This window comes from Miscanthus floridulus, chromosome 8 (genome assembly GCF_019320115.1).
Source record: "Miscanthus floridulus cultivar M001 chromosome 8, ASM1932011v1, whole genome shotgun sequence".
NCBI lineage: Eukaryota > Viridiplantae > Streptophyta > Magnoliopsida > Poales > Poaceae > Miscanthus > Miscanthus floridulus.
Genome location: NC_089587.1, coordinates 54,658,423 through 54,730,511, shown reverse-complemented (window position 1 = coordinate 54,730,511; position 72,089 = coordinate 54,658,423). Strand labels below are relative to the sequence as shown.

At 43.4% G+C, this 72,089-nt stretch overlaps 3 protein-coding genes and 1 long non-coding RNA gene across 6 annotated transcripts; all 4 read right to left on the bottom strand.

The window, feature by feature from the left end:
• Positions 1-19,342: 19,342 nt before the first annotated feature.
• On the bottom strand, positions 19,343-27,416 carry LOC136472101 (DNA-directed RNA polymerases IV and V subunit 2-like). Of its 3 annotated transcripts, none has more exons than XM_066469827.1 (8): positions 27,195-27,416; positions 25,534-26,250; positions 24,807-25,013; positions 23,088-23,956; positions 22,702-22,993; positions 21,073-22,026; positions 20,397-20,668; positions 19,343-20,073 (listed from the first exon to the last, which is right to left on the bottom strand). In XM_066469827.1, the coding sequence occupies exons 2-8, from the start codon at positions 26,203-26,205 to the stop codon at positions 19,569-19,571; spliced, it is 3,771 nt and encodes a 1,256-aa protein (XP_066325924.1). In that variant the 5' UTR covers positions 26,206-26,250; positions 27,195-27,416; the 3' UTR covers positions 19,343-19,568. The 3 variants fall into 3 exon arrangements, with proteins under 3 accessions (XP_066325924.1, XP_066325925.1, XP_066325923.1); XM_066469828.1 differs by having other exon boundaries at positions 25,534-26,246; XM_066469826.1 differs by lacking the exon at positions 27,195-27,416 and having other exon boundaries at positions 25,534-26,502.
• Positions 27,417-44,591: 17,175 nt separating this feature from the next.
• On the bottom strand, positions 44,592-47,275 carry LOC136472100 (uncharacterized). Its single transcript, XR_010762266.1, has 4 exons — positions 45,675-47,275; positions 45,211-45,600; positions 44,926-45,123; positions 44,592-44,834 (listed from the first exon to the last, which is right to left on the bottom strand). It is a non-coding gene; the product is annotated as an uncharacterized lncRNA (long non-coding RNA).
• Positions 47,276-49,164: 1,889 nt separating this feature from the next.
• LOC136469089 (uncharacterized mitochondrial protein AtMg00810-like) lies at positions 49,165-49,566 on the bottom strand. Its single transcript, XM_066467416.1, has one exon. It carries the CDS (start codon positions 49,564-49,566, stop codon positions 49,165-49,167), a length of 402 nt encoding a protein of 133 aa, XP_066323513.1.
• Positions 49,567-51,614: 2,048 nt separating this feature from the next.
• Positions 51,615-52,232, bottom strand: LOC136469088 (uncharacterized). Its single transcript, XM_066467414.1, has one exon. It carries the CDS (start codon positions 52,230-52,232, stop codon positions 51,615-51,617), a length of 618 nt encoding a protein of 205 aa, XP_066323511.1.
• Between the last annotated feature and the right edge of the window lie 19,857 nt (positions 52,233-72,089).

The following is a 72,089-nucleotide window of genomic DNA, read 5'->3' as shown; positions in this document are numbered from 1 at the left end:
TTTACACCCAACTAAAGATTCTGATCACCAGCTACGAACAAGCAACCTGACAAACACTGCAAAAACCTGCAATCTACATTTTCCTTCCAGATTACAACACTGCAATCTAAGTAGATCCAACAGTCATCGATCAGTAACAACACACGGGGCATCGGATGAGCCCATTCTCGTTGCAGTCCGGGCACTGACGGAAGAAGCCAGCCAGGCGCAGGCGGCACCTCTCGTCGTCGACGAAGACCTTGCAGCTGCCGTGGCACGTCTCGCAGGGCACGAAGCGCGCCTCGCCGCACGCCGCGCACGCGCCGGCGCCGGCGCCGGCGGGCCGCGCTGCCTCGCACCCGGCCAGCGCGCGCGCGAGCTCGCCGGTCTCGTGCAGCGCGCGCACATCCTCGGCGCCGCCGAGGTCGTGGCGACCGCCGTCGACGAACACGCGCGGGAGCGCGGGCCCCTCGAAGCCGTCGCCGAGGAGGTCGCGCAGCTCCGACCTCATGGCGGCGTGCATGGACACGTCGCGCTCGTCCAGGCGCACGCGGTAGCACCGCAGGATGGCACGCACGGCGCGGCAGTCCTCGAACGTCCGCCGCACGCTGCGGAGGCTGGTCAGGTACAGCACCACGGGCTTCCCGGCGCGCGGCAGCCGGCGCCTTGGCGCCGTCACGTGGTCGCCGTCGTCGGCGATGTCAGGGGCTTCCTCGGCCGCCGCCACCGCCGCCGCCTTCTTGTTCTCCAGCTTTTCATCGAACTCGTCGACGTCGACGCGCGCGCGGACGAAGTCAGTGACCTCCGGTATGTCGCGGGCGGCCGGCGTCCCCATGTCAACGTCGTCGTCGCAGGCCTCCTGCGGCGCCGGGTTCTCCTGCTCCGGGTGCGACGGCGAAGGCACCTGCACGGGCTGCCAGAACCCAGGCAAGACCGCCGGGTCAAGGTCAAGCGCAGGCAGCGGCTCCGGAGGCAGAGACGACGGCGCAGGTTCTGCGCTCCATCGCGCCGTCCACGACGACGCCGCATCCTCGAGGCTGGTCATAACCGCCGCCGCCGTGCTCCGCTGCTTCTCTTCCGCCGCCGCATCCTCGCCGGGGAGCGCCTCCTCAGCCGCGGCCGGATCACGGGCACCCTTCACCGGTTCCTCGAACGGCAGCGCGGTGTACGCGTGCCCGCTGTCGTGCCCGCCGCGGCACATGCCGAGGGAGCGCGAGCGCAGGCCCTGCCGCCGCTCCGCTGGCGCCGCGGACGTCGAAACCACACCGCCGCCCTTCTCCCTCGAGCTTGAGCACCCCATCGCCGGATGTGCACCCACATGTGCAGGGTTAATTTGGTTTGATGGAATGGGAGTATGGGAGGGCAAATATAGGAGCTGATGATTAGGTGGATGATGGATTATGATAAGGATTTGCCTGTAGTATTTAACAACTTAATTAAGTGGTACCATTTTTTAGGAGAGATGTAAGTGTAGAGCTGTGATTAGGTGGATGTATTCAAATTTGTACCTTTTAGGAGAACTTATTAGTAGAATATTGCGGCTAATTTTAATTTGAGAAAAGGAAATTCAATTGGTTTTGCTTATAAAGTTTTGATGGCATTGCTTAGTATAGTTAAACACTGCCGAAAGTTAGTTCATTTGTTCACCATTCATAAAACCACCAAACACACATCAATTTTAGTGAGGTTATGTAAGGCAAGTCTTTCTTCTGCAGCTCATCCAGTAAAACATCAGAAGACAACTATCCAGTTAAGCAACAAAAAGTTACCTTTTTTACAAGCTAGGGTGTGAAGAGCAACAAAAAGTTGTGCAAAATGTATTCAACTAGAAAATGTATTCGTCATTGAGTTGAGAATTAGCGACTTGAGTCACTTACTTATAGGTTCCCCGACCACATGTTGGTTAGACGGGAAAATAATAAATCACCAATGAGTGTCCGCCGCAAATGAAGACTGTCCATGTCACTCACTGGAAATAAAAGAGTATCGACGTCACTTGTGTCCACAATTTCAAAAAACAACCGTCCCTCTAGATGAAGGTACCGTGTATTCTTAACTTCGCTAAATTTTAAAGAAAAATTTGGACTCTAGGACTCATAAATGAAAAACAATCTTTTAGTTCAAACATTTTAGAGGAAAAGATTCATTTATAAGTGATATATACTTAACAAACTTCAAGTTGAAATCCATGATACCTCAGTTGAATCCTAATAAAGCTTCAAATTTAGGACCTTGAACCTACTGATTGAAAGCAATTGATTCATATGCAAAGCTTCAAACTAGAAACCTATTGATTCATCATAAGCAAAGGGAACATACCTCGGATCTATCATAATATTAGATACCATATCTAATAAAGCACAGGCACCATAGTCAAATCTGCATAATAGGTGTCCACAAGAAATAGGACTTACCCAACTCTGAACCCTAAAAGCTAAAATTTCACATATATAATTACATATTGTTGGGGGGCGGGGGTGCTGGGATATAAAGTACATATATTTAAGGATAGGTAATAATATGGGATGGAATATGAGAACCGTTCGAATATAGTTTAGATTGCTTAATTAAATTGTACATTTTTTGTGGTGGGTGGGTAGGTGGGAGATGTATAGAATGATTGTTTACAAGGATGTGCTTAATTTTGTGATGCTTGTAAGCACCGAGAATATAGTAGTATTTTATTGGTTAATTTGTATTTTAGAAAAGGAACCAATATATTTTGTTGACCAAGGTCAATTGCATTGTTTAATATTTAAACATTGCTAGAATAATGTGATGTCTATGATAGATCATCTAGAGACTAGAAAAACAACTATGCTAGTTGGGAAAATGACAATAATGTATTTGACCTACATTTTTATAAGGGTGTAGAGAAAGAAAGTAGTACAATATATATTTGATCACTGACATGAGAATCCAGGATTTAAGTTATATTGATAAAAAAGTGACCATTATTTAATTTACCACCGTACAAGAATTGTAAAAGGTAAAAATAGAGATGCAAAATTTCATCAACAAGTTGAGATCTATTACTCTAGTCTCACTAACATCATGTACATCTTTGACCATATGCACTAAATGCTCACAACGTGTCTACCACAAACGAAGACCACGGAGTCACTTGACAAAAAATTCAAAACCAACTTCCCCTCTAGATCTAGATAATTAACTATCCTTGACATCGTTAGAGTTTAATGAAAGATTCAATTCTGTGACTCCTAAATGAGTCCAAAACAACATTTATGCTCATATCCATGCTATAGAGCAAAAGATTCATTTTATGGTATCCGTGCTATAGAGCAAAAGATTCATTTTATGGTATTCATGATGTAGAGCAAAAGATTCATTTTATGTTTGGGATATTTATCATACTTCTAATTTAGATATATGATAATAGCAAGCTAGTTGAAATCACAGTAAATTATTGAATTTAGTACCTTCAACTGATTGATATGCAAAGCTTAAATTAGGAAACATGTCTATTCTTTTTTTCTTGAAACATGTACATATGCAAATGCATATACAAGTAATATAAACCCTAACCCTATGAGCGTCTAGGGAAATTGGACTAATAATTGGGATTGATGAAGTCATGAACACCATGCCAATGTGAAACACCTATGTGAGATTGGACCAACAAATCTTGATATTGACAATGACACCACAGACACCTCGTTGTTCGCTAGCACGTCCTTGTACTACTAAAAGAAATAGTCACAATAATGAGACATGTACAACATTAAACTTGAGGTTCAATACCTAGTGGGTAGGAAGTACATCCATCTCTGCTAACCATGGAACCTATGGTTCTTATAAACTTGTAGATTCTTATGGAAATGAACCATATATGTTAGGTTCGCCTCTTTTATTGGATGTAAGATCCAACAAAAATAATATCGACCCTAGTCGAATCCTTACAAGAGATGTGCACAGTCAATTTTTTCTAGGCAATTACATATTATTTGGGAGGAGGTAGAGACTAGTATAAGCAAAATTTCACTAAGTTCATGTTGAATGGGTTTGGAAAACTAGTCCTTTTAGGTCTTCATTCATGCATTCAAGAATGTAACTGGGGCATTCTATATATTTAAGTTTACATTCATTCATTCAACATCAAAATTCTATTCCCTATGTAGTAGAAGTGAAGTTTTGGAACACATGCAATTAAATTTTAGAAGTATTGGCTATCAAGTGTCTATAAATATTTGGGTTGGATATATGCAAATGGTGAACAATGATGCCCTAGAGAAGTAATTCTATAATATTAAAATTGCAGTAAATTTCACAAAATTGGGTAAAATAGTGATGTAAGTTAATTGTCGAACCATAATAATACCTAAAAGAGATAAATCATACTTGCTAGTGGCTAGTTTATGGGATGATGCTGATAACAAGTACATGCATTCATCTTCATAGCAAAGCTGCTCAATCACACACTAGTGCTATCAACAATTTTGTTCATTGGAGGCTTTCTTATGTTTTTGGCTATGTGTGTTCACATGCATAATCCATATAATGAAAAAAATCCCAACTACACAACTAATACCTATTTCTCGAACACAACCATTGCATTGCCCATGAAATATATTTTGCCATATCTACTTGCACGAAAGTTAGATATTACTGAAAGATGAGCAAATCCTGGTTTGTTTGATAAAACGTATCTTCTACTACTTGTAGATGCAATATGAAAGGCATGCAAAATTAGAGCACATTTTAAAAAATATCTATTAGGACTCTTATAAGAGAAAGAAACAAGATTTCACATTATATTGATGATTTTGTTTAAAAAATACTAATTTGTATGTGCAAGTTAACTATCTACTAATTTGAATCGATGAGACCTTACTTGAAGACATAGCAAAGATTCAATCTAGGACCTCTAACCTAATATAAAAATAAACCATTTAAGCAATATACCTATCAATTTATATGCAAAGCAATTGTACCATTAATTATTCTTTTATGGAGGGGAGCGAAAGAGAGCTTTTAATAGCACCTATGACTAGCCAACCATGGTGGTCAAACATGACGTTGAAAGGTCCTAATATGGCTAGAGGGGGGTGAATAGCCTATTTAAATTCTACAAATCAACTAGAGCAATTTGATTAGTAAGACAAATAGCGAAATGCAAACTTGCTCTAGCTCTACAAGGGTTGTTAGCCACCTATCCAATAATTCTAGTTGCAATGATTACTAGACACATAACTTACTATGATACTACTCACTAAGAGCTCTCAATCATGCTACACTAAAGAGCTCCACTAGATGAGCTTAAATAACAAATCAAGCTCTCAATTCTAATTATACTAAAGAGCTTACCACAACTAGTTTGCAAGAATATAAAAGAGTGAGTAGGGTGATTATGCCGCCGTGTAGAGGGATGAACCAATCACAAGATGAAGATGAAATCAATCACCGGGAGAATACCAAAGGGCAAGAGACAACCGATTTTCTCCTAAGGTTCATGTGCTTGCCAACACGCTATGTCCCCGTTGTGTCGACCAACACTTGGTGGTTCAGTGGCTAAGAGGTGTTGCACAAACCTCGTCCACACAATTGGACACCGCAAGAACCTATCCACAAGTGAGGTAACTCAATGACATGAGCAATTTACTAGAGTTACCTTTCGGCACTCTGCCAAGGAAGGTACAACTCCCCTCACAATCATCGGAGATGGCCACGAACAATCACCAACTAATGCCAATCCTCCACCGCTGCACCGAGCCGTCTAGGTGGTGGCAACCACCAAGAGTAACAAGCGAAATCCGCAGCGCAACATGAATACCAAGTGCCTCTAGATGCAATCACTCAAGCAATGCACTTGAATTCTCTTTCAATCTCACAAAGATGATGGATCAATGATGGAGATGAGTGGAAGGGCTTTGGCTAAGCTCACAAGGTTGCTATGTCAATGAAAATGTGCAAGGGAGTGAGCTTGAGCCGGTCATGGGGCTTAAATAGAAGCTCCCACGAAATAGAGCCGTTGTACCCCTTCACTGCACTGAACACGGGCCGACCGGACGCTTCGGTCATATTGACCAGACGCTGGACCTCAGCGTCTGGTCGTGCGATGTGCGCCACGTGTCATCGACTTCAAATGCCATTCACCCGATTTCAACGGTCAATTGATGACCGGACGCGTCAGTTATAAAGTGACCGGACGCTGGACCACAACGTCCGGTCGTTTCTAGTAAGGTTCCAAATGTGAATTTTCACGATCGGACGCGTCCGGTTATGCTTGACCGGACTCACCTAGCGTCCGGTCACTCAATGTCTCCACTATGCACCATACGTCAGCGTACGTCAGCATTGACCGGACGCACCTTGCCAGCGTCTGGTCACTCTTCGCACCAGCGTCCGATCACAAGACTAAGACGCGTGCTCACTGCTGCTACTAACCGGACTCTAAACCCAGCGTCCGGTCACTACACCACCAGCGTCCGGTCACTCTGTGAACCCCTGTCTTTTCTATCTAGGGTGCCGGTGGCATCGTCGGACTGTTCGCACTCTACGGGCGGACACTCCGCCGGTGGAGTTTCCAACCTTTGCTCAAATGTGCTAACCACCAAGTGTATCACCTTGTGCACATGTGTTAGCGTATTTTTACAAACATTTTCAAGGATGTTAGCACTCCACTAGATCCTGAATGCATATGCAATGAGTTAGAACATCTAGTGGCATTTTGATAACCGCATTCCGATATGAGTTTCACCCCTCTTAATAGTACGACTATCAATCCTAAATGTGATCACACTCGCTAAGTGTCTTGATCATCAAAACAAAATGGCTCCTATGGTTTATACCTTTGCCTTGAGCTAATCGGCCGTTTAGATGAACAGTGACTTGGAGTAGTGCCACATATCTCATAATCACTTTGATAAACTAGGTTAGCACTTAGGGTTCATCAATTAACCAAAACCAAACTAGAGCTTTCAATCTCCCCCTTTTTGGTAATTGATGACAACCCTTTCATAAAGATATGAATTGAGATTTAATTGAATTCACGTTGCTTGCCTAAGCATATTTACCATGTGTAAAAGAATATGGACAAGTTTCATGAATCCCAAATGGTAGCAATTGCTCCCCCTACATATGTGCTAAGAGTTTGGATTATAGCTTGTACATATGCTTAGATAGGAAATATAGGAGTCAATTTCTACCAAATGATGCTAAGGTATAAGAAATGGACCTTTGAAGCGTGATACCAATCGGAGTGCACCAATATACCATCCTTAGCACCATTAGTAACTAGACATACACAAAAACTAGAATACCCCATGAGATCAATATTACAAATAAGGGTCTAGTTTTCATAGAATGAACATAAGTCTAGTTACTTTAGCCTATGCATACTAGTTTTTCATTTCATCATTCAAGCCTATAACTAGCATACACCGCACAAGCATGGATATTGAAATTAAGAACTTGTACCATGCAAGCAAATATATGAAATGCACATTCAAATGCATCACACAAGTTTATGAGCTTGCTCCCCCTACTTGTGTGCTCAAAATTTTAATTGATCCCCCTTTCTTTTATCATATCTCTCCCCCTATGTCAAATACTCCCCTATCACTCATATCTTTGTTTCTCTCCCCCTTTGTCAACAATTAGCACAAAAGGTGAGCTCAAATTATAGATAGGTTGGGGTAAAACCATGTGAAATGAGGATCATTTTCCTAATTTGGTTCAATCTAGATTACTTGCAAAAGATATTTAACTTGGTTTGATCCAAGGACAAGCTTCTTCACACCTCCAAATAAGGGTTATCTTGTACCATGTTGAGTTAAACACTTATAGCTTATTTTCTAAATCAAACACTAGGTTTACAAGCCCACAAACATGTCATATGCTACCACTAGATCATTTCAAACATACAAGCAATAGTGGTACCATACAAGCATCAAATTCATTTGATTTTCATGAATGAGCCATGGACATGATAGAGATGACTAGATGCACTAAATAAGTCCTTAGCAATGGATGACTGACATGTCAATCAACTTTACCTTGCTTGGCTCGAAGGAGAGGCATGTCATATAGTGAGGGTGCATCAACACATATTGGAGAAGTCAAGTATGTTTAATTCATTCCTTAGCTTGCAAAACCTCTTCTCATCAAGTGGCTTGGTGAATATATCGGCAAGTTGATCTTCGGTGCCCACACTCTCTATGCAAATATCCACTTTTTATTGGTGATCTCTTATAAAATGATGGCGGACATCAATATACTTTATTCTTGAGTGTTGAACCGGGTTGTTGGTGAGTTTTATGGCACTTTCATTGTCATATAGCAAGGGCACTTGCTTGAATTTGATCCCAAAGTCACTCAAAGTGGCCTTCATCCAAAGTAATTGTGCATAACAACTACCGACCGAAATGTACTCTGCTTCGGCGGTTGAAAGTGCTATACTATTTTGCTTCTTTGATGACCAAGACACAAGTGATCTTCCCAATAATTGACATATGTCCGATGTGCTCTTTCTCTCAACTTTGCATCCCGCATAATCGGAGTCCGAATATCTAATCAACTCAAATCTTGCTCCTTTGGGATACCATAATCCAACATTTTGTGTATGCTTCAAATACCTCAATATTCTCTTTGTTGCTTTCAAATGATTTTCTCTTGGTGAGGCTTAGAATCTAGCACACATGCATACACTAAACATCACATCCGGCCTTGATACGGTCACATAGAGTAGACTTCTAATCATGGACCGATACATCTTTTGATCCACCATGTTGCCACTAGCATCACTATCTAAGCTTTCACTTGTCCCCATTGGTGTACTAATAGCTTTAGCATCATCCATTCCAAACTTCTTGAGCATGTCCTTGATATACTTGCCTTGACTCACAAATGTGCCATTTTTTATTTGCTTGATTTGAAGACCAAGGAAGTAACTAAGCTCTCCAATCATGGACATCTTAAACTCACTTGCTATCATCTTACCAAACTCCTCACAAAATTCTTGATTTGTTGACCCAAAGATGACATCATCAATATAGATTTGCATTACAAACAAGTCATTTCCAAGCTTCTTGGTGAAGAGAGTGGTGTCAACCTTTCCCATCTTGAACCCCTTAGAGAGTAGGAAATCCCTCAATCTCTCATACCATGCTCTAGGTGCTTGTTTCAATCCATACAAAGCCTTTATCAACTTGTACACATGGTTGGATTTCTTTTTATCCCCAAAACCGAGAGGTTGCTCAACATACACAAGCTCATTGATGTACCCATTGAGAAATGCACTTTCCACACCCATTTGGTACAACTTGATGTTATGGGCATAAGCATAGGCTAACAAGATCCTAATTGCTTCTAATCTTGCAACCGGGGCATATGTTTCTCCAAAGTCAAGACCTTCAACTTGAGTATAACCTTGAGCCACTAATCTTGCTTTGTTCCTTATTACTATCCTATCTTGATCTTGCTTATTCTGAAAGACCTACTTGGTTCCTATCACATTATGATCCTTAAGCCTCTCAACTAAATCCCATACTTGGTTTCTTGTGAAGTTGTTTAGCTCTTCATGCATAGCATTTACCCAATCAACATCCCTCAAAGCTTCATCTATCTTCTTAGGTTCAATAGATGACACAAAAGAGAAGTGCTCACAAAATAAAGCCAATCTTGATCTTGTTTGCACACCTTTTGAAATATCACCAATGATAGTGTCCAATGGATGATCTCTTGCAACATTGGTTGGTTGAAGTACTTGCACTTGTTTGCTAGCATTTGATTGATCACTTGGTTGAGATGATGAACTAGCCATTTATTAATCTTGCACATTGCCATCACTAGTGCTTGCTTGGATTTGATCATAAGAACCACTAGCTTGCACATTTGAGTTAGAGAGTACTTGATTCTTGTCATCTTCAACATCAATCACCATTCTAGGCCTTAACTCACTAATGTCCATGTTTCTCATTGCCTTGACCAATTGAGTGTCTTTCACATCATCTAGATTCTCATCTTCCTTTTGGGAACCATTTGTTTCATCAAACTCCACATCATGAACCTCTTCAAGAGTACCACTAGCCAAATTCCAAACTCTATAAGCCTTGCTAGTAGTGGAGTAACCAAGCAAGAAACCTTCATCATATTTCTTTTTAAACTTGCTCAATATAGTGCCTTTCTTCAATATGTAGCATTTACAACCAAAAACTCGAAAGTATGCTATGTTGGGCTTTCTTTCATTCAAAAGCTCATAAGGTGTCTTCTCTCTTATGGAATGACAATAGAGACGGTTGCTATAATAGTAAGCCATATTGATTGCTTCGGCCCAAAATGAATGACTCACATTATACTCACTCAACATTGATCTTGCCATGCCAATCAAAGTTCTATTCTTCTTTTCAACTAAGCCATTTGATTGAGGAGTGTACTTGACCGAGAATTGATGTCTAATTCCAAATTCATCACATAACTCATCAATTCTAGTGTTCTTGAATTTACTACCATTGTCACTTCTAACTTTCTTGATGATTGTTTCAAACTCATTGTGAATGCCCTTGACAAATGATTTGAATGTTGCAAACACATCACTCTTGTCAACAAGAAAGAATACCCATGTGTATCTAGTGAAATCATCCATAATCACAAATCCATATTTATTTCCTCCAATGCTAGTGTATGTGGTTGGTCCAAACAAGTCCATGTGCATTAACCCAAATGCCTTAGATGTGCTCATCATGCTCTTCTTAGGATGTGTGTTACCAACTTGCTTTCTGGCTTGACATGCACTACATAGCTTATCCTTCTCAAATGTGACATCTTTCAAGCCTCTAACTAAGTCATGCTTAATCAACTTGTTCAATTGTTTCATTCCAACATGACCAAGCCTTCTATGCTATAACCAACCCATGCTAGACTTAGTGATCAAACATGTTGACAATTAAGCTTCTCTAGCATTGAAATGAACCAAGTATAGATTCTCATATCTAAATCCTTTGAATATCAAGTTAGAGCCATCTACACTTATAATTTCTACATCATCCACACCAAATATGCACTTGAAACCAAGATCACACAATTGAGCTACCGATAATAGGTTGAAGTTCAAGCTCTCTACTAGTAGCACATTAGAAATGCTCAAATCATTGGATATTGCAATCTTACCAAGCCCTTTGATCTTGCCTTTGCCATTGTCACCAAATATGATACTATCAATCCCATTGCTCTTATTTTCATTGATTGAATTGAACATTCTTAAATCACCGGTTATGTGTTGTGTGCACCCACTATAAAGCACCCAATGCCTTCCTCCGACTTTATAATTGACCTACAAAAGAAAGTCAATTCTTTTTAGGTATCCAAACTTGTTTGGGTCCTTATAGGTTAGTTACCAAGGTTTTTGATACCTAAATGGCTTTTTTCTTTGGGCCCATAATTGGTGTACCAATGAACTTAGCCTTCACACCATTGGCACCCTTATAAAGCATGTAACAAGAATCAAATTTGATTGAGGATACATTAGGTAGCTTATTCTTGTTAGTCTTGCAATTTTGCTCTATATGCCCAACTTGCTTGCATCTATTACAAAACCGACCATTGCCCTTCACAAAGCTAGCTTTGGGAGTGACAAAGGCTGCCTTGCCTTTCTTGGGGGGTATAGCCTAATCCCTCTTTGTTGAGAGAAAATCTTTGGCTACCCAAGCACTTTAGCAAGTGGGCTTCTCCACCATAGGCATTGCCTAAGGCACGAGTGAGCTCATTCACCTTCTTCTTGAGGTTCTCATTTTCCACCATAAGTGAGGCATCACAAGTGAGACCATCATTCAAAGGTGAAGTGGAAGTAGTAGTGCTATAAGAAGTGTTAGTGGAAGCAACTAAGATGGACTCATGAAAAGATTCATCAATAAGATTACATGTTAGTCCCATATCATATGTTATGATCACTTGCTCCTTCTTGGCTTTCTCCACTTTGACTTGCTCAATGAGAGAGGAGTGAGCCTTTTCAAGCTTAGAGTGAGCTTTGCCAAGCTTCTCATGGGCTTCCATTAGCCTCTCATGAGTGGCATTGAGCTCATCAAGGGATTGCTCAAGAAATTTGACTTTCTTATTCAATTCCTTGCACTCCTTTCTCTTCATCTCAAAGCAAGTGTGCACTTGCTCACACATGTCCATGAGCTCCTCCTTGGAGTACTCCTCCTCATCATCATCATCACTTCTACAAGCATCACTTTCACATTCATCATCATCACTCACATTATATTTTACCTTGGTAGGTTTTGCCATGAGGCATGTCGATGGAGTGTCGAAGATGGAGGACTTGTTGTTGATGGCGATGCTTGCTAGTGCTCTCTTGATAGATTTCTTGTCATCATCACTAGAGCTATCACTATTCGAAGAGCCATCACTATCCCATGTGACCACATAACCTCCACCCTTCTTCTTCTTTTGGAAGGCCATTCTCTTCTCCTTCTTCTCCTTCTTTTCATTCTTATCTTTCTTGTGCTTCTTCTTCTCATCTTTATCATTATCATTATTGTAGGGACAATTTGCTACAACATGATCGGGGCTCTTGTAATTATAGCATCTTCTCACATACTCTTTGCTTTTTGTGTGATCTCTTCTCTTTTTTGCACCATAGCCCTTCTTCTTCATGAATTTGCCCATCTTGCGCATAAATAGAGCCATGGCTTCATCATCAATGTCACTAAGATCATCATCATCACTTGATTCTTTTTTGGACTTGCCCTTGTTCTTGGATGATGATGAGCTATCCTTGAATGCTATACTCTTCTTCTTCTTGTCCTCTTCTTCCTTCTTGTCATCCTTGTCATCCTCCTCCCTTTCCACACGGTATGTCTCTTGTATCATGACATCACCTAGTACTTGGTTGGGGTTAATGTTCTTCAATCCTCCTCTTATGATGAGCAATCTCAACATCTCAAATCTTGGAGGTAAGCACATTAAGAATCGATGAGAGACATCATCATCCTTGATTTTCTCTCCTAATACCTTCAAGTCATTGACAATGACTTGCAATCAATGGAACATTTTCAGAATGCTCTCATCATCCTTCATCTTGAAACTTATCAACTTGTCCTTGAGGATGTACAACTTGGCACTCTTCACCGCCGGTGTGCCCTCATAAGTTTCTTCCAATCTTTTCCACACTTCATTTGCTCTTTCACAATCCTTGATTTGCTCAAACACCTTAGAATCAATGGCATTGTATATGGTGTTGAGAGCCATTGTATTGCATTGCTTGTTGATCTTATCTTGGTTGGTGGGATCATCGAGATCGATGATAGCATAATCCTTCTCGGTCACTTCCCATACTTGATCATTGATTGAACCAAGATACATCCTCATCTTTCTCTTCCAATAATCATAGCATGTGCCATCAAAGAACGGTGGTTTGTCCCCACATAGTTGAACACAACTTAAGCCATAATTTGACACCGTGGTTATTAAGCCTTCAATCAAACGGTGACCATAGCTCTGATACCACTTGAAAGGTCCTAATATGGCTAGAGGGGGGGGTGAATAGCCTATTTAAATTCTACAAATCAACTAGAGCAATTTGATTAGTAAGACAAATAGCGAAATACAAACTTGCTCTAGCTCTATGAGGGTTGCAAGCCACCTATCCAACAATTTTAGTTGCAATGATTACTAGACACACAACTTGCTATGATACTACTCACTAAGAGCTCTTAATCATGCTACACTAAAGAGCTCCACTAGATGAGCTTAAATAACAAATCAAGCTCTTAATTCTAATTATACTAAAGAGCTTGCCACAACTAGTTTGCAAGAATATAAAAGAGTGAGTAGGGTGATTATACCGCCGTGTAGAGGGATGAACCAATCACAAGATGAAGATGAAATCAATCACCAGGAGAATACCAAAGGGCAAGAGACAACCGATTTTCTCCCGAGGTTCACGTGCTTGCCAACACGCTACGTCCCCATTATGTCAACCAACACTTGATGGTTCGACGGCTAAGAGGTGTTGCACAAACCTCATCCACACAATTGGACACCGCAAGAACCTACCCACAAGTGAGGTAACTCAATGACATGAGTGATTTACTAGAGTTACCTTTCGACACTCCGCCGAGGAAGGTACAACTCCCCTCACAATCACCGAAGACGGCCACGAACAATCACCAACTTGTGCCGATCCTCCACCGCTGCACCAAGCCGTCTAGGTGGTGGCAACCACCAAGAGTAACAAGCGAAATCCGCAGCGCAACACGAATACCAAGTGCCTCTAGATGCAATCACTCAAGCAATGCACTTGAATTCTCTCTCAATCTCACAAAGATGATGGATCAATGATAGAGATGAGTGGGAGGGCTTTGGCGAAGCTCACAAGGTTGCTATGTCAATGAAAATATACAAGGGAGTGAGCTTGAGCTGGCCATGGTGCTTAAATAGAAGCCCCCACGAAATAGAGCCGTTGTACCCCTTCACTGCACTGAACATGGGCTGACCGGATGCTCTGGTCATATTGACCGGACACTGGACCTCAGCGTCTGGTCGTGCGATGTGCGCCACGTGTCATCGACTTCAAATGTCATTCACCCGATTTCAACGGTCAATTGATGACCGGACACGTCATTTAGAAAGTGACCGGACGCTGGACCACAGCGTCCGGTCGTTTCCAGTAAGGTTCTAAATCCGAATTTTCACGACTGGACGCGTCTGGTCATGCTTGACCGGACTCACCCAGCGTCCGGTCACTCAATGTCTCCACTGTGCACCATACGTTAGCATACGTCAGCATTGATCGGATGCACCTTGCCAGCGTCTGGTCACTCTTCGCACCAGCGTCCGGTCACAAGACCGAGACGCGTGCTCACTGCTGCTACTGACCGGACTCTAAACCCAGCGTCCGATCACTACACCACCAGCATCCGGTCACTCTGTGAACCCCTGTCTTTTTTATCTAGGGCGCCGGTGGCATCGTTGGACTTTCCACACTCTATGGGCGGACACTCCACTGGTGGAGTTTCCAACCCTTGCTCAAATGTGCTAACCACCAAGTGTATCACCTTGTGCACATGTGTTAGCGTATTTTCACAAACATTTTCAAGGGTGTTAGCACTCCACTAAATCCTAAATGCATATGCAATAAGTTAGAGCATCTAGTGGTACTTTGATAACCGCATTCCAATACGAGTTTCACCCCTCTTAATAGTACGGCTATCAATCCTAAATGTGATCATACTCGCTAAGTGTCTTGATCACCAAAGCAAAATGGCTCCTATGGTTTATACCTTTGCCTTAAGCCTTTTGTTTTTCTCTTTCTTCTTTTCTAAGTTCAAGCATTTGACCATCACCATGCCATCACCATTGTCATGATCTTTGCCATTGCTTCATCATTTGGAGTAGTGCTACCTATCTCATAATCACTTTGATAAACTAGGTTAGCACTTAGGGTTTCATCAATTAACCAAAACCAAACTAGAGCTTTCAGACGTCTTCATCATTGATATGTAGTGCTTGTTTTTTTGGATGTGTGTGTGGCGGTGATGGTGGTGGGGTGTGTGTGTGGAGCATGTGGGAATATAAGGAAGGAAAATAACTAAATTCACCTTAAACATAAATTAATAATGTTTATATGAAACCTATTTGTGTACTCAACATATACCACATACTCTTTTGCATATGTGAGGTGGGAGGGGAGACTATTTCAGATCCATTTGACCATGCAAACTATGATGTGCATTTTCTTCTCCAATGACACTTGCAATATATTTAGGACTTCAATCTTAAAATGAACACAAAATAAGAAATTTGTTTATGCATATGCAAAGGAATCGTACCTTGGAGCATATATGACAACATCAAATAGACAAAAGAGGGGGCGTGAATTGGTCTCTAAAAATTTTAAAGCCTAACTTAAAACCTTAGCTTAAATCTCTACTTAATCCATCTTCCAAGCCTTAACCTAAGCTAATACTTATGAAACACACACACTAAGGTGATGTCCTTAGGGCCAACACGCTAAGCCATGCATGTCCTTAAGCAAAGCTAACTAGCAAAGAGTCATTAATTGCAAGAAAGGAAACCTACAAAAGGTAGTTGAGGACACACTATCAGTGTATATGAACTCACACCAACCATTTACTTCTAGCACAAGTGCATCATGAAGACACAAGATTCTAAAAATGCAAGTGTAAAAAAGTAAATAGAGAGGATGACACTTGATATTTTTCCATGGTGTTGAGGTGTTTCTACATCCCCTAGTTGACAATGGAGCACCCACTAAGGGCTATGCTCCATTGAATCTCCAAGGTTCAAGATCTATTAGGAGTACCCTTTCTTCCATCTCTGGGTTAGTGCGTACAAACTAGGCACAAAGCAATATTAGGCATTCCATCAATAGCGTAGCCTCCAATGGAAGATCATAAAGGACCTAATCACCAAACCTTCTAGGTGATGACAATTACCGAGAGTAACAACCTTTGATCTTCTTCACTTCATAAAGAATCTAGCCAAGAGCTTCAAATGATGCACACTTGCTACTATTCACACTAGCAAGTCTTAATCTTCTATCTGAACACTCAGCTATAGATATGTTTTCCTATAGCAAAGGAACTTGCAAGATGTGTCTATCCAGGCCATGGATTAGAGATAGCTCAAAAATGAGCTATACAACACATATATATAGGGGGTGTTAGGTTCTGAACCTAAAAAGGTGCCTGACCTAGGGCGGTTGACTTTATAGCCCTGGCGAGTGCCCTTATGCCACGCTCCCAACTAAACACACTCATATTCCACCAACGATTGGTTGGATTTTTGCAGATGCATGCAACACATGATGGTATGCTGATTGTATAATACCCTAAAAATGATTTTCCTAATTATTAATTAATTCTGTTTGATTTGTTGAATTTTCCAAGGCCAAAAATATTTTTTACGAAATTAAAATCAAATATAAGTCTTAGAAACATGTGTGTTGCATTCATGCTAGTGCATTGGTTTTATTTTATTTGTAGGGCTAGAGTTGTTTGAGTTGAATTCAAATTTCATTTGAATTTAACTTTGTTTAGGGTAAGATTGAAAAGGTTAGAATAAGAAAACCCTTTCTTTTTCTTCCTTTCAGCCCAGCAAACCAGCAGCCCAACTCGTCCCTTCTCATTTTCTTCCCCGTGCCCCAACTCGGCCCGTTCAACGGCCCGCAGGCACGTTCGCTCTCTCCCGCTGACGGATGGGGCCTGCCTAGCAACGCCTCCAGCCCTTCTTCGTCTTCCTCGAGTTGAAACCGCCGCCGCCGCCGCCGCCGCCACCGTTTTCCCTCTGCCAGTCCGCCTTGAACCTGCCGGCGTAGTAGCCATCAAGGGCCACCCTGATGAACGCAGTGGTAACCGTCGAGCCCTTCCTCTGCCCTTTAAAAAGGAGCCCCACGCGCAGCCGAGCTGTCCCCTTCCCAGAAACCGTAGCAGCGCCGTCGCCCTTGCAATCCCTGCCACCGGAGCTCGATCGTCGTCGTTACCTTGTCCAGGAAATTCACCAGGTTGTGTTGCGTTGGCATACATCAACACCGTCGTTTTTCCTTTAGTTTTGAGCTTACTTGAGCTCACCGGAGTTCTTCTCTCTTTGTAGATCACCGCCGCCTACAAACATCCGCGCGTCGGTGAGCCTTCCGTCGATGTGAACCTCCTCGTTGAGTTTCTGATCAATCACACTCCCAGGCTGAGGCTGCAGGAACTGAAATTCCAGCCTCGCCACATCACAAACAAGAATGCCAAATGCCATTTCACAACCCAGAATCACATCATCAACAGCACCTGAGTCTTGTATACCTAACTAAATTCCCAGAAAATCCACCCTGAATCACATTATCAACCAGTGCCTGAGACTTATACCTAATTACCAAATACCCAGAAAATCGTGCCGCGAAATTTGCAGGTTTCAACATCAGCCCATAAATGGCTTGACTTCATTCACCAATATCTTCACCGCGTCGAGATCTTGCTTGCGAGCGCTGTGCGTATGGCTTTGAGCTCATCGAGGATCATCTTGGTGTTCGATTTGGTGGCGTTTGGTGAGGTTCCAGGGTGAACGAGCTGACGCCTCAGCCGTCGACCGAATCAACCTCGGCATGGACCTATGGGACCTCACGATCGACACTGCAAGAGTGAAGAATAGAGATCAACCCGCCATGGGGGGTACGATTCCGGGTCAAGATGAAGGAGACGAGAGCGATGCGGGGGAATCGAATGGATCTGATACATCAATTTTGTTAGCAACTCGATAGAATTGGGAATTTGGGAAGCATAGCAAGCAAGGGGATCAGGCAAGACGAGGTATGCTATATTAGTCCATAGGAGAGTTTGTTGTATAATTGTTCTTAACCCCTTACGCAAGAAGCTATTACATACTTATAGGGTCTGTTTGGTTGCCTATATAACCTCTTATCCAGGCCCCCACAATGCAATTTGGTCCCGTTTGGTTACTTACATAAGCTCATGTGCAGGCTAACACTATCCTCGAAGCAAGCCCAACCTACATCCCACTATTCGACTAAATCTTGTGTATCTAGCTATGCAGCATTTCTCCTGCACCCGCTTTGCAGCCCAAGATACAGTCTAGCCACTTATGCAAGAAACCAATCACACACATAATACTGTACGACTTCCTATCCAGGAAAACCAAACAACACCAAATTACATTGCCATTGCCTTGTCCAGGTTAAGGGTATGCTGCATAATCTCTAATTGAATACAATACTAATGCAATTAACCAATCAAACCCATAGGGAAGACACCACGCTGCGCAACGCACGACGTCGAGTCCACTTGTTCTGCCAGTCCGGGGCGAAGACGCGTGGGTTCAAGGTCCTGAGCCTGCGCGGCCTTTCTTCCTGTAGGCCATCTTGCCATGCGCCTGCTGTCGGACGATCGTCAGGCATAGGCGATGCTGAGCCTGACGCTGGTGCTGCTGTAGTGGTAGTAGTAACACCACCCTGAATCACATTATCCGGCCTGTTTGCTGGTTGGTTTCTGAGCTGGTTTGGGTTGGCTGGTGCTGATTTATTGTGAGGAAAAAACACTATTGGCTGGCTGGTTTGGGCTGACTGGAACCAACAAGCGAACAGGCTGATCAACCAGTGCCTGAGACTAATTACCAAGGCCATGTTTAGTTCCCCCATTTTCCAGAATTTGGCACTATACAAAAAGAAGATTCTCTGTCACATCAAACTTACGGTACATGCATGGAGTACTAAATGTTGACGAAATCAAAAACTAATTGCACAGTTTGGTTGTACTCTACGAGACGAACGTTTTGAGCCTAATTAGTCAACGATTGGATAATTATTACCAAATAAAAACAAAACGCTACAGTGCATAAACAGTGCCGCCGAATCCGGCGGCGCCGAATCGGCCTCCAACTAAACACGGCCCAAATACCCAAAAAATCGTGCCACGAAAATTGCAGGTTTCAACATCAGCCCATAAATGGTTCGACTTCAATCACCAATATCTTCCTAGGCAACAAAGTTGCAAATGTATGTAGTCTACGGTCGATTTCAATCACCAATATCCTAGGCAACTAAGTTGCAAATGCATGTAGTCTACGGTTTCAAAAAGAGACGGCTGATGAAATGGCATGGCGTTCTAGCGGACCTCGGTGTCAAACTTGAGGCAGATGCCCATGCTGAAGAGCTCCTGGTACAGCAGCTTGGAGCCGTAGGGCACGTTGACGCGGACGATGCGCTCTGCGGAGCGGCAGAACATGCAGTAGGGGCCGCGCACCTTCTTGCTGCCGCCCTCAGCGGGCCTCATGATCACGGTGGCCACCCGCTCGCAGGCCTGGCAGATGTGCATCTGCGAGAAGTCGCTGAGCGTGAAGAGCCGCTCGTGGAGGTTGGCGGCGGCGCCGTGGGCGAGCATGCAGTCCCGCTCCATCTCCCCGAACTTGACGCCGCCGAACCGCTTCTTGTCCTCCACCGGCTGCCGCGTCACCGGGTGCACGGGCCCCGTGTTCCGGAACTTCACCTTGTCCTCCGCCATGTGGACCAGCCGCTGGTAGAAGGTCGGCCCCATGAACACCAAGGACTTCATCCGCTCGCCGGTCTGCCCGTTCAGGACGCTCTCCTCACCCCACCTTGAAAACCCAGCCCTGCAAAGCAAACCCACAAGGTATAGAAACATGAGAAAAAGCTGTGCCATAAGAGGCTGACCAGCCTCACATATATATGCATATTTAATAATTAGTGCATTTTCATTGATAAATACACCATGTGAATGCATTGCATGTTCCTGTAAACCTTGCAATGAGAGGGCAAAATGAGCACTTGTTAAAGCCATGACAAAGAACCTTGACATGAGATGCCATGTGCTGCAATTCAGTTACCAGTATCCTGTCTAGTTTTCCCACATGTGTGCAAGGGCGAATTAAAGTACAAATGTGAGAAAGGAATCCGTCATGTAAATAGAACTTACTTGTGCAGCTGTTCGGTGATCACGTCCACGGTTGGAGTGGTGAACGGTGTTGCATACCTGACCTTCCCACCCATGGCAATCCCCTTCCCCAGAGCAGCTTCAAGCAACTGACCAGGAGTTTGACGAGTTGGAAAACCATGTGGGTTTATGACGATGTCTGGAACTATCCCTTGGCAAGTAAATGGGAAATTCTCCTGGGAATCCAATAGGCCAATCACTCCTTTCTGTCCATGCATGCTGGCAAACTTGTCTCCGACGCATGGCGAGCGAGACTGAAACGATTATTAGATTAATCACTAGGGAGATTGACAAGTGGGCATGCAGAACTTGTAGCAAGCAAGACAAGTAAGAGAATAAGCATTGTTATGAAATGGTGCAGATTAGAAAACTAAATGTTCTATATATCATTGACACCTGAGGTGATATCAGAGCACTAAATAATCACGACAAAAATGTAGATCATCTATCATTTCCTAAATCATAAGGAGAACAGACATACACAAGATGAGCAAAACATAGAACCTTTCTTAGTTATTCCTTAGACAAGAAAGCAAACCAGCCAAATAGCTGAGAATAATGCCATGCCCTACTGTACTATGTAAGGAGAATGCCACTGCATGCAAGCATGGGCCACGAAAAACAATGCAGAATAATTTTGAAAAGATTTATTACTCACCTGTCTTAGAGTAACAGTTGCAAAGTTCACCCCATCATCATTCGCTGAAAGAACTACCTTGTCCACCATCCCTTGCTCAGTATGCATCAGTTTGGCACTATGATCTTCACCAGACTCTGAGACCTTTCCAATGACAATGTCCCCACTTTGAAGACTTGCTCCAACATATGGTAAACCCTCACATTCCAGACTGTCAACCTTCCCTCTCTTGCTTTGCACTTTACCAAAATTGATACTTTCCCTGTGTTTGAGACGCCTAGTGATCTCTTTGTTTTCGACCTGTGCTTTATAGCTCTTGAAATGTAGTGTACGAAACATGCCACGCTCTAAAGAGGCCCTATTCAGCACCAGAGAATCTTCTTGGTTGAATCCCTGATGAACGTTGACTGAGACTATTGCATTTTGGCCATTGAAATATTCTGGTGTATTAAAGTCATCTTTTTGTCCAAAGCTGTAGGCTGTCTCTGCCTTTCCAAGACCATAGGACACCACAGTTTTAAACAAGGGTCTTTGTGGATAGAAGATTTGATGTGAAAGGGTGTCGAGTCTAGTGTGAGAATTTGTGGGAGAGTAGCCAATAGCCTGCTGGGATATCTTTTGAGCTTGCATCAGAACCCTCCTAGCGTTATCATGGTTGGCAAAGGGAATGAGACTGCAACTCAACCCTAGCAAGAAAGAAGGATCAAGTTCACAATGAGTATAGCCAGAAGACCCGTCTTCTTTCTCCCCTGCGAATAGATGTCTAATTCCAGATGCACATTGGATGTCCTCCTCTTCTTCAACACCAATCAACTCAACTATGTTTTGATCCATAAGTTCCTGAAAAGAGTATAGTCCATCTTTTGGTCTTGTGATTCTTCTCAGATTTTCAACTACAAGAAGTGGTCTTAGAATTCTGCCTGGATCAGAAAATACACGAACTTCTTTATGGTGCTTGTCCATTTTGATTTCAACCTAATCAAATTAAAAATAGGAAAAATAACAATATTACTACCAGCTTGTTGCAACATATGTACTTAAGTATTCCACTGAAGCAGAAATAGTACATGTAACAAAACAATCATATTCCACCTTGTGGCAAAAATATATATTGAATATTCCTAAACATACACCAAATGCATAAGGAAATAAAGCAAGTTCAGTTCAGAATTCCATTAGCATGAAATTTTAGATCCACCAGGTAAAGTTTTTCTTTTTTTCTTTTTGAGATTATGAAAAGGAATACTAGTTTTTTTATGGAACGAATTAAAGGAAAACTAGTAATGAGCAAGAGAAGACTAGAATGGTATCGACTCATCACAAGATAATTAAAGTGAGTCCGATGTTAAAGGTTGGTGGGTAAATGCTATGAAATTTTTTAAACCAGTAGATACATGAGCACAGCTATACTGAAGAAACAACTTTTAGTAATCAAGAACTTATTAAGCAGCAAGATCTATCACGATATCATGAAGGCATCAGGACTCATGATGGTACAAGGTAAAATATATCCAAAATATTGAAAGTATGAATAATGGTTTATTAGAGTTTTCAAAGACCACGAACGGTAGTAAGACACTATCCTGGATCTGAAAACTGAGGTTCATGACAATGGAGTGTTAGTTTGACAGATACGGAAACTGAGCAAACCTGAGGATCAATTAGCTTGCTACGCCTCAAGCTTCTTAAACGCGAAGTCAATTCGTGTGGGTCTGCACATACTCCGAGCAAGTCTCCATTCAAGAAGATCCTGAATTTCCCAGAAATATCTTGCAGAGAAATATCATTCAGTTTCTTCATTCCACAAGAAACAAATGTATCAATCAATGGTTTCCTCACTACAGAGCTAACCACAGCAGTCACAGCAAGGTTTTTCACAAATCCACATTTTTCACCATCAGTGGTGGACAAAAAACATAATTTTCCCCAGTAGGATGGATTCCTGCAAAAGGAAAGTCAGTTTGCACATGGATATTGGAAAAGGAAGAGAGTAGGCATGCATCATTTTTTTTGGTAGAAAGGAACAGAGAACTTACGGGTATCTTGCATCTCCAACTGTTCCAGAATACGCAAACCACTGTCGCGTCTTCCTCAGATCAGACATCATTTGAAGTGGATTTGTTCTCCGAAGGGTTGCTACAACCCCTGAACACCTTTCTTTTTTAAAAGGATGCTGCCAAGAACCAGTGGAGAAGGCTCGGTTCAATCCATTGGTAATAATTGATGCATCCACATAACGCCTAAGGTCTTGCAAGCTGCCATCGTTGCTCAAATCTCTCTGCATGAGCTTAACCATGCGTCTTTCTGATCTCTTAATATGAGTCCAGAGTTCTCTCCGAAGCAATTGGCAGGCAAGATCTAGCCTCTTGTTACGGAAATCATCCTTATTATCACATTTTCGATTGCCAGAGTATGCCATTAGCAGGCATTTGACCATGTAACCCAAGAAAAGTGCCTTGCTCCTGAACCCATTGACACTAGGAAACATATACCTACAAACATACTGATCAAAGGATTCTTTGGGTGGAAACTTTGATTTTCTGATCAGCTCATCAACATATTGACAGGCTCTACCTGGAGTGCGGAAGCCTTCAAATTCTTCATGAGATTCTTTAATAGTTGATGATATTATGTTGACTATGGAAGCATCACAGTCTAGGATATCAATCATATCAAAAGCTTCCTTGTCTGACGATACACCAAGTGCAAAAAATACTACCCAAATTGGCATAATCGTACCCATGAAGTAAATGTTTATGACTTTGCAGATTTCATTGCGTTTGGACGGAACAAGTTTTATATCGATCTTTTCTCGTCTGATTTGAGACGTGTAACTTGCATTCCAGCTAGGGCGGTCTGTGACCCAAATCCTTGATAAAAACCTTTGCTCTTCAGCAATGAATACCTACAAAATTTAAAGCAATCATAATGAGATGTCCTTCACCCAGACATGGTGTCAAACATGTTCAATATCAAAAAGGTAAAACTTTCTTAACTTCAGTGATAATTTGTTAACTGCAGAATTTCTTGACAACGTTACAGAACAATTTCCATGCATATTTATGAAGCACCATCGTCCTACTATACAAATATTTGATTTGAACTTTGACCACATGCATATAGTACTTATCACAGCACTTGCCAAGCTAAAATTTGTAAACTCCATTTGAGTTAACCTGAAATTTCACAAAACATATGTATGGCAGTGCCAGGATAGTCTCCCTCATCTATCTATCTCTCCCTTAAGTATTGGGCAAGGTAGTAACACAGTAATACTTCCCTCATGGCTAGGTACCCTCAAGCCTAGAAGTGAGCTGCAGTCGCCCTTTGTGAAACTTGCGATAGCCAGGTCTCAACTCAAAACTTTTGTCTCAACTCAAAACCTTTGTCTCTGACAACATATTGAGTTTCATGCACTAATTAGTTTTTTTTTATCAACATGCACTAATTAGTTTGCCAAAGGCCAAAGCTTAAACTATTGAGAAAGGTGGGCAATATAGTAAGCATGTAGGGCAATTGCATAGTAGTGCCATATAGAGTCGTTGCATATATTTGAACCATAAAACTCACCCTCTCCAAAAAAAAAAGCATAAAACCTAATTTGTTCTAACTAATATCTTATATTACACGCCCCACTTGATACATAATATATTTACAGCACCATCAAAATCTATAAGAATGCACAATGCAATGATCTTTGTGAAATACATTTGCTGAGAATTGAATGAGCAGGCATGGATCATGTCAGGCAGTACCTTTTCTGTTCCTTTGATCACAAAGTAGCCACCAAAATCAAACTGGCAATCACTTTCTTGAAGTTTATGCAGCCAGCACAAATTTGACTTCACCATCACAGGTAACAATCCCATGCTGACTTGTTTAGTTTCTGTCATTACATCTCTTCTATGAACATGTGTATCCTTACCAGTTTTGGCTTTGTCACTTTTGTCGAGTATATAAACCTGATAAAGCCAAAACACTAGTTGATCAGATGGTAAAATATCAGTAGAAATCTTATTGATACAAAGATCAAGGTTATAACTTGATTACAGATGGCAGAGTAATTTTAAATCACATCTGCTGCTCAATATACAGGGAGAAGGCAATTCTACAAGCAGAATGCCAAGGCACAGTGCAATAGCTACATTCAAAGACTACATGAGTTTTGAAGGCTGAGTAAGGGGGAAAACATAAGCGACATCATTATGGCTATTGTGCCTTGAAAAGCAAAGTTAAAAATGAACTCAAGAAGGAGCTTAATTTCACTAACTTCCATGTCATTTGTGAAATATAAGAAAAGACTGAAATGGTCATATTAACATCCATACTAGTTAAGAGAATAAGAAAGCTTTTCTGGAATATCTGAAACATTTTTTTATTTTTTCCATTTATATTATATATAGTTTAGTCTTTCTTAACAGGTACAATATATTTTACCCCTACTGTTTACTTGATATGTAACATGAATTAGGACATCCTGACCTGAACAGTCATTTCTACATTCATCCTGGACGCATATGTCATCTTCTGGAGGCGAGCATGTCTAGGCTTAAATTTGAGATCTTGCTGTTCAAGATCAGAGTTGTCAACCATAAACACTGGCTCACCAAGCTTAACCCTGCCAAATTTAACAGTTGCATGTTTCCAAGCACCATCTTTATTTGAAGGGTCATAATCAGGCTCCACAGTGATTTCCCCAAAAGAATCAAAGAGCTCTTGGAGTCCATGGGAGACAAAATGATTGTATGAGTTTATCTGATGGCTAACCAGTCCAGTTTCACTGAAAAATGATCTTGATGCTTCTTTGCAAAACTTCTCGAGGCTTGCAACATCGAAATCAACTGGTACATGTGAGGGTAGATCTGAAGAAGCCTTTCCTTTCCCTTCATCTTCCTCAGGCAGTATTTCTTTCAAATCCACATCCATAGCATTCTGCTTTTCATGCCCTTCATCTTCCACAGATGTTATACATGTCAAATCCAAATCCATAGTAGACTGCAGTTCATCAACTTTGCCAGAAGGCTGCCGCTCCCCTTTTGCACCCTCCTTGTGGGGATCTTCAACATCTCCATAGCCATCCAAATTCAGGCAATCCATCATATCAGTATCTGAGACAACAGGTGACTGATCACCATCCATTTGTGGTTCCCCCATTGCTAAACAACAGGCAGTGGCACTCGGTGTCAACAAAATCCCTGCCTTTACAATAGAACATGGAAACAACAGCAAAGTCATCATGGAAATGCACAATTTTGAAACCAGAAGATCAGAAAGCAGAACATGTGCATCCACATAGCATTCAGCAACAAACACTGAAATCACACACAATTTGTGTAACAACAACAACTTTTCAATTTCTTAACCAAAAGATAAATCAGTATAAGATGTGCACCCAGGGCTCCACGTAGCATTCCACAAAAAGAACAGCAATCAGATAATTTATCAGGCAAATGCATGCATAAAGATGTCGCCTTTTAAAAAATTGACACATCTGACATCCATTTCACTGAATTCTACCTAAATGGAGCACCTTACAGGCATAGCAGTACCAATCACGCCAAAAGAAAAAAAAAGATTTTCAACAAAATCCACCATTTCACTCCCACTGTCTCCCTCTCTGGTCCTTTTCTAATGGCGATTTGGGCAGGCAGGCCCACCACACCATCACGTATGGCAAGTTCGCAACCTTGCATCATCTTGGGATTTAGAAATCAGAAGAGGGCTCGCCACCACCACGCGTCCCGATCAACGATCACGGGGCACCACCAAAACCCCCCCCACAATTCAGCACCGCACTAGCAGCACAAAAACCCCACCCCGGCCATGAGACGCACACAGATAATAAGAACAGGGGCGGGGTGCCGACCTGAGGCCACGTCACTGCTCGAAGCGCCAAAACCACGCGTTGCCGGCGGCGAGGGGGCACGGGCTCCAAAGCCCTCGCCGCCGAACGAAACAAAGAAACGAAAAAAAAGCGGCCTTTTTTTTTTCCGAGAGAGACGCGTGCACCAGTCCAGGCCCAGGAGCAGAGGAAACGCCGCATTGCGCCACGCGCCGCGGCCGGCAGCGGGCGCGGAACGGGGCGGGCGCGAGATGGCCGTGGCAACGAGGCGCGGAAACGGGCGGAGGGTGGAGAGGCGTACTTGAGCGCCCGCGATCGCCGGCGGCGAGGTGAGGAGAAACCCTACGGCGCGCCGGCGACGGCGACGGTTGGGGTTTTCCGCGCTGCGTTTCTTGCGACCGAGGAGAGGACAGAGGAGAGGAGAGGAGAGTGCGAGTCGACAGTCGAGTGTGCTTTTGCTGTGCTTTATGGTACTGCAGGAACGTAGGAGCCTAGGTGGAGAGGATCAGCACACTGGACGGCAGCACGGAGGCCCGCGCTGTGGCTTTCCCTCTCTGCTCGCCGTGGCCGGGTGGGGGGCTCTGTTCTCTCCTGTTCTGCCGGGCCTTTCTCTTTAGCTGGGTCCCATCGGTCAGTGTGTCTTTCACTGGCGCCGCCCTCCGTCCTCTGATTTGCATCCGACGGAGCCATTCGGCTTACGAATACGAAAGGCTTGGCGATGGGGATTAGGGGCAGTATTGTCATAAACTGTAAACAGACGGTCAGTTGTTGTTTAGCCATTATTTGGTCTACTAAATGGCCACTTAAACTGTCATTTAAACAGGCTAAACTCTCGTTTAAACGGAAACGATGTAGCACTGTGTATCGTTTAAATGGCGTATAAACTGGCTAAACGACCATTTAGACGAACAATATCCAGGTGTGGTGGAAAGAAGAGGGTTACTAGGGTGTGATGAGATGTGATGCATAGAAGATCATGTGACGGCGGTGAAAAATTTTGGACGTGGCACATTAGTAGCTCCTAAATGCGTAAAGGAATGCAAGCCTCCCAAGGCCTCCACGTCACTCTGGCCCACATGCGCATGCCGCGTGGGCGGTAGGTGCCGAGTGTTCCGCTCTTGTTAGCGCGGGTTGCCGTTTCGATTCTTTTGGTAGGTGGCTGTGACTTATACGAATAAAAATGTTAGGTGTTATTTGGCTGCACTCTAACATGGCCTAGTCCACGCCGTTATTTGACTTATACTATGGTTAAGGTAGATTACAGTGCAGTCAAATAACAACCTACGTCTTGTTTTGCAAATATTAAGGCTATATGGTTTTGGTTCTACCGGAGAGGAGGTGAGAAACGCTATGGACTAGGCCATGTGAGTTTTACTCTTCACTTTATTTATTTACTTTGAGGTGGCAATGAGAAGGCATGCCCGCAAAAAAAAAAAAAAAAAAAAAAAAACCTTAGTAAAGCGTGGCATACCGAAGATACTTGATACTTGCAGTCCTGCTTGATTTTGAGCATTCATGAGATGGACTAGGGCTAGCATGGCCACACGTTCTTTTCTTTCATGTTATTACTCATGGTTTTCTATCTATATATTTATGAATTATTAAGACTTCGGTGCATTGACATGTAGTTATTTTCTCTTTAATGCACATATTATTATTAGGGATTTCTTACCACGACCAAATCTTTTACATAGAATGCAAGATGCAAGCGGCAACTCATTACGTTTGGCATGAATGCTCTAGAAGATCATAACTATCTCATTCGCTTATATGGGCTTTATTAGTATTTTAATTAGAAAAGTTAAATTCTCATAAAATTTTCCCAACAATTAGTTAGATTATATTATTATATAAAAAATGTTTCTATATACTAGGTCGAGCGTGATTGATTATTGACTTTCTTAGAGCTTTAGATCCTATTTTGGCACGTGATTATCGGAGATTCTAACAATTGAATGAAGACCCACCTATCCTCCTTCCTGGAACGAATCCTAGCCGAAATAATTGCTTAGGGCCTGTTCGTTTCATACGGAATGGAGCCTGGAATGATTTCAAACCAGGAATGTTGTGCTAATTTATACTATATTTGATCACCTAGAATGAATCCTGGTGAAATGAGGGCTAAACGAACAAGCCCTTAATTTGTATAACATTGATGAACAGAAATAATTCCTGGCCTCATTCCGCACTAACCGAACTGGCCTCACTTCCCTGCAGCCTGCAGGTTACGGACACAGGGCCGCACTCTGCCAAGCCACACGTTCGCCACCGCCACAGTTAGGCGAGCCACAGCGCAAAAGTGAACTGGGTTCCCGTGTGGCTGCCACGTCCTAGGTATGAACCAAGCAGTAGCCAATTACTGTGGCGCCGCCGCAAGGCATGTTCAGCTGGTATTAAAGTCGGCTGATAAACCGGCCTTGACTGATTTATTGTGAGAGAAAAATACTATAGATTTTAACTAATAAACCGGCTAATAAGTTCAAACGAACAGACCCGCAGTTAGGCATGGCTGGCTGTGGCGTGCAACCAAGCACGCCCATAATTCCCTTGATCTGCCCCGAAGGAAGTTGCGGGGTACTGTAGTGGCTAGTGTTATGTGGGAATTTGGCATCGCTGGAGCAGATGTCCACGTGGCTTGGCACCGGTGCTTCTTTTCTTGGTGCAAGTGTGATTGATGGAAGTGGCCAACCAGGTACGCTGCACGCAGCACAGATTCTAGGGCCCGGTCCGGCCGAGTGGCCAGCCTAAACGGTGCAGCGTCGCTTGTTTGATCTCCCGTTCCTTCTGAGCCAGGTCTAGTTGGGATCATGTTTGACGTGTGTGTACAGATGGATACGGTGACCTTGCATCTGGAATAAGGTGATGTTACCGAGCACGAGCACGACCACGAGCTGCGGGTCACTGAGCACGAGCGCATCATCACCATGGACGCGCCCAGAAGCATGAACGCCACCCCGACGGGCGTCACCTGCCGCGGCAGCAGCGGCCGCGCGCGCCACCGCCCCGACGTCCGGCGACGCCCAGAGGACGGTGAGGAGGAGCTCGTAGAGCAGCCACTACTGGTGCACGTCCTCCATGAACGCCATGGCTGAGTCCGTCTCCATGAGCAGCCGCGACTGGTGCGCTTCCTCCTCTCCGACGAGTCCCTTCTCCACGCCATGGCTGAGTCCGTCTCCATGAACGCCACTGCCATGGCCGATTGAAACTTAGCAGGGGCCGTTGGCTGCGAGGAGAACGACGACCAGCTTGGCTGCATCGGCGGCGATGAAGGCGAAGGGCGACCCAGGCACGCGGCGCTGGGAACACGAAGGGCGAGCGGTGTTGGGAGGAGGGGACGAGCAGGGAAGCGGATCGGAGCAGGACGTCAGGGAGGGGGACGTGGCGCTGTGTCCGCCGCGCGGAGCAGGACGCCGGGGAGGAGGACAGGGCGCCGTCCATTCGGTGAGCCGGCCCTTCATGGAGAAGAAGGTAACCGTATCGGCCAAGGACCACACGGAGCGCTCGAGGGAGCCGGCCTGTGAAAAAACGAAGGGAGGTTTCGTTTTTCTGGAGCCTGACCTAAGCTGCTTTAGATCTCGTGCGGGCTAGACTCTGAGGTTGGGCCAGGTGCACCAAACACGGCAGTTGCAGCCCGAGAGTGCAGCTGGGCCGTCGGGCCACGTTATCAAACAGGCCCTGAGAAGCACGTTCTCTGCTCGGAGGATTTCCCGGTCCAATGCACAAGATCTGTATAAGCTATACAAGTACCACAGTACGACAGCATTGCTCCACTGTCCTCATACAAGTACTGTGTTTTTACGGGCAATCTTGATGATGGATTGGTTGCACAACAAACGAATGAAGTAGAATTTGTTGCAAAAAGGTGGCATGGCATCGCGAGCTACTCTAGCTGCTCAGCCTGTTTTCGCTGGTTGGTTTCTAGACTGATAAGCCCGACTGGTGCTGGTTTATTGTGAGAGAAAAATAATGTATCATGGCTGATAAGTCCTGGCTGAAACCAACAAGCGAACATGCTAACTACCCCAAGAGCAATATCATCATACAATGCAGAACCATCTCCGTTTTCTGTTTGGTAGAACGGTACGAGGGTTAAAAAGTATGGAATGGATTGAGCTTCTCCCACCGTTGGGCCATGACTAATGCATGCATATAGTAATAGTGGTTTTATCTAAATGTATTAGGTTCACATAGAAATGAAAACTACTATCCATCCATCCTAAGAGCATCTCCAACAGATTGGGTAAAACAATCTCCTTTCTTAAAAGCTGAAAAAACTTGCTCCACCAGATCCTCTTTCTCAATCTTCTTTCCTATATTTGTTCTTAATCCCTCAAAACTCTCCTCAATCTCTCAAATGGAGGGGATTTGGCACACATTTTTCTCAATCCCCCGCCCCCTCCTTCTAACATCGATAGGTGGGTCCCCCAGGGTGGAAGCACCGGCGCCCTCGCCCGTCGGCATGGCTGCGTCGCCGTCGTGCTGGTCGCGTGGGCTGCCATGCATGGTTTGGCCGCGCCGTGCTAGCCGAGCGCAGGGACTGGCCGCCGACGCGCTGCTCATCTGTCTCCTTGCCGCGACGAAGGTCGGAGGGAGAAGATGCCATGAGAGAGGAAGAAGAAAGAGAGAGCCACTGACCTATGAGTCCCACTTGACAGTAGATGGAAATGGGATGAGTATTTTCTCAATCTGCTGCATAGCATCTCTCCTATCCCCTTTATTTTTGTTTTCTCAATCTCTATACTGGTATTTTAGAGAAAGAGAATTCTCAATCCGATGAAGATGCTCCAAGCATATTTTTGTTATCCCTACAACTCTCATTTTCACTTTTTTCCACACAATTTCTGTGGTCCCCCATCTTCTCTTTACTGCTATTGTATCCTCTACAGATACCACTACTACCTGTAGGGCACCTACTTTTTTATTCGAGCCTAGTTATACTGATGAAGCATATACAAAAAAAAGTTATACGTTGGAGGTGCTCTTAGCCACCATCGGCCATGGGGCCCACATATTAGCCACTCAGATTGTACAAGAGAAGATACATCCTACTCATGTGTGGCACAACTCCGCTTCACCACTAGAGTTGTTTTTTTGGGGGCTTCAGCTCACAAATAGCTCTACCGACGAAACTAGAGCTATTTTCATAGACTGTTTGGCAAAACAACTCCTCCACGTAGATAGAAATGCCAAAATATCTATAATACCCTTGCTCTTTTTAGGCTCACTTCTTGTAGCACCCTAAAAATTTCAATTTTGAAAAATAGGTTTAAAAGGATTAATTTATGAATTTTTGTACTCATAAAAATATAGGAAAAAGAATATTTTTATTATATTAAAATTTATCATAAGGAGTACCAACATGGTTGTGCATACATGCCGGTGCATTTGATTTATTTGGTTGAGTGGTTGAAAGCTCTAGTTTGGTTTTGGTGAATTGATGAAACCCTAAGTGCTAACCTAGTTTATCAAAGTGATTATGAGATAGGTGGCACTACTCCAAGTAATGAAGAAATTGTGAAGATCATGATGATGGTGATGTCATGGTGATGATCAAGTGCTTGGACTTGAAAAGAAGAAAGAGAAAAACAAAAGGCTCAAGGTAAAGATATAAATGGTAGGAGCTATTTTGTTTTGGTGATCAAGATACTTAGTGAGTGTGATCATATTTAGGATCGATAGCCATACTATTAAGAGGGGTGAAACTCGTATCGAAATGCGATTATCAAAGTACCACTAGATGCTCTAACTCATTGCATATGCATTTAGGATATAGTGGAGTGCTAACACCCTTGAAAATATTTGTGAAAATATGCTAACACATGTGCACAAGGTGATACACTTGGTGGTTAGCATATTTGAGCAGGGGTAAGAAACTCCACCGACAGAGTGTCCGCCCGTAGAGTGCGAACAGTCCGACGGTGCCACCGGCACCCTAGACAGAAAAGATGGAGGTCACTGTAAGTGACCTGACGCTGGTCTCGGTAGGACCGGTGCTTCTGGTCAGAAGCAGCAGCGAAGACACTAGTGTCGGTCTCTGACCAGACGCTGGGTCACTTAGTGACCGGATGCTGGAGGGTTGCGTCCGGTCCTACTGACGTGGCAGTGCATAGAGGAGACGTCGAGTGACCGGACGCTAGGTGAGTCCGGTCGTGAAAAATCATTTCTAGATGCTTACTGGAAACGACCGGACGCTGAGGTCTAGCATCCGGTCACTTCATAGCAGCGCATCCGGTCATCTCTTGACTGTTGGAATCAGGCGCTCAGTATTTGAAGAGAGGGGACACGTGACGTGCATTGCACGACCGGACATTGGGGTCCTGCGTCCGATCAATATGACTGGAGCGTCTGGTCACCCTGTGTTGTGCCTAGTGAAGGGTACGGCGGCTCTATTTCCTGGGGGCTTCTATTTAAGCCCCATGGCCAGCTCAAGCTCACTCACTTGACCATTTGCATTGACATAACAACCTTGTGAGCTTAGCCAAAGTCCTCCCACTCATCTCCATCATTGATTCATCATCTTTGTGAGATTGGGAGAGAATCCAAGTGCATTGCTTGAGTGATTGCATCTAGAGGCACTTGGTGTTCGTGTTTCGCTGCGGGATTCACTTGTTACTCTTGGTGGTTGCCACAATCTAGACGGCTTGGAGCAGCGAGGATTGTCGAGCGGAGAGTGGTGATTGTCTCTGGCTCCGATCGTGGTGATTGCGAGGGGTTCTTGACCTTTTCCCGACGGAGAGCCAAAAGATACTCTAGTGGATTGCTCGTGGCTTGTGTGATCCTCATCTTTTGTTGGTTGTGTGGCACCCTATTGAGGGTTTGGTGTGTGATGCCAATTAGCACGTGAACCTGTAAGTGAGTGAATTGCCACAACGAGGAGTAGCTTGCCGGCAAGCAAGTGAACCTCGGTAAAAAATCATTGTGTTCATCATTTGATTACGAGGTGATTGGTCTTTATTGGTATTCATTCTTGTGATTGATTGGTTCACTCTTTGATACGGTGGTATAAACAAATTGCTCACTCTCTTTACATTACCGCAAACTAGTTATCAAGCTCTTTAGTGTACCTAGTTGTGAGAGCTTGTTAGTTTGGTTAATGTGGCTCTTTAGTTAGTCTTTGAGAGCACACTAACTTAGTGTAGTGCCATAGCTATTGTGTGGTTAAAGACAGTAGAAACTAAAATTATGGTAGGTGGCTTGCATTTTTAGTAGGCTAGCGCAATACTTGCTTCGCCTCATAATTGTCTAACTGGTTTGTTAAGTGTTGTTGTAGAAATTTTTATTAGGATATTCACCTCCCTCTATCCATTAGGACCTTACAGTGATTTTGATTAAAATTCAAAATGGATTAAATTGGTTTTGGGAATAAGTTTGAAAATGGCTCTGAAATAAAAGAAAAGAAAAGAAAAAGAGAATTGAAAAATAAAAGAGTTTTCAAAAGTTTGCAAAAGTTCAGTTTTGGAAATCTCTCAAAAGTTGTCATCTTGAAAATTATATTTGAAACTATATTTGGATTTGCATTTGGTTCATAATTGAATTTGGTTTTGAAAAGAAAATTGAAAAGGAAAAAGAAAAAAAAACTTTCCCTCTCCTCTCCCTCCTTTCAGCCCAGCCAGCCTGGCCTTCTTCCCCTTAGCTCCTCCCCGCGTAGGCCTCCTCTGCTCTCCCTCATTTCCCCACGACCTATTTCCTTCCCCGCACGGCCCACACCAAGCCGGCCCAGCACCGCACCACTCCTTTCTCTCTTGGTCACCGACCGGTGGGCCCTAGCTATCAGTCATCCCCTACCTCCAACAATGTTGGACTCTACCACGGCCGAGTCCATCTCCTCCCCGTACCCACATTTGGCGTGCACCCCAAGCTATGCTAGGCCTTAAATATCATGCTCCTGGCATCGCTCGCCCCTCGCCTAACCCCATCTCGCTCTGCCTCGCCCCAAGCTAGCCTAGTGCCACCGCCTGGATCTCGCCGTGTGGAGCTCGCTGCCGCCGTGATGCCTCCACAGCTTCACCGCCACCTTGATCCCCTACCAAGCTACACGTGGTGGTAAGGGACCTCTGAAGCCATCTTCCCCTCGCTCTCCCACTCTCTACTGCGTGCACGACCTCACCATCATTGCCAAGCCACCATCGCAAGCATCCCGCTACCCCTACACCCTCGTGGCCATCTCCGAGGCCCCCATTGAGTTCGTGAGCCCAAGTTACGCATCCTCGTGTCCTCGCTTTGCTCAGTCATGGCCCGTAGGCTGTTTTATGTGAACTCCAACGAGGTTGTGCTGTCGCCAACCATGTCCTCGGCCGTGCCAGTTCCCTATTCTGGCCGGTTTCTCTCTCTCCCTCCCCAGCTTCTAATCTGAGCCACCCATCGCAAGATCAATGGCTCAGATCGGCCAATACCCTTTCAATGACCATCTTGCTAAAGAGCCCCTATGCTTTTTTATTTTTGAACCTGCCATCCCTATAATTTTGTTAAAGAGCCCCTGCCTTTTCTTTAAATAGTACCCATAGTCCTTGGCCGGTATAAAATCAGATTTTATTTATTTTTAAATTCAAAAATCAAATTCTATCTATTTACAAAACTGCCCCTACCTTCAGTAGGCTATATCTTCTCTGTTTTAGCTCCGATTTGGCCCATTCAAGTTGCGTTAGATTCATAACGATGTAATCTACGCATTAGTAAAAATATTTATCATATCACTAGCTCTAGAATTTCATGGTTGAAACTCTAACTTGAATAATAATTATGCAACTGAATTTTATAAATAAAATATGATTTGTTTTACTTTAGTTTTATGATTCAAATCTAAATTTGACTTAATTCAACTTATATAAGCTTTTATATAGTTAAAACACATGAAGCTTATAGCTTTATATTTTCTCTTATGAGTAGATCTTTTGGTAGCCGTTTCTTTCAAACCGTAGCTCCGATTAGTGTGCTTTTCGCGTCTGTGTGTTCGTAGCAACATGTAGAACATCTTTAAAACCTTTCTACTAGCTGTTTCATATGCTTGGTGTATTTTTCTAATTTATTTCTATTGTTTGCTTCATGAATGATTGCATGGATGCTTGTGTGGTGCTTTATGATCTTGTCCAGTTGGTGAGCTTTACGTGTTGATCAAGAAGGAGTTTCTTTGAAGTTTTTGACTTGAAGAAGGATCAGAGTTTTAAGGCAAGTATGTCATGGGATCTTTGTTGTTGTCCTATATACCTTTAATCATTTAATTCATGCTGTATGTGTCTACCTTGACTACCACTAAGGATATTCTAGTCTTTTGTACTTGTACCTTGATACCTTTGGGTTATTGCATTGTGTAGCTTTGCTAGTGCTCAACTAAAGCCATGATCTTATAACTTGACTAATGGTATATGCAATAAACATTTAAAAGATGCTTTTTAGCAATATGGAACAAGGGGGCTAGAGCATTGGGCTATTTTTATGGTGATCTAGATTCCTCTTCCTAAGGACTTATCTGTAAGTAATTATCCGGAACTTACTATACAGCTGTGAGGGCTACATGGCTCTAGCTTTAGCTCACTATGAGGACCTTTTCTAGTTTGTTAGTGGTTACCTTTATTGGCATAAGAATGGTTTGATGAATCAGGTATAGTGCGGCCTCTGTCTCCTTGTGTATAGGCTGCGCGTCATTGTGCCATTGGGAAGGGGCTCTACATCTGTTTGCTGAGTGAATCTAATGGCCCTAACTTATTAGACGAACCTTTGAAAGACTTCATAGTGAACCATGCCGACCTTCCTTGGAAGTGGGTCAAGAGATTAGCTACCTCGGGCGAAAGGGTAAATCATGACTCACAGTGAAAATGTACAATCTTTGCAGAGTGTAAAACTGGTATATCAGCTGTGCTCACGGTCACGAGCGGCCTTGGAACCCTTATGAAATAGATGATGAACATTGATGATACTGATGATGAAGATGCTCACTAATAATTACTATTTATGTATTCATTATTCATATTTACTTGATCATGTGTTTATATGGGCTTGTGAATAAACTTGTTGATACTCAACTGCTAAAAGATGACTCATTAAAAGCTAGTCATAGTTAAACCTGTGTTAGCCTTTTGAGCCTCATGAATCCCATGTTATATTTGTTGAGTACGACATGTACTTACGCTTGCTTCATTTTTCAATACTTTGGAAAAAATCCCGGATGGGTAACACATTGCTAGAGTTTGGAGAAATTAGGCTTGTGATCAACCAGTTAGTTGTCCCTGTAGAATTGGAGTCTTTACCTAAAGATCGAAGTTGTCTTTCCGCTATCTGCTGTCTAAGGTTATATTCTAAGATTTGACTTCCTGGGCTCACATATGGTGTGTATCTGGTTTTGTTCTTAAAACTGGGTGCTACACTTCTTTTCTTCTTTCTCCTGTCACCATTCTCTTTCTCCTGAGTTTCGATGCCCTCGCACTCCCTTGACCTCGCTCTTCTCGGCCAGGTGGCCCCGCCTTCATGCGCCCTGACTTCTATGACCTCACCTGCCCTGGCCCGACGGTCGTGCCTAGGTGCCTCGCCCTCGCATGCCCTAGAAGCAAGCGACCTTGCTCACCTCGGCCTGGCGACCTCACTTGCCCTGGCCCAATGGTTGCGCCCCCCATGCTGTGACTTTGCCCGGCCTGGTGGCCCGAGCCCCAGTAGCTACGTGCACCTTGGCAGCCATGCCCACGACCGTGTGCCCCGACAGTCATGTCTATGCCTGGTGGTGGCCAAGCCCTCCCTCAGCGGTAACCGCGTCAATGCCAGACAATCGCGCACATCCTCCCCTCCTGTTGTGGGTAAATCAGGCCTCTGCCCTTGCTAGGCCTACTAGGGTGAGGGAGAATTGACTGAAGCTACTATATATATTCAGCTGCAACCCCCTTTCCGATCCTTGCGAGAACTGGTTTTGAGGGGCTCTTAGGTGGGGTTATTTCTTTTTACCCCGTTTGGCAAAAAACAACTGTCAAACAAAGTCTAAGTGCACATCTCGTACCTTGAGGAGTCAACCAATCTTAAGTTTGACCAATTATATAATAATAGTATTCTTACCTTCTTAAGTAGCTTCCTTCAAAAAATGAAGATCAAGTTCTTTCTGTAATTTTTAGACCTTCAAGGACGCCAACAATGGAGTGCTACTCGGGCTGAATAATGTTGCTTGTGGAAGAAGGGTATATTTATAGAAATAATTGTATTAGAGGAAGCTTAACTAAACTACTAACGTATCCCTAACTGGCGGTTTTCCAAAGGCTACCACTAGATAGATTCAATTTACACTAGTAGTTGACTTAAGGCACTGCTAGCGTAAATATGGATGTTTTTACTAGCGGTAGCCTTAGGAAAACCGCTAGTAGAAATAGTGGTTTCTATTGGCGTCTATTATGAACTGTCAGTGAAAAAAAATCTAGTGGAAGCACCTAAACTTTCTAGCTAGTAAACCTATAATGGAGGCTGACCTCACAATTCACCTGAATCTAGTGGGTGACTACCCACTGCCGCCGACCTCGTATATCCATATACCGTTGGCTGCAGCTATGGGTGGCCAAAGCAACCTTTTAGGCTTTTAGAGCAAGTTCAATAGTTGAGACAAGTGTTCAGCTATAAGACAAGCTCTAATAGCCAAACCATATAACAACTTGTCTACAACTAATTTAATATATAATTTTTAGTACTGAAATGGTCCCACCATTCAACTATTCCATACTCTCTTTCTTACCCTCCCTCTCGCGCTCCCTAATCATCATAGAAAGGCAGCAGCTTTTTTGCATGGGAATATGTGGTCAGCTAGTGGACTTCTGTAGCGCCAAGTAGTCCCGTGTCATGTTTTCTCTCTCCTTCAGATTGGCAAAGCTTCTGACACGCTTGGCGATACGACTGTTATTGTATCTGCCCTTGCTACTTCAGTAGTTCACTGGACTGCCTATTATATTGTAGGCCACTAGGCCGGCTGCATGTACAAGAATGCTGAAGGTAGGTTCCATGTTAGATTAGAGCAGCAACAGGGGATTATATTAGAGGCACGCTTAGGCTGCAAAAGTTGTCTTCCCAGGTAAACTTGATTAACCTTTTAATCTATTTTATTTAATGGTACATGATGAAACTCAATATATAGTAGTACTATAAATAGGGGAGTACCATGATTTGATGAGGAACTTTAGTTTGGAAATGATGCGGGGTATATACTGAACTCTCATGATCCCGGGTGTTTGTCAAAAGCCCACTCATTCACGTACAATAAGTTTTGTACCATCAACAAGACACTTTCACAGGGATGAAAACGATCGAAAACGGTCGGTTATGATATTTACTATGCGGAAGCGATTCCCGGTCGGTTCGAAACTCACCATATTTTCATACTAACTATTTATTAACAACATAAATACGGTACTGACAGAAATTAAAGAATCAAAAGTTAAAATACGATAATGGTAAAAAACGATCATAAACGATATCACTATTATGAAAACGAGTCTAGGTAAATGGAATCTTCCATTCTCACTTTCATCCCACCCATGTGTGCCCTAAGCTGTGTTGTCACTGGTAGTGTACCTTAGAGGTGATTTTTCCTGTCATTAGAAAGGTACCAATAATGCAAGAGGTACGGTACTAATTAAATATTATAACTAATACTACTACAGAAATTATTTGCAACACAATTCTCACCGCCAGTTTAGTCAAGATCGGCGCTGATAAATCTTCACAGCCGGTTTGAAAGTAGATGGCCCATAGTGGGGCAAGAAACTGGTGAAAATTGATTCATCACTAGGTTGCCGGATGATCCGGCAGTGAATTTTTTTTTCATTGCCGGTTTCTCGCCTATAAGCAACTGGCTGAGAAAAGAAGTTTCACTATCGGTTCAGGGATTGAACCAGCGGCGAAAATGGTCTACTACAAAACCCCACTTGTCTCCTCTTCTTCCTCGCTCCCTCCACTTTCCACTTTCTTACCTCCAGCTCCCACCTTTCTTTCACCATTGTTGGGGCCATTTTCCAACAATTTGCTCATGGAGAATCTCAATGCTTGAAGGATGCACATCACTTTCTTTGTTTTAAGATACAAAATTAACTATCAACCCTTTAAATTTCTAACTTATTCCTTTGGCTAAATTGTGATGGAAAACATCTTTCTTCATTTTAGAGGGCTTGGTTTTGAATCGGTGGTGATAATCTTGGTTATCACCACCCACTTTCATAAATGATGACAAAAGCTGACGGTGAAGGAGGGTTACAAACCAACGGTAATTTGTACACCAGTAAAAAATTGGGTACCTCATGATATACCAAACCATAATATATCCCTAATAGGTCACATGTATTTTGTATTGTACTTTTTTCTCTTAATTGAAAATATGTTTAGGAGTGTTCAAAAAGAAAGAAGTATTTTGAAGACTGTATCAATGTATAGTATGATTGATATGCGCCAGTATAATGTTTATGCAACAAATTATTATTTTCAAAAGAGTAAATTCCATTTTTGAACCTCCAAGTTGCACGCCAATCCAATTTTCAAACTTAAGCTACAAAACTAGGTATTAGACGTCCTCCAACTGTCAAAAACTTGATAAATTTGGTCCTCTTGCTGATTTCAAGACGATAATGATAGGCTGAGGACATCTGTTCGGACGGACTCTGACCCGCCCGCGCCTATACGTACGTCGCATGTGTGCCCATTAGAAAATATCAGCCACCTGTTCCTCTCTCTCGTCCGCATGCATGCCTTGAAAAATATCAGTCACCGCTCCATTCTCTCTCGTGCCTCCCAATCTCCGCTTTCTCTCGCTCTCGCGTGCCTCCAGCGCTACTCCTTCTATCTCTCTCTAGCTACGGTGCTGGCGAGTGTCTTGCGGAGCGGCCTCGGGTGGCCTCAGCATGAGTGGGCCTGGCCTCAGCATGAGCGGGCCATGATGCGGAGGCCCGAGCAGCCCTCGACATGGAGGTGCAACGGCGCCGACGGCCACAGTCACCGGCGGATTAGCGCGGCAAGCCCAGCACAAGTGGCTCCCCGGCGGATTTGGCTCACTCTCCTAGTCGTGCGGGCGCTGCCTCCTTGCCACGTCGCGCAGCCGCCACCGCCAGCACGTCGCCTACAAGTGCCACCGGGCCCTGCCTCCGGTAAACTCCACACGCCAACGACCCTCCATTCTCCTAAGCAGCAAGGAGATATTGCACTGCACTGAAAGCATATTGCAGGCATATGTTTCAAGTGTTTTCGATGTTTAAATGGTATGTTGCAAATGCTTCATATGGATGTTGCAAAAGTAGATCGAGAATTTTGCAAATGTTGCAAGTATTTCAGACGGATGTTGTAAGATTTTGTTCAAAATATTTCATCTATTTCAGATGTATGTTTGCAAGCGTTATTTCATCTGTTTCAGACGTATGTTTGCAAGCGTTTTTGATCTGGTTGTATATGTTTCACACATATGTTGCAAGAGTATGTTTCATCTATTTTCAGTCGTATGTTGCAGCAAGTGTTTGTATGTTGCAAGTCGTAAGCGTTTTATCTGGAAGTTGCATATGTTGCAGTGGCTATACATCTATGTTGTAAGTGTATGTTTCAAATGTTTCAGCTGTTTCAGAAGTATGTTGCAAATATTTTTATTTAGATGTTGTATATGTTGTAGTGGCTATACACATATGTTGTAAGCGTATGTTTCAAATATTTTACCCGTTTCAGATGTATGTTGCAGCAATTGTTTCATGTTGCAAGTGTTTTCATTAGCGGATATGGAAAATGAGTGCAGGTGGAGGCGTTCCCCGCGTGCATGCGTAGCAGCATGCCGTGCGTAGGCGCGCTAGCAACAACAGGCATATGCAGGCGCATGCGGAGTACTAGAAAATCTCATGCTTGTAGCTGGTTTCCACGACAATGACCGGTTGCAGCTCCCGTGTTTCGGTGACAATGCATCACTGGAGACTGGGGCCACACGTGTCCACTTCCGGCTCAAAAATTGTGAGCATGCACGGGGGCGCATGCAGCAAGCACATGCGAGCGCGTTCATGCAGCAACAACATGCGTAAGCGCGCAGCAGGCGCATGCGGACGCATGCAGCAGGCGAGGCTGGCAGCAGCAGCATGCCCATCAGGCAGGCAGGTGCGGGCGTCTGGGCGGGGGCTAGCCACGCTGATTTCAAAAGTGATGTTCTACTTTTCAAAATAACAAAAATATGTTTTAGTCTTAAAAATCATAAGTAATTTATTTTAAATCAGAAAATATAAAAACTAATACCAATTTATTTTAAAAAATTATATATAAGTTTGTAAATCAATTTAAAGTGATTTAAAACCTATTTATTTTTGTTCCTGTTGCTTTATTGCTTAGAGTCATCCTCACTATTTGTTTAAAACAAATAAAATCTAAAAACTTCAAATAAAGCACCAACAAAATAGATAAAAAGTTTTAGAAGAAAAATAGTACTAGTTTCATATTTTTTATTTAAAATAAATTAGTTATAAATTTATATAGATTGAAACATGTTTTTATTATTTTGAAAAAAATATAAAACTACCTGACCAAGTTTGTTCAATTTCAAGTGTCGGACGGCCCTTGTAGCTAGTTTCGTTGTTCAGGGTTGAAAATCTAGCGTGCAATCTCGAGGTTGAAAAATGGACTTTATCCTTTTTAGATGACACTTCTTATTCCAGATACTACTATGAGGTTTTGTCGTCAAAGTGGATCGTTTGGTTGGAATCCTTCACATTGGGTGGCATTATAGCTACCAATGTAAATGATGATGTCAGGCATATTTTTCAAACAGAAAATGGACCTCTTCAGGTAGATGTTTTGTCTCCAATTTTATTCAATCCAGTAAACATATTGCCGATATCAAAATGGGGCCAATGAAGATGGGCAAATCAGTGTAGTATAGTGTTGCACCTCATAGATAGAGGTTTATCTATTCTATAGTACGCACACAACACAATTTTTTATTATAGAACATATCCTAGAGAAATGTCAAAACATGAAGATGTCTTTTTGTGCATTTGAGCAACTCTAGGATATATTGAAAATCAGTTTTCGTAAGAGTGAGTTGTTCTGTTTGGGGATGCCCAGGCTTCAATAGATCAGTACACCTTAGCTATTCGGTTTCAAGATTGGAGAATTTCCAATCAAATACTAACAGATTCCTATTCATTGTAGGAAACTGAGAAAATTGGATGAGAAGAAGGTGGAGGAGCTCTTTGATAAACGACTGAGTAGCTGGAAAGGCAAATACATACTATAGGAGGGTGTTTAATAACATTGCTAAATTTAGTTCTTAATAGCTTTCTGATGTACATGATGTCCTTCTTTGCCATACCTAGAGGTGTCATAAAGAAACTGGATTGTGTTCGCGCCATGTTCCATTACCAAGGAGATGAATAAAAAAAAAGATATCGTCTTGCCAAATGGAGCATATTTTGTCGGACCAAAGATCAAGAAATTATAGGGATTCATGACTTTGAACGTCAAGAACAATGCTCTGCTTAGCAAATTGTTATTTAAACTCACAATTAAAGGGACTTGTGAACAGCTAATTCATAATAAACATCTAGGAACCAAACTTTTAGTGCTGGTTGAACATGAAAAACACATGACTCACATTTTTTTGTCTAGTGCAGTCTTATAAAGGTAAAGCGAGATGTCCGTTGCTTTGGATTTTTTATAGTAACGGATATAACAGGTTATGTTTGCAAGGATAAGTGGCTACAATATGCAACCTTGCGTGGCCAGTATCCTTGTCTTTACAATATAGCCAGGCCTCAACATGTCACTATATAGCAGAAGTACATGGATCACCTCCAACGAATAACTCTTGATCCAGGGATCCCACACGTCCAAGTTAGTGGCTTGGAACCATTTCTTACCAGGGATTAATAACTCCCATTTTAATCAAAGAGATAGACGTGTTTCATTGTAACATAACTCTGAATGGACAATTAATCCTCAGTGAAGTCACACTATCAAGCTTTAAACAACACTGATGCTCCTAATTTTAATAAATGTCTATGGAAAATGAAGGCCCAATGAAGCTTAAAATTTTCTTATGGTATTTGTGAGCTGGAAAGGTAGCAAAACATGTTGCACTACTGGATCGGCAAAGCCCCAAATACACTCGGCAAAGGCTTTGCCGAGTGCCGCACTCGGCAAAGGCCACTCGGGAAAAAAATGGCCGACAAAGCAGCCTTTGCCGAGTGCCATTTGTCGGGCACTCGGCAAAGCTTTTGCCGAGTGCCGAGACAGCACTCGGCAAAGAAACCGAGCTGTCACGACGCAGGAAACGGTGACGGCGTCTTTGCCGAGTGCCAACCCGGACGGCACTCGGCAAAGTTTTTCATTTTTTTTAATTCTTTGCCGAGCGCCGCCCGGGATGGCACTCAACAAAGTTTTTTATTTTTATTTTTTTAAAATTCTTTCTTTGCCGAGCGCCGACCGGGATGGCACTCGGCAAAGTTTTTTATTTTTTATTTTTAAAATTTCTTTGCCGAGCGCCGGACGGGTGGCACTCGGCAAAGTTTTTTAATTTTTTTTAAAAAAATCTTTGCCGAGTGCTATGGTCATGGCACTCGGCAAAGCTGGGAAACTGGTTGCTACTTTTTCCAGCTTTGCCGAGTGCAGTGACTATTGCACTCGGCAAACTGACCAAAAACAATGTTTTTTTTATTTTTTACATTCCATCACGACAAACATAAATTATCACATATATCTCACATCCATCCAAACATACATCACATATTTATCACATCCATCGCATATATCACATACATCAATCCAAACATATATCACAAATATCACAGTTATCCAAATATACCACTAGTGCATGACAAGTATATCAGAAATCCATCACGAAGTGAACAACAAATGCAAATACAACTAATGCTACTCATCAGAAAGGTGGAAACTGAGTGCCTGGTGAAGAAAAAGCTGGATCAATCGGAGGCGCATGTGCTAGATTATTTGAACCCTCCGACTGAGGCTGCACAAAGGAGAAGAGATTGCATGCGTTAGACAAGATTACTTGGATAGCTAATCTAGGTCATACAAGCAAAGCACAAGCGAAAACTCACAGGAGTAGCTGCAACTGCAGGAGTCGGAGGTGGAGCGAACAGCCCAGGTGGCACAGCTAGACCCGTATGTTGCCCAAGAGTCTGCATGAACTACATCATTTCCGCCATCCTCTGCATCTGGGCCTCTCGCGCGGCCCGCTCGGACCGCAGCTGGGCCGCCAGGTCCTGACGTTGCCTTGCTTCTTCTTCCAGCCGGGCCTGCAATATTTGACTCCAATGTTTCAGCAATGCAAAGCTAATTAAGGTGTGTAAAGATCAATGTACGATGAATAAAACAGGAATAACCTCGAGTGCGTCGACCCGTTGTTGTGAAGCGCTTGGCCGTGGCCGTATGGCCGGGCCTTCACTCGTGCTCCGTGCTCGGATCTAGGAGAGAGAGGGAGTAGAGGTCGAGTCGATGACGCCGTCACCAAGCCAGTACCGCCCATGCTTCTTGCCTCCACCCACCCTCATGACGATCTTAGCATCAAAGTCCTAGGTGCTCGGGTCGTACTGTGGCCCATGGACCGACCTTGCCGCCGACGTGTACTCACTGATGCGGGTGTGGACGCTCGGGTTGGTGTACGCCTCGGGCGGGTCCTCCGGGTTGTAGGAGACGGCGGACATCGCCTTGCCCTTGTGGGACATACACCATGCCTGGAAGTCGGAGCATTGCTGACCACCATGTGCCTCCGACTATGAGAAAGACAACAAGATGATTAGAAACCAGACATAATTGAGCGTCAAAATAGATAAATGAATTCGCGTACCCATAATTGTTTGTATCCGGCGAGGTTGCGGTTGCCTTGATGGTGTGCTGGACCTTGCATCTGCAAACGCCGCTCCCGGGCAGCATTGTGCGTCTCGACACACGTGGGTGTGAACCACTTGTCCACGACCATCGCCCAGCACTCGGGATACGAGGAGCACCACCAGGGACACATCTACACATCATCAAATATTTGACATATAAAAAGATCAAATTAAACCAGGGACACGTGCGGTTTAGGCTTTAGGGTTTAGATTTTTTTAAAAAAAGAAAAAATCTTTGCCGAGCGTCAGGGTCTGGCACTCGGCAAAGAAGTGGTTTGCCAAGTGCCTATCCGCTGGCACTCGGCAAACCTGGACGGCAGGCGGCGGCTGTTACCTGACGCCGTTTTTGCCGAGCGCCAAAGTTTGCCGAGTGCCTGTCACTCGGCAAAAGGGCCTTTGCCGAGTGTCAGGCACTCGGCAAAGCCTTCTTTGCCGAGTGTATATCTTTGCCGAGTGCGACACTCGGCAAAATAGATCTTTGCCGAGTGCCCGATTTTTAGCCCTCGGCAAAGAAAATTGCACTCAGCAAAGGCCCTATTTCCTGTAGTGTTGCTTTTGTTACAAAGATAAGACAAATAGACATTTATTTTTGTTTTTTTTTTCAGTTCACTCACGCTGTTTGGCTTGTAATACAGGTAGCAGCCTCAAGCTTAACTAAGCCTTATAGCATGTCATATATGTTTGGTAATTAGCTTGTGGGAGCTAGTAAAGACTTGAAGCCTTTTTTTCTATTAGGGGCAGCTCCTGCCTATTGGAATGATATTGTATTTGAAGAAAAAAATTATATTTCTCTTGTGCAGGTTATTTGCTCAATTATTTGTTGGCTACACTCTTGATCTATCCTGCAGAAGACGGCTTCGCAGAGTCTGGTTGTGATGGCATCATAACAATTGGCATAGGTCCAAGGAGTTTTTTCCTAGGCACGTGGTTTTTTTCTTTTGGAAGTCAGCAGGGGAGCCCACCACCTAATTTTTTCATTAAAGCAGATATATGTGTACAGATTACTAGGCCTTAGCCCAACAAAAAAAAGAGGAAATTTGTATGTATGTTATCTCAACGATATGGCGAGGGCGGCAGGCTTGGCTTGGCTTTGATGATAACCAAAAGGCTAGGTGCTCTCTGAACAGAAATTTGTATGTTATCTCAACGATATGGGCAGAAGAACCTGGCCATAATACTTTCCTCATGTATTAGCAAAAAAGAAAGAAAAAAAATACACATCACCGGCTCTATTACACCAGAAAATCTATAGGTGCGCATCACAACGCACCATGCAGGTGCTACATATATATAAGCAAACAAAAACCACACCATTAACACGATTAACTTAAAGTACCATACAACGAAACAGCAGAGCATGAAAGATTGAAACATAGCAAGCATCACAGATACTAGAAAAGCATAAAACGATGGCAAAACAGGGAGGAATAACACACAAAAGCAACGGCGACTGATTTACAGCTTCAGTTCATCCAGACAGGTAACTAATTATCAGAGGCATGATGTCCAAGTCCAAGCACCATCCATCCATGAGCTTCTTCTCTTCTCCGGCGTCTCCTCTAGATGGTATCGCTGTGGATGTGACCCGTGGCCCCTCCATCCACGGGAGGAGCACCTCCCCTTGACCTGATCTCAACAGGCTGCAAACCAGCAGCAGCAACAACAACAACAGCGTTATTCCTATGGATGGATCCGCCGAATCTCGTTCGTAACCCAAAGTGGGGCACAAGTGAATATATGTATCCTCTTTAAAAATTGCCCTTGCTATATATATACGTCTATATGCAGATTACTTTTATGCAGATTGTGTAACGCCAGCGTATGTAGCAGAGATTAGAGTAGAAGATAGACCTGAGATGTCACTGACTTGGTCTCTGTCACACCAGCTGCAGAAGACAACACTGGAATCAGCTGCAAGTGGAATAGATAGAGGAGGACGATGCTCTTTTTGTTCTGAACTTGTTATTACCGGCATCCTTGTGGGTGGCGCCGGCGCGGCCGCAGCTGGTGATGCGGCCGACGAGGCCAAAGAACTTGTTCTTGAGCTGCGCGGCAAGCTTCGCCATGGCCGCCGCTGACTGCACCAAGGGCTAAGCTAGCTGCCGTGGAAGGGTCCGGGGCTTGGTGATGAGAGCACTGATGAGCTCACCTGAATCTAGTGGGAGCGCGGCTGCGTGCTGGTCAGTGGACCACGGACCTCGTATCTAAATACTGCAGCCACGGGTACGGTTGTGCCAAAACCACCTTTCACTATCTCTCAGTGGACCAAGCCCATAGGCTCCGTGGATCACAGGCATGCTGCAGCAGTTATGTTAGCCCCTCGATCTCCGGTACGGAGATATCCGACCACTCACTAGTGTTGCTGAGCACACATTAGCGATGCTGACCACGAACTATCGTTGCCGACCACACACTATGGCTAGAGGTAGAAGAAGGAAGGGAGAACAGAGCATACACATAGCAGAGACACCAGCGTTAACCGGAGCTCTGTATAGGAGATGGTAAATCTGAACTCGCTCTCTTTACTAAGTTGCAGTCAGTGGCGAAGCTAGAGCAAATCCGAGGGGGGTGCGACTGTCATGTAGATGCGTAGATTTGAGTCATCACCATGGTGAAAACTTAACCATATCCACTAATATTCAAAATTTCTGTAGGTGCATCCGTACCCACGACACTATGTGTAGCTTCGCCACTGGTTGCAGTGGCAAACTATATATACAACTCTATCCATCTAACACTAGTACAGACATGTCAGGCTGCCATGCTACTACAGTAACTAGATGTGACAGCAGGGCTGACTTTGACGCCTGCCCCTGCTGTGGTTACAGTGCGCAGGTGAGCCGTTCGGCGCCTGCCCCTGCAGCTGCTACAGTGCAGCAGCAGGGTGCCCTTTTCGGCGCCGTCTTCCCCTGCTGCGCATTCATACAAGGGATGCAGCAGATTATCTAACAATTCTTCCTCTAATCTTGCTGCTAACCCTAGAACCCCCTCCATGCCGATCATCTTCTTTAGCTCCGTGAGTCGAAGACGACCGAGCGGCTTGGTGAGGACGTCCATGAGTTATCGACCAGTTTCGACAAACTCGATGACGATTTATCCTCCATCGGCACATACCATGAGGAAGCGGAACTTCACATCGATGTGCTTACTCCAGTCGTGGAGAACCGGATTCTTCGTGAGGGCGATGGTGGGCTGGTTGTCCACCATCAGTGCTGGTGGGTGAGCTTCCGCACCGGTCAGCTCGCCTAGCAACCAGCACAGCCACACAACTTGGCACGCCGCTATGGCTGCTGCCACGTACTCTGCCTCACATGTAGACAGCGCCACCACCTTTTGTTTCAGCGACATCCATGAAATTGGAGCCGACCCGAGGAAGATGAGCATGCCAGAGGTGCTCCGCCATCCGTCGATGTCCCCCGCCATGTCTGCATCGCTGAACACAGTGAGCTACAACCTGCTTCCTCCTGTCTTAGGGAAGACAATCCCTTGATGCACTGTCCCCTTGACGTAGCACAACAGCCGCTTCATCGCAGCCCAGTGATCCTCTCTGGGATCCGCCATGAAGCGACTGACGTAGCCCACGATGAATGTAATGTCCGGCCTCGTGTGGACCAGGTAGCGCAGACCGCCGACGATGCTCTGGTAGAGTGTTGCATCTATCTTCGCCATAGTACTAGCCTTTGTCAGCTTCAACTGCTCCTCCATCGGAGTCACGCATAGCTTGCACTTAGCCATGTCGCTCCGCTCCAATAGCTTAGAGGCATATGCGCTCTGATCAAGCGTGAGTGCCTCCTTCCCTTGTCTCACCTTGATGCTGAGGTAGTAGGAGAGTGCGCCGAGATCGCTCATTCAAAAATGAGCTGCCATCTCACGCTTGAAGCTGTCGATGTCCTCTGCACGTGCGCCGGTGATGATTAGGTCATCCACATACACGTCGACGACAAGCTCCTCCTTCCCCGTCGTTGTGTGTAGAGCACGTGCTCGGTTGTGCACCTCGTGAACCCAAGCTCACCCAGCGTGGCGTCAAGCTTGGCGTTCCATGCTCATAGGGCCTGTCGTAGCCCGTAGAGCGCCTTGTGCAGTCAGAGCCCCCTGTGCTCCGCTCCCTTGTCGGTGAAACCCGGAGGTTGCCTGACGAAGACCGTCTCTGCCAGCTCACCGTTGAGGAAGGTCGATTTTACGTCCAGGTGATGGACGCGTCAGTCCTTTGCTGCTACCAAGGTTAGTAGCAAACGGACAGACTCCATGTGCGCTACTGGTGCAAAGACTTCCTCAAAGTCGATGCCCTCGCGTTGAACAAAGCCTCGGGCGACGAGGCGTGCCTTGTGTTTGACAATGGCGCCGAGCTCATCCCGCTTGACCTTGTACACCCACTTCAGGCCGATTAGATGGCATCCTAGAGGTGGATCGACGAGCTCCCAAGTCTTGTTTTCCTCGATCGCCTTCATCTTCTCCAGCATCGCCCGTCGCCAATTTCCATCGCGCTAGGCCAGCGCAAACATGGGTGGTTCCTCTACACTGATGAGAAGCAGCTCTGGGTCATTGAGCAGTCATCCCGCCAGGCCTGAGGGCCCTGTGCCGCCGACGATATCGTCTAGCCTACGGAACCGCACCTCCTCACCGTCGTGGAAGGCATCCACGAATTCAGTGATGTCACTTGGAGGTGAAGCGAACTCGATCAGTGTCGATGGAGCTCCCTGTTCCGCCGGAGTGCTCGGCACAGCACCTGGAGTGCTCGACACCCTGCTCGGCACTACTCCTGGATAGCTCATCACCACTCCTAGAGTGGTCTGCACCCCTCCCGGAGTGCTCGGCACCCGTCTTGTAGTGGTCGGCATCAATGCAAGACCCCTTGGTTCCGCTACGGGAATGTTAGGCACCCGTCCCGAAGTGGTTGCCACCACTGTAGGACCTCCCGGCTCCACTCCTGGAGTGCTCGGCACCTCCCTAGGAGTGCTCGGCTCTATCGCTGGAGTGCTCAACACCCCTCCCGGAGTGCTCGATATCTCTTCCCCTTCACCACCATGGATGACTAGGTGCTCGATGACGAAGGTGCTGGTGAAGCCGCCAGCTTTCCCCGAGCTCGGACTGTTCTAGTCCCAAACTACCTTCTCGTCGAACATGACGTCGCGCTAGACAAATACCATGTCTCTGCGTGGGTCATAGAGCCGGTACGCCTTTGTACCCTCCGTGTAGCCCAGGAACACCATCGGTGTGCTCCTATCCTCTAACTTGGTTAGGACCAGCTTCGTCTTCCTGACGTGGCTGAAGCAGCCGAATGTCCGGAGGAAGGACACGCTCGGCTTGCGTCCATGCCAAGCCTCGAACGACGTCTTACCCTTCAGGGCCTTGGTGGGAGCGCGGTTGAAGATGAACACCTCCGTGGTCACCGCCTCACCCCAGAACCTTGTCGACATGCCTTTGGCCTTTATCATGGATCGAGCCATGCCGACCACCGTCTGGTTTCGCCGCTCCACCACGCCTTTCTACTGTGGCGAGTATGGCGTGGTGTGGTGTTGCCCCACACCCTGATCCGCGTAGTACGCAGCGAACTCCAACGAAGTGAATTCATCGCCGCGATCAGTCCTCAGTACGCGGAGCTTCTTGCCCCTCTCGGCCTCCGTGCGCATCTTGAACTTCTTGATCACCCCCGCCGCTTTGTCCTTGCTCGTCAGGAGTTGCAGCCACATGTAGCGACTACAATCATCCACGAGCAGGAGGAAGTACCGCCGACCACCGTTTGTGGCTGGCGTGATTGGCCCGCAAAGGTCGTCGTGGATGAGCTCGAGAGCGTCCATCGCACGATACTTGGCTACCTTTGGGAACGACAGCCTTCTCTGCTTCCCGGCCAGGTAGCTGTCACACAACTCGCCTTTGTGCTCGATGTGAGGTAGCCCTCAGACCATCTTTTCTAGCCGATCAAGCGCGTCGAAGCTGAAATGGCCGAACCGGGCATGCCACAACCACGGTTCCTCGGTGTGCCTTGTCACCAGGCTTACCGGCTGCTTCACCTTTAAGTTGAGCAGGTACAACCGGTTCAGGGACCTCTTCACCTTGGCAAGAAGTTGCTGTTCCCGGTCTCTGATCCTGAGGACTCCGTCCTTGATCAGTACCTCGCTACCGCGCTCATCCAGCTGGCCAATGCCGATGATGCTTGAATGCAGCTGCGGGATGTAATATACATCCGTTAGCGCGCGGTGCTCGCCGTTCTGGCACCTGAAGATGATGCTGCCGCGCCCTCGGATTGCCACCCTTGAGCCATTATCAAACTTCACCGTACTGGTAACATCGTCGTCGAGCTCGGAGAAGGCTGCCTTGGAGCCCGTCATGTGGTTGATGCCACCAGAGTTCAGATACCGCCGCTGCTCCTGCTCGCCGCCCACACGTCCGAGGTGGACTTGGGCGCACGGTTCGTCGAGGTTGACAGCTTTCAGGGCCTCCCTAGGTCCTTCCACCGTCGTCACCTCTCCCTTTTCCTCGGCCTCGACGTCGTGCAGTGCACGGAACGTCGCCATCAGGATAGTGGCCTCATCATCATCATCAGCTTGCGCCAGATGATCCTCATCCTTCTTCTCCTGCTTGCGACTTGCGCCAAATAGATATTATATTGCCTAATAATCTTGCATAATTCCCGTATAGACCATATTTATTATGAGCTTGAGCATTACATGCACTATGTAAAAAACTCAAATAACTGCCAGCGCCCCCTATAGACGCCAGATGAACGCGCTTCTGTGCTATTTTTTACATAGTGATTGGTACGTATTTCTCATGTTGCAACGTGTGGACATATTTGCTAGTGGAATATAGCATTCTTTCTCTGCTGAGACAGGTTGATGCGTTAGTGTTCTAGAACGAAGTTGATTATTATGTGGAGTTCGTTGTCATCGGCGTAGTGGACTGGATGCAAACAAATTCGGTGGTTACTGGTTAGCTACGAAGGTGCCTCTTTCAAAATATGTTCTTCCCAGACAACAATCTGTGATGTGATGCCGCAGTGGCTACGCCACATTGGTCGACCATCCGAATTGTATTCTTTAATTGCGTCCTCGCAAAAGAGAGAGCATTCCTTAATGCGTGTAAAGCAATACGGATTAAGATTTTGGAAAGGGACCTTAGCGAAGTTGGCACCCATTTTGTTTGTCCTTGTGCCATGATCACTACCTTCACTAAGCCATAATAATGCAGTCAGCAGTGCAGAGGGCCCAAAAGGCACCGATTTGGACGTTTTGATTGAAAATCACCTTAATTATTATTATTATTATCGTACGTGGTCCGTTGATGATGGAAACAGCAGCTATCGCGCAATTTGTAATAATGTCAATTCTGTCAAACGTGTGTTCCTCCCTAAAAATGTTCTGTGTACCGACCTCACACATCACAATTCACAGCAGGCTCCGCCCAAGCGTTACGTACTCCGAGCATCATCCTACGGCATGCATATCCGCTCTCTATGTGGTCCTGCACCCAAGGTGCAATGTCATCAAGGAGAAGCTAAGGACGCACTACTACACAAAGGGTTTGTAGCAGCAGGATATTTTTTTGAGCCGTCACTACAATGGACATGCTCAGGACCCATGAGACCAGCCGTCCTTACAAATGCATCACTACTACAGGATTGAACATCACTGTCGGCCACATCACTGCCGGATTTTAAGAAACCGACACTGATAGCCCATCATTGCCGGTTTTTTGCTAAAACCGATAGTGATAGAACCAACCAACACGGATATTCGGGTCTTTACTGTCGGTTTATATCACTGTCGATTTTAGCCAAGAACCGACAGTGATATTGGGCCATCACTGTCGGTTTTTGCCAAGAACCGACACTGATACTATCACGTCGGTTCGTGGCTTGAACCGACAGTGATATGCTGCAAGAAAACTTCACAAGTTTCTTATATGATGTCCGATGAAGACGAACTTTATATCAATGTTATAGTACTCGACGAGATCTACAACTTTGTAGTTTAATTTTTTTTTAATTTGAGATCATTTGGATATCTAAATATTTTTATTTGAAATCATCTATCTAACGAAAATTACGTTTGATTTCTAAAATTTAAGATTTGAATTTTGAGACGACCTCGGATAGAGAAACGTCCAAAACAAAAGTTGTAGATCTCGAAAAGTTTTGTAACTTTATAGTTGACAACGTTTTCATTTGAAAACATTTACTACATCAAAATGATGTTCGAAATTAAATTTTAAAATTGTTGAAAAACTCTGATTTCTCTTTTTAATTTCTGGCTAAAATTTGTAACTAGTCTTTCTCCCTCACACTAACTTTAAATTTGATGATTTTTTCTAAAAAATTCTAAAATCATGCTCTATCAAGTCATTAACATAAAAGTTGTATAACTTATCAAGATCTACAACTTTTATTTTGGTCGTTGACAACTTTTTGATTTGAAATCATCTTGTCAAGGAAAATTACGTTTGAATTTCTAAAATTTGAAATTCAAATTTTATAAACGACCTCGGATAGAGAAACTACTAAAATAAAACTTATAGATCCCAAAAAGGTATGAAACTTTGTAGTTGACAATTTTTTGATTTGAATTCATCTTATTAAAGAAAACTACATTTGAATTTCCAAAAATTTGAAATTTCAATTTTTGAAATGACCTCGGATGGACAAACAGAAAAAAATAAAAGTTATAGATCTCAAAAAGTTATGAAACTTTGTAGTTAACAACTTTTTGATTTGAAATCATCTTGTCATGCAAAACTATGTTTGAATTTCTTATATTTGAAATTCAAATTTTGTAAACGACCTCGGATGGAGAAACTATTAAAATGAAAGTTGTAGATCTTAAAAAGTTATAAAACTTTGTAGTTGGCAACTTTTTTATTTGAATTCATTTAGGGTCTCTAATACTTATTTCAAAATCAGATATAACATAAAATGGTTAGAACGAAAATCTTATTCGGACACAAACAACTTGCAGTTGGAGTGGTTAGGGGCTGAAGATGCGAAGCAAGAGGTCAGGGGTTCAAACGCCGGTGGCTGCGAAGCGCACGTTTTTCAGGTGAAAAATTGCGTGATTTGTGACTTGCGACAGTGGACCGTGTGGCTGTCCAGTGGGGCATCTCCCAGAGTTATTTTTTTTCTATTTTTCAGCCTGTTTTTTGGATTTTCTGAATACCACATCACTGCTAGTAAGCCACTGCCCGTTCAAAATCTGTTAGTGAAGGGAGTTTTTGAACTAGTAGTGATGTCAAGATATAGGGTAATGATGGCACAATTAGGACGACTGGTGATATGAGCCGCCCCAATAAATGAGTTCTCAAGTTATTTGGAGTTAGTATGAGAGAGAAAGATTAGCCAGAACTTGTAACTAGTCTTTCTCTCTCATACTAACTCCTAATGTGATGATTTTTTTCTATTTTTTTAAAATCATGCTATATCAAGTTACTGTGTTGTAGAACTATTTATAACGCCAACATCGTCTGAACTATTTATAACATCAAAATCATGCTCTATCAAGTTACCTAAATTTTTTTTCCTAAATTTTTCAGGTGACTTTGTCTCAACAATTTAGATTTTGAATTTCATAGAATGACAACATCAATTAAGATTTTCAAACACTAAATAAATTCAACTGAAAAAGTAATGAATATAAAAGTTGCAGAACTCATCAATATCTATAACTTGTATTTTTGTCATTCCTTCATCCGACAAAGTGATAGTACACATTGGTCACAAATTCATAAATCTCTCACATAGTTTATGAAACTATATGAGAGATATATTGATTTGTGAACAATGTGTACTAACACTTTGATGGATGAAGAAACGACCAAAATAAGAGTTGTAGATCTTGATGAGTACTACAACTTTTATATTCATGACTTTTTCAGTTCAAATCATTTGGAGTCTCATTTTTTTTTAAATTTAAAATTTGAATTGTCCAAATTTAGTAATATGAAAAGATGACCAAAATAAAAGTTGTAGATCTCGATGAGTTCTACAACTTTTATGTTCATGATTTTTTCAGCTGAAATAATTTAGTGTTTCAAATTTTATTTGAAGTTGTCATTTTTTTAAATTCAAAATTTAAATTATTCAAAAAATAATCACATGAAAAGATGACCAAAATAAAAGTTGTATACCTAGATTAGTTCTACAACATTTTCATTTTAGTTCATTTATTGGCCTAAAATTATATTTGAAGTTTTGAAATTTAAATTTTCAATTTTTGAAATATATTTTTTAATTTTTATAAAGAAGTGTTTACACCAAAATTTGGAAGGAGAGACACAGGGACTCGAAAGCTTCCAAGATCATGTCATCAAGGAATCAATTGCGTGTAGATTGGAATTAGCTAATTCGAATGTAACATTGAAATCCGCTTTCTTCAGATAGCGCTAGAAGATAACGACAAAGGCTATGATCGGTGCCAAGACGAGGCATGTTGGACTCTACAAAAAGGAAAAGATTGAAGTCCAAGTTATCTTAAATTAGAAATGTTTTCTCTAGGGTCAAAAATTGTGATGAGTCGTGCTTAGACCGGAGTCATGCGTAAGTCCCGGGTATAAATATCAAAGCCCGACTATTGTAAAACACACACAATCAATCAAATACAAGTTACTTACGTTTTTGGCTCCGACCACCCCTTAGGAGTAGGAGTAGAGTAGATCTTGGTGAGTTCTTCAGTAAGTACGGTTGCATCGATCCGGTCGACCTCCACTGCTTGTTTGTAAGTACCGTCATGGCTTATACCTCTGTTCATATGGCTGCATCAATCCGATCGACCTCCACTATGACTCTGGTATAAGTTAGTTGTGGACTCTTGTCTAGTTCAAGTATGGCTGCATCGATCCGGTCGACCTCCACTGTTCAAACTAGATTAAGGTCAAGTTATCGGCTCTATCTAAGGGTGGCATTCCTTTGAATAGATTCATTAAGTTACCGATATTGCTTATTGCTTCCATTATCTATTTAATTATAGCAATATCACTTCGTCCGATTGGGATTGATCTAGATCGGCCTTATATCCTTTTTAACCCATCGTTTGTCAATCTAAACTGATCTAATCTGCACTTTAAACGATGAATTATGTTTTATTGGCTATTTTACATTAATCTCGATCGTGCATAGCGTGTGGTTAAGGCATGTTTAATCTTGAGTAGATCTATTGGCTAGCGACAACCGTTCCATGGCCCGTTATCACCGTCTGTGTGATTCTGCCTCACACCCCACTGTTAGCACCGTGGAGTGGGGATCGTTATTTGGTAGATCTGTTCCTGAGAGAGCATGACCTTAGTTGTGCGCTATGTCTGAATCGGCTGTTTTAGCCGATATCGAGCGCTTTCACAAATAGTTTACATCATGAGATCGTTGAAGTAACGATAGGTTAAAAGATATATTAGCCCTATGATCTTATTATTGTATTACGGCCTGCATGATTCTGCCTCATGCCCCACTGATATTAGTAAAGTTAGGGTCATCGAGTCTATTGTTGTTTCTTCAGCCTGCATGATTCTGTCTCATGCCCCACTGGTCAGAGCGATAGATGAGATCTAATATGTTCATTAGATTTATTTCTATTAAATGGTTGAATAATGATGAACTATTTCTTTCATAAAAAGAGATTCGGTTACTTGTAGTCATTGGCTTAGCATGAATTAATTACTGTTGATATCTTTTTGCTAGTGACTAATATTTGCCTAAACAATGATATTCATCAAGAATGATAACCAATTCTTCTTACACAACCTTATGAGCTTTAACTGATTTATTCTTATGAATATGCTAGAATCGACTATTTAGTTGATCTCCTTTCGTATCGGCTCTCAGAGCCGCACATTCAGGACTATCTAGCAACATCGCCATGTTTTACCGTTAATTACTGATAAACTTTCTCTTCTTGTCAATTGTAGGGTCAAATTGACTGGCATGTCTCAGGAGGAGTGCGCAGGATCGACCATCCCTGTGCTGAAGCTAGGCGGATCCTCAGCTCCATCGAGCGGACCCTTCCGGCTTGCGACATGTGTCCTCAGCATGGGACAAAATTCTGTATTGACACATGTTTCTGGCACACTCGGTGGGACCCCACAATCATCATGGTGGTTCACAACAACAACAACATCCTTATGCTGCATTATGAAGATCTATCTAATGGGGATAAGGGTATCATCAGCAAAGCTACAGAAGAGTTTTAGAACAAGTGTTTGTTGTCCTACACCAAAACACGTGACAACACAAATGTTCAGAAATTTCCACTACCAAGAGTTCTATTACACGGGCAGACGGATACAACTGAAGATGAAGACAGACATTTCTTTAAGGAAGTTGTAGACAAATCTGTTTGTGATGCCATATCAATCCATAATGAAGCATTCTTTGTCATATTCTACAATGCCATGAAGGAGGCGATTTATGGGTTTCTAGTTGGTCAAGGTGGGCCGGCTTATTACAACATTCTAGATCCATCGACCCAAGGGACTAATCAAGTCGGTACCAACCATCAAGAAGCAGCATTAGCTAGTAATGGTGATGTCTAGGTAGTTCAGGGTTCATCTGAACAAACTCAAGGAACTACTACAAATCAGATATAGTACAATCCTGGACCATCAGTACAACATGTGCAACAGCCAGCGGGGCAAGGTCAGAACCAAGTGATAAATTTTGGCACATTAGGCCACATACTATCCTTGGCTCAAAAAATAGCACCATCAATTCAAAGCATCCATAGAGATATAGATCCTTATGCCTACAATTAGAGACTTCAAGCAGCAAGCCAGCAAAGGACCTAGCAGATCAAGATTCTACAAGGGTATCACTATAGCACAGATTATAACACCCTTCACATGATGCCAAATCCAGGATATCAAGGCACGTGAGATTTCAATCCACAGATGGGTCAGTAGGTGCAGAGGAATCCAAATCTGCAAGCTGATGAATTATTGCTGAGGGTAACCGAGATGATGAAAAATCAGTTTGGTCTGAAGCTAAAAGGGCCGACCTTTTGATACAAACGCCCATATAAAGAATGGTATGATTTGGTCGCTCTTCCCGCAAATTACAGGCTCCTAAAATTTGCTAAGTTCACTGGCCAAGATAGTACAAGCACGATAGAACATATCAGTCGGTATCTTACACAATTGGGCGAAGCATCAGTTGAGGATGCCCATCGAGTTCGTTTCTTCTCCTTGTCCTTATCAGGGTCAGCCTTCACTTGGTTTTCATCACTACCAGTCAATTCTATTACCAATTGGGCTGACCTAGAGAAGAAGTTTCATATATATTTTGACACTAGGACTGGAGAAAAGAAGATTATCGATCTGACAACTATAAGACAAAAGACTAATGAATCAGGCACTGAATTTCTTCAGAGGTTCGGAGAAACCAGGAACTTGTGCTTCTCCTTAAACTTGGCTGATGATCAACTAGCTGCTTTAGTTGTTTAAGGAATGCTGCCAATGTGGAAAGAAAAGCTGCTGGGACAAGAATTTGATAACTTGGGTCAATTGGCTCAATGAGTGGCAGCGCTCAGTAGCCAATTCCAGAGTATGCGTAGAGATACTCGATTCTAGAAAAGTACCACAGTGGCCAAGGCTTACAATCCATACTCAGTCGATGACGGCTATGAAGATGAAGAAGAAGAGGTTGCTGCAGCTGAATGGAATTGGGGCAAGAAGATAGCAATGGTGCCAAATACTTGGGGAAGAGGAGTCAAAGAGAGTTATGACTTTGATGTCACCAAATTAGACAAGCTCTTCGATTTCTTACTTGAGAAGGGGCAGATCAAGTTGCTCGATGGTCATGTTATGCTGCCCCCTGATCAATTGAAGAACAAGAAGTTCTACAAGTTCCATAACGCTACCTCTCATTACACTAATGAATGCAGAATCTTTAGGCAGCATATACAGAGGGCTATTTAGCAGGGGAGGCTCAAATTTGATACGCCTCGGAAAATGAAAGTTGATGATAATCCTTTCCCCGGAGATCAAAACATGGTTGATGCTGGGCTATTCAAAGGAAAGACTAAGGTCCTAACATCAACTGAATCAAAAGAAGCTAGAACAGTCGATCTCAAGATGCAAATATCGGCTGATGAGTATAGAGAGATTAGAAAACTTCGTGCCAAGCAAAAGAGCCGATATAAGCATGGGGAGATGTCGAAAGTAGGGATGACAAAGCCACTAGTTACATCTCAGATTCTATTGAATAAGTGGTAGTGGCAGAAGGAAAAGGATTATCAGCGTTGGTTAAAAGATCAAGTATACTAGCATCAACTAAAAGAAGAGAGGTATGAAAGGAAACAAGCCGAATTACATTGGAATTATCCTTTCTTCAGACATTGCTGGAATGAAGGTTTGAAGTTGCCTACCAGACATGACTGTCCAGAATGCAGCAATCAATATTGAGAGTTTAGGTAATCTCAAACCAACCGCCGGTCTATCCATACTGAAGATGCATGCCATCATAATAACATGGATCAATGCTTAAAAAATAAAAGTGTTCATAATCGGCTAGGAAAAAGAGTTGTTGACCAGGACTGGGCTGATTATGAAGAGAAAGGCAATGAAAGAAAATATGTTTGGAAGGAAGGTGAATGGTGTCCAGGAGGTTTAACAAGAAGCCAGAAGAGAATGATGCAACGCCAAAAGGAATAAAGAGATGGAACAGGCTCAGGCATCCGGTAAACCTCAAGTATGGCATACTAAGTAAACAACCGATAGAAAGCAACCATTGGCTAATATCCAAATGGCTTTTCTGTTGCCATTAGAATTCAGAGTCAATGGTGAAAGCCAACAGCCGATCCAAGCAGTCGGTTTTGAAAATTTGTATTAATGGATAATCCAATAGATGGTACAGATGGCAAATTAGGACATGGCTTCACATCGACCGAAGGATTAGAAGAAGTAGATATTGGTCCTGGAGATAGACCTAGGCCGACATATGTAAGTGCTAAGTTGGATCCAGAGTATAAGCGGGAATTAATTGATTTATTAAAGGAATTTAAAGACTGCTTTACTTAGGAATACTATGAGATGCTTGGTTTAGAACGGTCAATTATTGAGCATCAGTTGCCAATCAAACCTGGATATCGGCCGTTTAAACAAGCTCCAAGGAGATTCAACCTGAACGTGCTCAATGATATCAAAAAGGAGACTGAAAGGTTACTAGAAGCAAAATTTATCCGACCATGCCAATATGCGGAGTGGATATCGAATGGTGTCCCTGTATATAAGAAGAATGGAAAATTGAGAGTTTACATCGATTTTAGGCATCTGAACAAAGCCACACCCATGGATGGTTATCCGATGCCGATAGCTAATATGTTAGTGGATGCAATAGCCGAGCACAAGGTTATTAGCTTCATGAGCGGCAATGTAGGATACAACCAAATCTTCATGGCTGAGGAAGACATAGCAAAGACCGCTTTTAGGTGCCCCGGTGCAATCGGTCTGTTTGAGTGGGTTGTGATGACCTTTGGTCTGAAGAATGCCGGTGCAACTTATCAAAGGGCAATGAATTACATTTTTCATAAGTTGATCGGTAGGATTGTTGAAATCTACATTGATGATGTGATGATAAAATCCAAAGGGTACAAAGAGCACCTGGCTGACTTGCATGAGACTCTGGAATGCACAAGAAAGCATGGTTTAAAGATGAATCCCAATAAGTGTGCTTTTGGAGTATTAGCCGAACAATTCTTTGGATTCATGGTCCACGAGAGAGGAATCGAAGTTTGTCAGAAAAGCATGAAAGGAATTGATGAGGCAGTTCCCCTAACTACCAAAATAGAGTTGCAATCTCTGCTTGGTAAGATCAATTTCATTAGAAGATTCATTTCAAATTTGTCAGAAAGGATCCTGCCATTTTCTCTCTTGTTGAAGTTGAAAAATGATCAAGAATTCAAGTGGGGTGACATACAACAAAGGGCGTTTGAAGAGATAAAAGAATATATGAAGTGTCCACCTATGCTGGTCCCTCCTCAGCAAGGTAAGCCTTTTAAGTTGTACATATCGGCTGATGACAAGACAATTGGATCGGCCTTGATGCAAGAATTTGAAGGAAAAGAGAGAGTTGTTTTCTATCTGAGTAGAAGACTACTAGATCTAGAGACGAGATATTCTCCCATCGAAAAGTTATGCTTGTGCTTATATTTCTCTTGCACTAAACTACGATACTACTTATTATTGGCCAAGTGTACAGTTGTTTCTAAGGCTAATGTGGTTAAGCACATGTTATCAATGCCAATACTGAATGGAAGAGTGGAAAAGTGGATTCGTGCGTTATCGGAATTTGACTTGAAGTACGAATCGACTAAAGCAGTTAAAGGACAAGTAATGGCCGATTTTGTCACCCAACATCATAAGCCAAGCATTGGTTATGTAGAGCCATTGCCTTGGATGTTATTCTTTGATGGGTCATCATGCAAGTAGGGTGGTGGCATTGGTATTGTTATTATTTTGCCTCGGGGGGCAAGTTTTGGGTTTGCTCTTCCAGCTGAGCCAATGATTACTAACAATCAATCGGAATACAAAGCTATTCTCAAGGGACTTCAACTTCTTCATGAAGTAAAGGTTAAAGCAATTGAAGTATTTAGAGATTCATAGTTAATTATTAATCAGTTGATCGACCTATATGAGTGCAAAGAAGAGACTTTGAAAGGATACTATGATGAGTGCCAAAAGTTACTCAAGGGGTTCCATGTTTCCAGCATATTCCAAGAGCACAAAGCCAAGAAGCTAACTGTCTAGCTCAAAGTGCATCAGGATATCGAGTGTTTCAAGAAGTCTTGAGTAGTGAAACCTCAAGTGATGATTGGAGAGTCGAAATAGCTGACTACCTTAGAGACCTGTCTTAGAAAGTTACCAGAAAGCTAAGGTATAAATCGGCTAAATATGTTTTGTTAGATGACCAGTTATATTATAAAATAGTCAATGGGGTGTTGCTGAAATGCTTAGACCAATAAGAAGCTAAGGTGTTGATGGGTGAGGTGCATGAAGGGATATATGGAGCTCATCAATCGGCTTATAAGATGAAATGGATTATCCGCTGAGCTGGATATTTCTGGCCAACAATGTTGGAAGACTGTTTTGAATATTACAAGGGGTGCTAGGACTGTCAACATTTTGGGATTGTCCAGAGATCGCCTACATCGGCCATGAATCCAATAATCAAGCCATGGCCGTTTCGAGGTTGGGGAATTGATTTAATTGGCCAGATTTTTCCGCCTTCAAGCAAAGGACATAAGTTCATATTGGTAGTAATAGATTACTTCACTAAATGGGTTGAGGCAATCCCTTTGAAGACGGTAACCTCAAATAGCATGATTGATTTTGTCAGGGAACACATTGTGTATCATTTTGGGATTCCTCAAACTATAACTATAGATCAAGGAACAATGTTCACATCAGAAGAGTTTGGGGATTTTGCTGCCAGTATGGGAATCAAGCTACTGAATTCCTCTCCTTACTATGCTCAGGCTAATGGCCAAGCAAAGATGTCCAACCAGATTATGATTAAGCTGATCAAGAAAAAGATCAAGGAACAACCAAGGAAGTGGTAATCGACGCTAAATGAAGCGCTGTGGGTATATAGGATGGCATACCATGGATCAATTAAAATGTGGCCTTACGAACTTGTGTATGGCCATAATGCAGTTCTTCCTTGGGAAGTTCAGGCTAGATCAAGGCGTCTTACATGGAGAATGATTTGTTAGCCAAAGTCTACAAGAATCTTATGATAGACAATTTGGAGGACTTGAGTTGCCTTCGGCTGCGTGCTCTTGAAAGTATCGAAGCCAATAAATTGAGGGTTGTAAAATATTACAATAAAAAGGTCAAAATTAAGCAATTCTCTGAAGGAGACTTGGTCTGGAAAGTGAAATTGCCGATCGGGTCAAAGGACAGTAAATTTGGCAAATGGTCACCTAAATGGGAAGGACCTTATTGGATCAAACATTGCGCGCCTGGTAACGCTTATATTTTGGAAACACTAAAAGGAGAGGAAGAATTTGGCCGAGCAATCAATGGGAAATATTGAAAGAAATATTATCCTAACGTTTGGATCAATACTTAATAAGCGACTTGTTCGGTCGATAGCTTTAATAGCCGATATTGGAAAGGTATCGCCTCTAGTGCAAAAAATAAACCCAAAGGGGTAAAAGCTGGTACGATGTGTATTGCCTATAGAAGCAAAGCAAACATGGATGAAGTGATGTGAATGAAGCATGAAACAAAGGAAAATCACTCAAGACAAGGAAGTTGTTTACTAAACGTCACCTATTACAAGCTATGGGCCAGAAAACACTTTGCCTACTATATCATCGGCCAGGGTGTTGAAGGCTACAGAGTTGGCGACGCTCATGAAGTCCTCAACCAAGTGCTCATGCTCCCTAGGGTACGCTATGTCCGGAAAACCATGGGGAAGAAGCCGAAGAATATGGCCAGAATGGGCTTGTGCAGCAGCTAGCGCCATGGCAGCACCATGATGAACGCCATGAAGGGCGACCTCCCTGATACAATTCAGGATGTCATGCAAGCAAACCACTAGAACGGCGCCCCTAGCATTGACAAATCCCATCGCGTGATCCATAGCTGATCGAAGACTCTCCAACTGAGCGGTTAGATCTAAAAGATTCAAGGAAAGAGTGATCAGAAATCTTAAAGGCAAAATTAAGGAGAAAACAGAGAAATTATGGCGGACATCTCACCCATAATTCTAGCTTCAGCCCTAGCCAACCTTTCTCCCACTAGGCTAACCTCGGGGGGGGGGGGGGGGATCGGCCTTCAATCATGGCCAAAGATGATTCTGCTAGGGAGAGGCAATTGGCCATGTGCTAGTCGGTTCGATCGATGGAGGCTAGTAGATCGTCATTGTCGATCTACCGCCTCGAGTGATGAGGAAGCTAGTGACGAATTGGTGCCAAAGATGACCCTAAAGGCTCAGTGGAGTCAGCCCTCTAATCCGAAGTGATGGGAGTACCCCAAGTTGCGTCCTCTTGGCGACAAAGGCGTTGGCATGATGATGCAGATCCATTGAGGGCTTCTTTAGCAGACCTCTTGTTGTTCTCCATGACCTCGACCCTACGGAAAGGTAGGAAATATACTGAAGATGAAGAAGGTTTGAGATGAAGCAGGTTGTTTTGATCCATAGCCGTGGTCCGTATATATAGCCTAGGAAAGCGAGAAGGTAGATTTCGCTGGGGGTGTGAAATTGAAATCAGAAACGGAAATAGATCAACACTCCGGAAATTCAGGGGATAGATAACGAAGAGATAACGGACTCAAATTTGTTGCTTCTCCAGATTACAAAATATCGTGGGACGGATACGGAAAATTTACATTGACCAAAGATTAACCCACCATGGCTTCTTTGGATTAAAGGGAGTCCGGATCCCCATAAGGCCAAAACTCATCGTGAACCGAGTCACATCGGCCCATTGATAAAATTGTGCTAGAGAAGAGGAAAAGGTGCCCGCCTAACATATGCTCAGTAGATTTCTCGGTAAATTGAGGAACTATGGGAAGGAAGCCTATGGCTTTCCCGGTGGGTGTTTGTAGGAGCAAATAAGGGAAAGGTGTCCACACATTTTAGCCCTCGCAAACACTAGAATAGCTTAGCGAGCATGGAAAGAAGACTCTGGTGATATCACAAGAATTCTTCTAACCACAATGACTGGTCTTCTTGCTCAACGAGGCGTTAGAATGAGCGACGCAATCACCCTATGCATAAGAATTCTTCTAATCGCTTGAGATCTTCATAGCAAAAAGATAGACCATGGAGAGTCTAGTGGAGTCAGGAGCACTCGAGGAGGCAGATAGAAGAGAAACATGGCTGAATTATTGAGTTGCTCTCGCTAGGGTTGGTAGGCATTTTATAGCCGGTCCAGAAAGATGAGTCCAAGTGCCCGTGAAGCAATGATGCTCTCGTGAAAGTTTTGAAGCATGGGCTCATGAGCTAACATAGATGATGACAAATAGTAGACCCCATATCAAGATTCTCTATCCGTGACTGTGGACCTATCGGGGATACAAATGTGACAATTTTGGAATAAAATTACTTTTATCCCAAAATTGGGGGGCATGTGTTTACACCAAAATTTGGAAGGAGAGACACAGGGACTCGAAAGCTCCCAAGATCAAGTCATCAAGGAATCAATTGCGTGTAGATTCGAATCAGCTAATTCGAATGCAACACTGAAATCGGCTTTCTTCAGATAGCGCCAGCAGACAATGACAAAGGCTATGATCGGCGCCAAGACGAGACATGTTGGACTCTACAAAAAGAGAAAGATTGGAATCCAAGTTATCTTAAATTAGGAATGTTTTCTCTAGGGTCAAAAATTGTGATAAGTCGTGCTTAGACAGGAGTCATGCGTAGGTCCTAGGTATAAATATCAAAGCCCGGCTATTGTAAAACACACACAATCAATCAAATACAAGTTACTTACTTTTTTGGCTCTGGCCACCCCTTAGAAGTAGGAGTAGAGTAGATCTCGGCGAGCTCTTAAGCAAGTACGACTGCATCGATCTGATCAACCTCTATTGCTTGTCTGTAAGTACCATCATGGCTTATACCTCTGTTCGTACAGCTGCATTGATCCGATCGACCTCTACTGCGACTCTGGTATAAGTTAGTTATCGACTCTTGTCTAGTTCAAGTATGGTTGCATTGATCTGGTCAACCTCCACAGCTTGAACTAGATTAAGGTCAAGTTATCGGCTCTATCTAAGGGTGGCGTTCCTTCAGATAGATTCATTAAGTTACCGATATTGCTTATTGCTTTTATTATCTATTTAATTACAACAATATCACTTCGTCCGATTGGGATTGATCTAGATTGGCCTTATATCATTTTTAACCCATCGTTTGTTAATCTAAACTGATCTAATATGCTCTTTAAACGATGAGTTATGTTTTATCGGCTGTTTTACATCAATCTCGATCGTGCATAGCGTGCGGTTAAGGCATGTTTAATATTGAGTAGATCTATTGGCTAGCGAAAACTGTTCCATAGCCTGTTATCATGGCCTGTGTGATTCTGCCTCACACCCCACTGTTAGCACCGTGGAGTGGAGATTGTTATTTGGTAGATCTATTCCTGAGAGGGCATGACCTTAACTGTGCACTATGCCTGAGTCGACTGTTTTAGCCGATATCGAGCGCTTTCACAAATAGTTCGCATCATGAGATCGTTGAAGTAGCGATAGGTTGAAAGATGTGTTAGCCCCATGATCTTATTATTGTATTATGGCCTACATGATTCTACCTCATTCCCCACTGATATTAGTAATAAGTTAGGGTCGTCGAGTCTATTGTTGTTTCTATGACCTACATGATTCTGCCTCATGCCCCACTGGTCAGAGTGATAGATGAGATCTAGTATGTTCATTAGATTTATTTCTATTAAATGGTTGAATGATGATGAACTGTTTCTTTCATAAAAAGGGGTCCGGTTACTTGTAGTCATTGGCTTAGCATGAACTAATTACTGTTGATATCTTTTTGCCGGTGACTAATATTTGCCTAAACAATAATTCTCATCTAGAATGATAACCGATTCTTCTTACACAATCCCATGAGCTTTAACCGATTTATTCTTATGAATATGCTGGAATCGACTATTTAATCGATCTCCTTTCGTATCGGCTCTCAGAGCCATACATTCGGGACTGTCTGGCAACACTGGCATGTTCTGCCCTTAATTACTGATAAACTTTCTCTCCTTGTTAATTGTAGGGTCAAATTGACTGGCATGTCTCGGGAGGAGTGAGTAGGATATACCATCCTTGTGCTGAAGCTAGGCGGATCCTCAGCTCCATCGAGCGGACCCTTCTGGCTTGCTACGTGTGTCCTCAACACGGGACAAAATTCCATGTCGACAAGAAGAATATGTAAAAATATATCTACATATATCATCAAATTGTTTTCTATACATATTTATACATATATTGCATCATAAAAGAATATTTACATTTTTTGGCATATATAAAATACAGAAATACCAATAAAAAATTGGAAATTATTTGTAGGGGCAACTGGATCAGGAACCGCCCCTACAAATCCATTTGTAGGGCGGCTTATAACGACGATCACCCCTACAAATGTCTCTGGGTATATATACCAGAGGGCCCAGGAGGCTAGATTTTCACTAAGTCTTGGGCGCTATTCTTCGTTGTGGACGCCGACAGGCTGCCAAAATTTTCCACGCCACCGCCGCCGCATCTCCATGTCCTACCTCGCCGTCCTCCCCCAACCCCCTCTGTCATCCTCCCCCAGCCCCCTCTATGCCCAAACTACCACAATTCGAGGGGCCATAGCGCGCACGGTGACTAGGGTTTGTGAGCTTGTGCTCGGTCGACCGCCGGTCCACGTGGTCCCTCCCCCAGCAGGTGGCATGCCTTTCCTAGGTTGCCGTATCCCTCTCTGATGGCTTATGCACCGCTGCCAACATCCCTCTCTCAGGGCCTCATCTCCGACATTGAGGTCTCCTGGTGGGCCCTCCCCCCTTGGCCATGCCCTCGCTCCGGCGTTCGCGCGCTCCCTCCATCGGTCTCTAGATCCTTGGCCACTAAGCTCAGCCACCAGCATCCCTCTTTGTTAGGTCTTCTGTTGGTATGCCCAACCCCTTCTCCTGCATTCCCTGGCCCTTCTCTAGTTTAGAGGGAGCTCAATTAGAGCATAATCAGTATAAACTGTGGATAATTGAATGTTTGAACCCAGATTCATTGTGGAGTTGACATTAACATGCTTTGTTCCTGCTAAGATTAATGCTTTTTACCTTTGCTTGTCGATGGATATGTTGTTTTTGTGCACTAAACATTTTGACTAGTATTCGGTATAGATGGATTCATACACTCTTGGATATTGACTTGTCGCAATACTAGAGATATGGCATGATATGTTGTGCTACAAAATGGAACATCTTTGGTCCACTATATATCTTGTTGCCATGATCTTCCACATTAGCATGGTCTCCATCTCTCTCTATCCAGATTAGTGGTTACCATGGTGTTTTTGTTTATCTTGTTTCCATGGTCTCTGTGGTGGTGCCCAACCAAATCTATCATTTTCTATGCTGTGGGATTTGCTTGGTGGATAACTGAATGTTATTTTCTACCATATAGCTTCTAGATTAGTGAATGAATACTCTAAATTAGTGCTTAGTAGCTTGGACTATGATTTTGGATATATATGATCACTAGACTGAATGTCACTAGTTTATTGGCTTAGTTAATCATGTTTTATGTGAATATGTTGTATACAAAAGTTGTAGCTAACTTCCATGTATTGCTTGTCCTAGAATTTCATGATTTAAGGCATGCTAATTTTCTGCTCCTACTTCTACTACTACGATATGCCTAAGTCAACTACATAGTGTGTTGGATTGAATGCCAATGTGAGCTTTCTATATATGCCCACTGTTTTATATATGCCCACTATTTTATACATGTCAACTGTTTCTATATATGCCCACTGTTTCTATATAAGCCCAATGTGTTTATATATGCCCATTGTGTTTAGATATGCTCACTGTGTTTTGATATGCCCACTGTGTTTAGATATGCCCACTGTCTTTACATATGCTCACTGTAGAGATATATGCTCACTGTCTTTACATATGCTCACTGTCTTTACATGTGATGTTAAAAAAGAAATCCAAACCTAGATTCCTTATATTTGTTTGAACAACATAGCAGTGTATGTGTATATACCATACAACAATTAGTGCTTAGTAGCTTGGACTATGATTTTGGATATATATGATCACTAGACTGAATGTCACTAGTTTGTTGGCTAAACAATTGTTGTCCTCACCTCTCCTCTCCAAGTACTCCTACTCCTATTTCTACTTCTACTTCTCCTTCTCCTCCTCCTCCTCCTACCCTACTACTAATACTACTGCTTCTAATTGCTGTCCTACTACTACTGCTGCTGCTGCTGCTCCTGCTCCTGCTCCTGCTCCTACTCCTACTCCTACTCCTACTCCTACTCCTACTCCATATATGCTCCTTGTTTTTGTTTGGCCTCCTCTCCTCTCCTCTACTACTACTTCTACTTCTCCTATTCTATGTTTGGTAGCAGCTGCTATTTCTTTTTGGGAACAAGCAACTACTTTTTTTTTGGCAAACTCTCATCTCCTCTCCTTTGTTTTGCCAATGATGAAATTGTCCAACTCCATAAATTGTCTAAAATATGAGATGATGATCATGAACTTGTGAGGAACTTGGCATCATTACCAGCCACCCCTATTATCATTTTCTATATGCTCACTGTTTTTATATATGCTCACTGTGTTTATGATGCCTTGATGCTCCAAGGTCATGATCAAATGATGATTGACATGTTTCTGAGGCCTCTACCACTACTACTATTACTACTCGTTTTATGATATATGGCAGCAGCTACTGCCTGCATATATAAAAATGGTGAGCATATATAAATACAGTGAGCATATATATGCCTTTCTTGGCCACCTTTCCTATCCTTTATGTTTGGGAAGTAGCAACTGCTTTTTTGGCCACCTTTTCCTCTCCTCTATGTTTGGGAAGCAGCAGCTATTTTTTTTGCCAACTCTCCTCTCCTCTCTCTTTTGGCAATGATGAAATTGTCCAACTCCATAAAATATCTAGAATATGAGCTGATGATCATAAACTTGTGAGGAACTTGGCATCATTACCAGCCGCCCCTACTATCTTTTTCTATATGCTCACTATTTTTATAAATGCTCACTGTGATTATGATGCCATGATGCTCCACGTTCATGATCAAATGATGATTGACATGTTTCTAAGGCATCCACTACTACTGCTACTTGTTTTTTTATTTATTGCTATTTTCTTATCTTCTCGCATATCTAAAGTCAACTTTCTTAGTTCTATTAGAACAAAACGTGAAATGTCGTGGACAAGAGATAGTGCAACTCCAAGCCCTGAGCTTGGGCCAATCTTTGAAGAGCTAGAACCAGAGCACATTACTCAGGATCAGTCCGACGAGGAAGAGGGAGAAGAGGGAAGAGCAGGAGCGGCTGCTGGAGGTGATGATGAAGAAGATGATGATGATGAAGATGATGATGATGAGGATGAAGATCAAGCATATGAAAGTCCCAAGGATCCTTCCCACGTGAAGTCAGACGGAAGGCAACGGAGGAGGAGCTGGACAAGGATTTTGACCCAAACGAGGAGGTAGGGATAAAGCCTTAGTTTGCAAATTTTACTAATGCTTTGATCGTGTTACAATTACTAACACTTTGACCTCCCGTATATATAGGCCCCTCCTGAAACTCCAAAAAAATGACATCGACGTTCGTGACATCTCGCTGGACAAGACAAAGAATAGGGAGGGAGATCAGAGGCAACAACCACAGAGTTGGACATTGCCACCTCTGCTCCACAACCATAAGACATGGCCATGAACTCGGGTACCAAGCCTAAGAGGAAATGGGGGGATAGAAAAAATAACCAATATCTAGATAAGGCATGCTATGTGATCACAAAGGTCAGGCTAGCAGGGGAGATCCATCAGCCAAAGCATCTCAGAGGATGATTCTGTAATGTGATCAGGGCCCTAGTAAGAGATCAACTAAACCCAGCTATCACCAGTTAGAAAAAGGACTAGAGGAGACAAAGAGAGATCTATGGGAGAAGTTCCTAATGGTCAATTTCGGTTTCTAGAGGGAAGCCATCAACTGGTAAAACATCAAGCTCTAAAGATAATAGGAGAGTCATTTCAATGTTGGAAGTCAGACCTCAACAAGAACTATATCCAAAAGGGGTTAACTCCCTTTAATGAGTTTGGCCACATAACTCCTAGTCAATGGGCGGACCTTGTGGCTCAGAAGACTTCACCGGAAGCATTGGCCCTCAGTGCCCATAACACCAAGCTGGAGAAGAAGAACAAACACCACCATCATCTAGGTCCTAGTGGCTACTATGGCAAGGAAGAGAAGTTTAGGAAGATGGAGGAAGAGGCCACCGCATCCAGGCCATTCTCCTTGAGTGGGTTGAAGGTACGCTCAAGGAACTAGATCCTTGGGAGGAGTACTAGTACAGAAGCATCTAGTGGGCTTAAGTTTAATAACCCAGAGATGGAACATGCATTATCAAAGATACTGAAATATGCTAAAGACAAGAAGAAGGGATCATTCAAGCCTTCTAGAGAGAGGGATGAGCTTAGCCTTGCCTTGGGAAACCCCAAGCACACAGGTCATACTAGGAGGCTAGGGAAAAGAATGACCTAGAAACATGGATTCGAAGAGGACCAACATATGTACAAGAAACATGGCAGAGACCGAGAGGCTAATCTTGAGCTCACCATGAAGGCTCTAGTTGCGAAGGCGCTAGAGGAGCAAGGACTATCTTTAGAGCCAAGGATAGTAATGGCACCCCTAAGAGAACTGGCATTA

What these genes read in the sequence shown, in the direction of transcription:
- LOC136469088 (XM_066467414.1), bottom strand. Translation starts at nt 52,232, where the DNA reads ATGGCGACGTTCCGTGCACTGCACGACGTCGAGGCCGAGGAAAAGGGA.
- LOC136469089 (XM_066467416.1), bottom strand. Translation starts at nt 49,566, where the DNA reads ATGAGCGATCTCGGCGCACTCTCCTACTACCTCAGCATCAAGGTGAGA.
- LOC136472101 (XM_066469826.1), bottom strand. Translation starts at nt 26,289, where the DNA reads ATGATGACTTTGCTGTTGTTTCCATGTTCTATTGTAAAGGCAGGGATT. An exon ending in GCAAGCTAATTGATCCTCAG is followed by an intron (nt 22,027 to 22,701) that starts GTTTGCTCAGTT and finishes TAATTTGATTAG; the next exon opens with GTTGAAATCAAAATGGACAA. An exon ending in ATCACCGAACAGCTGCACAA is followed by an intron (nt 20,074 to 20,396) that starts GTAAGTTCTATT and finishes TTTGCTTTGCAG; the next exon opens with GGCTGGGTTTTCAAGGTGGG.